Genomic DNA, 72,089 nt, shown 5'->3' on the forward strand with positions numbered 1-72,089 from the left:
TATTGTTTTGGGGCTAGATCGCAATTGGAGTACAGGGTGATTATATTGCAATTGGCTTTGTACATAGAATAATGCACTATCCAGGATTACAAGGGGATGGTTAAAGGGACAGTCTAGTCAAAACTAAACTTTCTTGATTCAGATAGGGCATATGATCTTAACCCTTTGGCCTCTAGTTATCAAGCTGTCTACTTTCTAGTATTCGCCGGAATTAATACGCACGCCTAAGCTCGCCTAACATCGCCGCTGCGGACCTGAATACATTCACCAAATTTATCAAGAAAGCTGTCAAAAAGCCGCACACCAAGTACGGTGTGATGAGCAGCGGACTGTTGTTAACTAACAGTCATCGATCTCACTGCTCATCGGCTTATTCGCAGCTTTCTTGCTAGCCTGTCACTAAGCACCCACACTATACTATACTGTTTAACCCCCTAAACGGCCGCTCCCGGACCCCGCCGCCACCTACATTATACCTATTTACCCCTAATCTGCCGCCCCCTATACCGCCGCCACCTACATAAAGTTATTAACCCCTATACTGCCGATCACGGACCCGCTACAAATAAATAATTTGTTTAACCCCTAAACCGCCGCACCTGGAGCCAGCCGCCACCTACATTACATTTATTAACCCCTATCCTGCCCCCCCTACACAGCCGCCAACTACATTACATTTATTAACCACTAATCTGCCCCCCCTACACTGCCGCCACTATATTAAATGAATTAACCCGTAAACCTAAGTCTAACCCTAACACCCCCCTAACTTAAATATAATTTAAATACATCTAAATAAAATTAATATTATTAACTAAATTATTACTATTTAAAACTAAATACTAACCTATAAAATAAACCTTAAGATAGCTACAATATAACTAATAGTTACATTGTAGCTAGCTTAGGGTTTATTTTTATTTTACAGGCAACTTTGTATGTATTTTAGCTAGGTAGAATAGTTATTAAATAGTTATTAACTATTTAATATAAGAAAAAAAGAGTATCCAATGCTCGTCCAAGGTAAGGGATAAAGTCACTCGATATCCAAATGTAAAAAGATAAAAAGCAAGCTTTTATTATATATATTCCAAAGGATAAAACATGATCAAAGCAATCTCAGCAAAGAGAACAGTAAGAAAGGTCTGACCGGTTTCAGCACAGCGTGGCCGTAGTCATAGACAGTTACTGTTTTATCCTTTGGAATATATATAATAAAGGCTTGCTTTTTATCTTTTTACATTTGGATATCGAGTGACTTTATCCCTTACCTTGGACGAGCATTGGATACTCTTTTTTTCTTATATTTTTCTGTGGAGTACTGGGATTCCAGTTCTGCTAGCACGTCCTGGCCGACACGGGCTACAGCTGACCCTGATGATTTTGACAGACTTGAGAAGGCGTGTGCAGTTGTGAGAGGCTGAGCAGTGTTATTTGGTATTAAGCTGAAGGATTTGCGCCCGACACAGAGGAATACAAGTAACGGACGGCAACAGCGGATCCCCGGCGCTGTGAGTACACAAATACATGCTTGGCGATGTGATTTCTGAAATAGTTTGTTTGGCTCGGCTTTATATACTTTGTTCTGGAGACAAGGAACTTTGCTGGATCTGAGCCTGATTACCGCTGCTAATACATTAGCTGTCAGGTCGGAACGATATACCTCATTTTTTGCTGCTAATTCAGTAGCGGGCTGTTTGGGAGAATATCTTTAAACGTTGGGCCACTCTGAAGTGTTTGGGGCTTCCATTCTGGGGTATGAAGTAACCGCTTGGATTTATATTATTACCATTGCCCCAACAGCTTTTTAGATACGCTCCTTTGCCTGCATGATTTTGGACAGTGTTACAAGTCAGGAGGAATACGCTGTCTTGTTTCCTTGGGGACTGCTTTAATATTTATACATATATGTTTACCTTTTAACACTGCATGTCGTGAAGGTGACAGCCTCCCTCAGTACACAGCACAGTCCTGAACTTTGTTTTGCTGAGCAATGTTTGTTGCTCATTTTTTGATAACTATTTAATAGCTACCTAGCTAAAATAAATACAAAATTACCTGTAAAATAAATCCTAACCTAAGTTACAATTACACCTAACACTATACTATAATTAAATAAATTAAATTAATTAAATACAATTACCTACAATTAAATAAAATTAACTAAAATTAACTAAGTACAAAAAAACCCCACACTAAATTACAGAAAATAAAAAAAATTACAAGAATTTTAAACTAATCCAAGCCCCCTAATAAAATAAAAAAGACCCCCAAAATAATACAATTCCATACCCTGGAACAGCCAATAGAATGCGAGGTCAATCCTATTGGCTGATTGGATCAGCCATTCTGATTGAACTTCAATCCGATTGGCTGATTGCATCAGCCAATAGGATTTTTCCTACCTTAATTCCGATTGGCTGATAGAATCCTATCAGCCAATCGGAATTCAAGGGACGCCATCTTGGATGACATCATTTAAAGGAACCGTCATTCGTCGTTTAGTCGTCGGGATCGATGGATGCTCCACTTTGGATGTCTTCAAGATGTTGCCGTTCCTCGTCAGATGGAAGAAGATAGAAGATGCCACTTGGATGAAGACTTCTGTCGCTTGGAGGACCTCTTCTGCCTGGATTCGATGAAGACTTCTGGCCGGATCGGATGAAGACTTCTGCCCGGCTGGGTGAAGACGGCTCAAGGTAGGGTGATCTTCAAGGGGGTAGTGTTAGGTTTTTTTAAGGGGGGTTTGGGTGGGTTTTAGAGTAGGGTTGGGTGTGTGGGTGGTGGGTGTTAATGTTGGGGGGGTTGTATTTCTTTTTTTCAGGTAAAAGAGCTGATTACTTTGGGGTAATGCCCTGCAAAAGGCTTTTTTATTTTATTAGGGGGCTTAGATTACGTGTAATTAGTTTAAAATTCTTGTAATTTTTTTTTATTTTCTCTAATTTAGTGGGGGGGTGTACTTTCGTTAATTTTAGTTAATTTTATTTAATGTTAGGTAATTGTATTTAAATAATTTAATTAATTTTATTATAGTATAGTGTTAGGTGTAATTGTAACTTAGGTTAGGATTTATTTTACAGGTAATTTTGTATTTATTTTAGCTAGGGAGTTATTAAATAGTTAATAACTATTTAATAACTATTGTACCTAGTTAAAATAAATACAAAGTTGCCTGTACAATAAAAATACATCCTAAGCTAGCTACAATGTAACTATTAGTTATATTGTAGCTATCTTAGGGTTTATTTTATAGGTAAGTATTTAGTTTTAAATAGGAATAATTTAGTTAATGATAGTAATTTTATATAGATTTATTTAAATTATATTTAAGTTAGGGGGGGTTAGGGTTAGACTTAGGTTTAGGGTTTAATAACTTTAATATAGTGGCGGAGGTGTAGGGGGGCAGGATAGGGGTTAATAAGTTTAATGTAGGTGGCGACGGTGTAGGGGGGGCAGGATAGGGGTTAATATGTATAATGTAGGTGGCGGCGGGGTCCGTGAGCGGCGGTGTAGGGGTTAAACAATTTATTCAGTTGCGGCAGGGTCCGTGAGTGGCTGTTTAGGGGTTAAACAATTTATTTAGTTGTGGCGGGGTCCGGGAGCGGCGGTTTAGGGGTGAAACTATTTATTTAGTTGCGGCGGGGTCCGGGAGCGGCGGTTTAGGGGTTAAACAATTTATTTAGTTGCGGCGGGGTCCGGGAGCGGCGGTTTTGGGGTTAAACAATTAATTTAGTTGCGATGGGCTCCGGGAGAAGCGGTTTAGGGGTTAATAAGTATAATGTAGGTGGCAGCGGTGTAGGGGGGGTAGATTAGGGTTGTTTAGACTCGGGGTACATGTTAGGGTGTTAGGTGCAGACATTTCCCATAGGAATTAATGGGATATCGGGCAGCAGCGAACATGAGTTTTCGCTGCTGTCAGACTCCCATTGACTCCTATACGCTGGGCCGGAAAAGTGGCGAGCGTACCTGGTTGTTCTTTGATAACTTCCAAAAGTAGTCAGATTGTGCCAAACTTGCATTCGGAACATCTGGAGTGACGTAACCATCGATCTGTGTCAGACTAAGTCCGGCGGATCATATGTTACGTCACTAGATTCTACTTTTGCTGGTCTGTAGGGCTTGATAACTATGGCGAATCAGCCTCGCCACAAATACGCTGCGGAATTCCAGCGTATTTGCGGTTGACGGCTTGATAAATAGAGGCCTTTGGCTGCTAAGCCATTTTCCACCTGTGTGCTAAGTTGTTTTTGAGCTTTTTGTTGCAGTTCATGTTTAAACATATAAGTCAAGTTTGTGTGAATAAACTATATAAACTATATATTGGTTTTTTTTAAGCAGACCCAGCAGATTCAAAATATACCATTATTATTTGTGTATGTATTATCAGGTTTAAAATGTATTTTTTACTCCTGACTCAATAAATAATAGTATGTAGTTTTATTTTTCTAAGCTGTATCATCAAAACCTGTGTGGATAAATATTTGTAGTAGGTAACCTGTCTGAAATAAGCAGAAATTAAGGACATTTCATTGTTTTTTTCCCACTGTTTTATTCCAGGCATGTCAATTTGATAAATTATCAAAAACAGCATCTTAGAATTTACTGTACTGTTTTCAGCAATTAAACAGTTCTAGCTACCTGAGAAATTAAAATGGGGTACACAAAACACACATTTGCACAAAGTACACCCATTGGTGCATCAAATGAGGGGCTACAAGTATTTCTATCATGAATTTAGGGTGCGCAGCAATTAATGGAATAAGTTGCATTGCTTAAAAAAAATTCTAAGCAAAGAGCCATCTTCCTCTTAATATTACATTGTCTATTTTTGTGCTAGCAATACTTGTAGCCCCTCGTTTGATGTGCCAAGGGGTGTACTTTCCAAAAATGTGTACTTTATTTAATGTATCTTAGTTTCCCAGGTGTCTACAGCTGTCTGATTGCAGACATAACCCATAAAAATTGAAAGGCTATTTTTATTAAACAATTTCAAGATTGCCATGTCTCTAATTAAACAGTTCTAGCCATTTGGAAAATTAAAATATGGTACACAAAGCATACATTTGTAGAAAGTACACCCTTTGGCGCATCAAATGAGGGGCTACATGTATCTCTAGCATATAATTGAGGTACGCAACAATTAATGTAATATATATATTTTATTTTTAGCAAAGAGCCATATTCCACTTATTATTACATTATCTATTTTTGTGCTAGCAATACACGTGGCCCCTCATTTGATGTGGCTTGGTGTGTACTTTCTAGAAATATTTAGTTTATATACGATATGCATCATCAGTGAAGGAATCAGAGTCTGAGTTCATAGAGAACTCCGCTGCTTCCTCAGAACTTAGATGCTAGCCATAATTCTCTTTACAAAATAAAAATATATTTTTAAAGGAATTATGTCGCTAGAAAATAAATATTTTTATTGCAAAAAATAAGCTTTTTTGCAGTAAAAATACAGAAGTTTTGAAAGTTTTACTCATCTTCCACGCACGCTAAGACTGATTATAAAAATCTTATTTGGTGTTTTTTTTTAAATAGCATTCCTCTATCATTTATTGATTTGTAACCACATTATCTAGGTGATCAAGGGATTTCAAATACAATATCGGTCTGTATTGTAAAAGGGAATGTGACATTTTGCCGATTGGTGATCACTACGGTAACGCTGGTTAGCATGGTGATTATTTAGTTATAATACTTAAAGTTAAGGTAAATTTTCAACAATGAGTGCCCGTTTTTTAAAAATTCTTTTAAAAACAGGGGCACTTTCATTGATGAAAGTATACATTGCACCAAATTTGTAGAAATACTTACCTTTTACTTCTCCAAAACCGGATCGCCGATCCCAGCCTCAGTTCCTCTGTACTGACATCAGAAATGACAAAACCGGCTTTCTCCAATCATGGCTTTACCCCCAGAGCGTCCATCTCGTGATGCCCGGCTGTGATTGGAGGAAGCCGGTTTCATCATTGCTGTGTTTGTACAGACGGAAGAAGAAGGCGGGGGATCGGCGATCCGGTTTTGGAGAAGTAAAAGGTAAGTAAGTATTTCTACAAATCCGGTGCTATGTAAATTTTCATCAATGAAAGTGCCACTGTTTTTAAAAGTATTTTTAAAAACTGGGCACTCATTGCTGAAAATTGACATTCACTCTAAACCAATATTTATTTTTCAAAAATAAACAAGTTTATATTTATAAAATGTATTTTGGGGATCTCTAGACAATTTTGATCTTTATTTATATGCCTTTAGAGACCCCCAAATCCTTTTTTTTTTTTTACTTTTTTTTTTAACTATTTTTTTTTTACTTTTTGTTATTATAGACCCCAAAGACTTATACTATTGGAACGGGTAGACTATTACCTTTTGAATGGTGGGTCTTGGGGTCTGTAGCTGCTTAGATGCCTGAAATATAGACATCTAAGCACCATGCCCCCATCTCCCTATAACTGACAATTGTCAGTTTTAAATAAAGTTGCACGATGATGTTATCACGTCATTGCGCTTTATGTCACCGCGAAGGGAGGGAAGCCCCGGCGATGCCTGTGAGTATCCAAGCCAGATCGCCAGGGTAGGAGTGGATGGAGGTCCTCAGATCTCCATCAAGGTGGGGGAGTGCTAGCGATGGCTCAAAACCGTCATTAGCTCCTGAATGTGAAAATTTGCAACAGCTCAGCCGTCGTTAGCACTCAAAGAGTTAAACAACTTTCCAGTTTACTTTTATCATCAAATTTGCTTTGTTCTCTTGGTATTCGTTGTTTAAAGCTAAACCTAGCAAGGCTTAAAGGATGCCTTTTAAACTGCATTTTGACAGTTTTTCACAGCTAGACAGCGCTAGTTCATGTGTGCTATAGAGATAACATTGATTGACTGATTGGCTAAAATGCAAGTCTGTCAAAAGAACTGAAATAAGGGGGCAGTCTGTAGAGTCCTAGATACAAGGTAATCACAGAGGTAAAAATTATATTAATATACAGTAACCATGTTGGCTATGCAAAACTGGTGAATGGGTAATACAAGGATTAAGTATCTTTTTAAACAATGTAAATTCTGGAGTAGAATGTCCCTTTAAAAGTAGAATTGAATCACAATAAAAATTCAATGCAATAGCTAGAAATTAATTTGAAATGAGCAGTAGAATATTTTCTGTCAAATTTCAAAGTTAATTAAATTTTCAATTTCCCTATATCATGTGACAGCCATCAGCCAATCACAAAATACATGTATATATATATATATATATATATATATATATATATATATATATATATATATATATATATATATATATATATATTTATAGCATGCTTTACCTAAATCTTAAAACTTTAATTTTGATTTTAGTGAGCTTTAGAATTTTTAATCAAATAATTTTAAAATGATAGAAATCATCAAGCAGCAAGTTAAGTTTTGCATTAAAAAAACAACATATAGTGCAAGAATACAAGTAGCGCGTTATGAGTTTTCCGCACACCTGTTAAGCAACATTACTTTCCGCACTCGAAGAGCTGTAGTTAACAGTTTCGCGTAACATAAAAGTTTCACAAAACACTTCAAAAATACATTACAAAGTACAGTTATACTCATATTTAGTGATGTCGCGAATAGTTCGCCGGCGAATAGTTCCCGGCAAACATAGCATGTTCGCGTTCGCCACGGACGGCGAACATATACGATGTTCAGTCCACATCCTATTCCTCATCATTGAGTAAACATTGACCCGGTACCTCACAGTCAGAAGACACATTCCAGCCAATCAGCAGCAGACACTCCCTCCCAGACCCTCCCACCTCCTGGAAAGCATCTATTTTAGATTCATTCGGAAGCTGCATTCTTAGTGAGAGGAGGGACAGTGTAGCTGCTGCTGATTTAATAGGGAAATCGATAGCTAGGCTAGTGTATTCAGTGTCCACTACAGTCCTGAAGGACTCATCTGATCTCTGCTGTAAGGACAGCACCCCAAAAAGCCCTTTTTAGGGCTAGAACATCAGTCTGCTTTTTTTTTTTTTTCCTGTGTAATCTAATTGCAGTTGCCTGCCTGCCAGCGTGTGTGTCAGGCTCACAGCGTATACTGTAACAGTAGAGTACATTTAAAAAAAAACAACACTTTTTTGACTGTGAAATAATAGCAGACAACTGCCAGTACCCAAGATGGCCGCCAATAAGGCAGATGGGGAGGGTTAGAGAGCTGTTTTGGGGGGATCAGGGAAGTTGGAGGCTAAGGGGGGATGCTACACCACAGCATATGTAAATTTTTTAAAAACATTTTATTTTAGTACTGACAGACTTTCTTCCAGTACTTAAGATGGCGGGGACAAATGTGGGGTGGGGGAGGGAAGGGAGCTGTTTGGGAGGGATCAGGGGGTCTGATGTGTCAGGTGGGAGGCTGATCTCTACACTAAAGCTAAAATTAACCCTGCAAGCTCCCTACAAACTACCTAATTACCCTTCACTGCTAGCCCTAATACACGTGTGATGCGCAGCAGCATTTAGCGGCCTTCTAATTACCAGAAAGCAATGCCAAAATCATATATATCTGCTATTTCTGAATAAAGGGGATCCCAGAGAAGCATTTACAACCATTTGTGCCATAATTGCACAAGCTGTTTGTAAATAATTTCAGTGAGAAACCTAAAATTGCAAAAAAATTTTAGTTTTTTTTTTTATTTGATCGCATTTGGCGGTGAAATGGTGGCATGAAATATACCAAAATGGGCCTAGATCAATACTTTGGGTTGTCTACTACACGACTACACTTAAGCTAAAATTAACTCTACAAGCTCCCTACATGGACCCTAATTAACCCCTTCACTGCTGGGCATAAAACACGTGTGGTGCGCAGTGGCATTTAGCAGCCTTCTAATTAGCAAAAAGCAACGCCAAAGCCATATAAGTCTGCTATTTCTGAACAAAGGGGATCCCAGAGAAGCATTTACAACCATTTATGCCATAATTGCATAAGTTGTTTGTAAATAATTTCTGTGAGAAACCTAAAGTTTGTGAAAAAGTGAACAATTTTTTTTTATTTGATCGCATTTGGCGGTGAAATGGTGGCATTAAATATACCAAAATGGGCCTAGATCAGTACTTTGGGTTGTCTACTACACTACACTTAAGCTAAAATTAACTCTACAAGCTGCCTACATGCTCCCTAATTAACCCCTTCACTGCTGGGCATAAAACACGTGTGGTGCGCAGTGGCATTTAGCAGCCTTCTAATTACCAAAAAGCAACGCCAAAGCCATATAAGTCTACTATTTCTGAGCAAAGGGGATCCCAGAGAAGCATTTACAACCATTTATGCCATAATTGCATAAGTTGTTTGTAAATAATTTCTGTGAGAAACCTAAAGTTTGTGAAAAAGTGAACAATTTTTTTTATTTGATCGCATTTGGCGGTGAAATGGTGGCATTAAATATACCAAAATGGGCCTAGGTCAATACTTTGGGTTGTCTACTACACTACACTTAAGCTAAAATTAACTACATGCTCCCTAATTAACCCCTTCACTGATGGGCATAAAACATGTGTGGTGCGCAGTGGCATTTAGCAGCCTTCTAATTACCAAAAAGCAATGCCAAAGCCATATAAGTCTGCTATTTCTGAACAAAGGGGATCCTAGAGAAGCATTTACAACCATTTATGCCATAATTGCATAAGTTGTTTGTAAATAATTTCTGTGAGAAACCTAAAGTTTGTGAAAAAGTGAACATTTGTTTTTTATTTGATCGCATTTGGTGGTGAAATGGTGGCATTATATATACCAAAATGGGCCTAGATCAATACTTTGGGTTGTCTACTACACTACACTTAAGCTAAAATGAACTCTACAATCTGCCTACATGCTCCCTAATTAAGCCCTTCACTGCTGGGCATAAAACACGTGTGGTGCGCAGTGGCATTTGGCAGCCTTCTAATTACCAAAAAGCAACGCCAAAGCCATATAAGTCTGCTATTTCTGAACAAAGGGGATCCTAGAGAAGCATTTACAACCATTTATGCCATAATTGCATAAGTTGTTTGTAAATAATTTCTGTGAGAAACCTAAAGTTTGTGAAAAAGTGAACAATTTTTTTTTATTTGATCGCATTTGGTGGTGAAATGGTGGCATTAAATATACCAAAATGGGCCTAGATCAATACTTTGGGTTGTCTACTACACTACACTTAAGCTAAAATGAACTCTACAATCTGCCTACATGCTCCCTAATTAACCCCTTCACTGCTGGGCATAAAACACGTGTGGTGCGCAGTGACATTTAGCAGCCTTCTAATTACCAAAAAGCAACGCCAAAGCCATATAAGTCTGCTATTTCTGAACAAAGGGGATCCCAGAGAAGCATTTACAACCATTTATGCCATAATTGCATAAGTTGTTTGTAAATAATTTCTGTGAGAAACCTAAAGTTTGTGAAAAAGTGAACAATTTTTTTTTATTTGATCGCATTTGGCGGTGAAATGGTGGCATTAAATATACCAAAATGGGCCTAGATCAATACTTTGGGTTGTCTACTAAACTACACTTAAGCTAAAATTAACTCTACAAGCTGCCTACATGCTCCCTAATTAACCCCTTCACTGCTGGGCATAAAACACGTGTGGTGCGCAGTGCCATTTAGCAGCCTTCTAATTACCAAAAAGCAACGCCAAAGCCATATAAGTCTGCTATAATGGCATGTCTGGCACACAGTGTTGGGGCAAGGGTCCATCTGACCACTGATACCTGGTCTGCAAAGCATGGTCAGGGCAGGTATATCACCTACACTGCGCACTGTGAAGCGGGCGTAACCCTTACTCTACCTGATCGATACAACATCATACCTGATGTTTTAAAGCAAGTTATTCCAAACAATTTAGGAATGTTAGGTGATTTATGCCCTTTATGGATTAAAACCAGACTCTGCATCAACTATGTAATTTTCCATGGGAGTTTTGCCATGGATCCCCCTCCGGCATGCCACAGTCCAGGTGTTAGTCCCCTTGAAACAACTTTTCCATCACTATTGTGGCCAGAAAGAGTCCCTGTGGGTTTTAAAATTCACCTGCCTACTGAAGTCTATGGTGGTTCGCCCGGTTCGCCGGTTCGCGAACATTTGTGGAAGTTCGCGAAATTTTTATGTTTGCGACATCACTACTCATATTAACATGATATATATATATATATATATATATACAAATACATATATCGCTATAAATAGATATATCAGTATGAAAATCATCACATATATTGAGAAATATTTATTTAGAAATAAATATTTTCACAATATGAAATATTCGCATTTTCACGTACACTTTTCATGGAGACTAGGTCATGGGCTTTGCGCAACATATTACGTTTTTTGTGTGTTTTTGTTCTATTTGTCTTCTATGGGGAATACATGAATGTGCATGTGATTTAGCTGTTTCGATTAAGCGGCTTAATGTGCGTAATAGCTGCGCAACCCCAAATTTGAAAAAGCCACTGATTTGCTGCGCAACTTGTAAACTTGCCCATAGAAATGCAATGGAGATAAAGACATCTACTTATCAAGCCGTCAACTTACTTGCATTCGACGGCACCAATACGCTCAATCTCGCTGCTCTTTGGCTTTTTCCCAGCTTTATTGGTACCCTGTCACTAAACCCCCACACTATACTATACTGTTTACCCCCTATACCGCCGCTCCCGGAGCCCACCGCAACTCTAATAAATGTATTAACCCCTATACCGCCGCTCCCGGACCCCGCCGCAACTAAATAAAGTTATTAACCCCTATACTGCCACTCCCGGAGCCCACCGCAACTCTAATAAAAGTATTAACCCCTAAACAGCCGCTCCTGGACCCCGCCGCAACTAAATAAAGTGTTTAACCCCTAAACCACCGCTCGAGGAGCCCACCGCCACCTACATTATACTTATTAACCCCTAATCTGCCGACCCCTACACTGCCGCCACCTACATTATACTTATTAACCCCTAATCTGAAACCACCTACACCGCCGCCACCTACATTATACTTATTAACCCCTAATCTGCCCCCCTACACCGCCGCCACCTACCTACATTTATTAACCCCTAATCTGCCGCCCCCGTCGCCGCCACTATATTAAATTTATTAACCCCTAAACCTAAGTCTAACCCTAACACCCCCTAACTTAAATATAATTTAAATAAATCTAAATAAATATTCCTATCATTAAATAAATTATTCCTATTTAAAACTAAGTACTTACCTATAAAATAAACCCTAAGCTAGCTACAATATAACTAATAGTTATATTGTAGCTATCTTAGGGTTTATTTTTATTTTACAGGCAAGTTTGTATTTATTTTAACTAGGTACAATAGTTATTAAATAGTTATTAACTATTTAATAACTTCCTAGTTAAAACAAATACAAAAAGGGCATTTTGCGGGGCATTGCCCCAAAGTAATCAGCTCTTTTACCTGTAAAAAAAAATTACAAACCCCCCAACATTAAAACTCACCACCCACACAACCAACCCTACTCTAAAACCCACCCAATACCCCCTTAAAAAAACCTAACACTAACCCCTTGAAGATCACCTTATCGTGAGAAGTCTTCACCCAACCAGGCTGAAGTCCTCAACGAATCCGGCAGAAGTGGTCCTCCAGACGGGCAGAAGTCTTCATCCAGACGGCATCTTCTATCTTCATCCATCCAGCGCGGAGCGGCTCCATCTTCAAGACATCCGACGTGGAGCATCCTCTTCTGACAACGTCTTCTTGTTGAATGAAGGTACCTTTAAGTGACGTCATCCAAGATGGCGTCCCTTCAATTTCGATTGGCTGATAGAATTCTATCAGCCAATCGGAATTAAGGTAGAAAAAATCCTATTAGCTGATGCAATCAGCCAATAGGATTGAGCTCACATTCTATTGGCTGTTCCAATCAGCCAATAGAATGCAACTTCAATCCTATTGGCTGATTGGATCAGCCAATAGGATTGAACTTAAATCCTATTGGCTGATTGCATCATCCAATAGAATTTTTTCTACCTTAATTCCCATTGTCTGATAGAATTCTATGAGCCAATCGGAATTGAAGGGACGCCATCTTGGATGACGTCACTTGAAGGTACCTTCATTCAACAAGAAGACGTCGTCAGAAGAGGATGCTCCACGTTGGATGTCTTGAAGATGGAGCTGCTCCGCGCCGGATCGATGAAGATAGAAGATGCCGTCTGGATGAAGACTTCTGCCCGTCTGGAGGACCACTTCTGCCGGATTCGTTGAGGACTTTGGCCCGGTTGAGTGAAGACTTCTCATGGTAAGGTGATCTTCAAGGGGTTACTGGTTACTGTGGTTTTTTATGGGGGTATTGGGTGGGTTTTAGAGTAGGGTTAGTTGTGTGGGTGGTGGGTTTTAATGTTGGGGGGTTGTAATTTTTTTTTACAGGTAAAAGAGCTGATTACTTTGGGGCAATGCCCCGCAAAAGGCCCTTTAAAGGGCTATTTGCAATTTAGTGTAGGGTAGGGCTTTTTTTTATTTTGGGGGGGCTTTTTTATTGTGTTAGGGGGATTAGATTAGGTGTAATTAGTTTAAAAATCTTGTAATTTGTTTATTATTTTCTGTAATTTAGTGGGGGGGTTTTGTACTTTAGATAATTTTATTTAATTGTATTTAATTGTATTTAGTTTAGGGAATTTATTTAATTATAGTGTAGTGCCAGGTGTAATTGTACTTAGGTTAGGTTTTATTTTACAGGTATATTTGTATTTATTTTAACTAGGAAGTTATTAAATAGTTAATAACTATTTAATAACTACTGTACCTAGTTAAAATAAATACAAACTTTCCTGTAAAATAAAAATAAACCCTAAGATAGCTACAATGTAACTATTAGTTATATTGTAGCTAGCTTATGGTTTATTTTATAGGTAAGTATTTAGTTTTAAATAGGAATCATTTATTTAATTATAGGAATATTTATTTAGATTTATTTAAATTATATTTAAGTTAGTGGGTGTTAGGGTTAGGGTTAGACTTAAGTTTAGGGGTTAATAAATGTAGTATAGTGGCGGCGGTGTAGGGGGGGGCAGATTAGGGGTTAATAAGTATAATGTAGGTGTAGGGGGGACAGATTAGGGGTTAATAAGTATAATGTAGGTGGCAGAGGTGTAGGGGGGCAGATTAGGGGTTAATAAGTATAATGTTGATGGCGGCGGTGTAGGGGGCAGATTAGGGGTTAATAAGTATAATATAGGTGGCGGCGGTGTAGGGGGGGCAGATTAGGGGTGTTTAGACTCGGGGTACATGTTAGGGTGTTAGGTGTAAACGTTAACATAGGAATCAATGGGATATCTGGCAGCATCGAACATAAGCTTTTGCTGCTTTTAGACTCCCATTGATTCCTATGGCATCCACCGCCTCCAGGGCAGCGGATTGAAAACCAGGCACGCTGGGCCGGAATAGTGGTGAACGTACCTGGTAGAAATTTGATAACTTACAAAAGTAGTCAGATAGTGCCGAATTTGCATTTGGAACATCTGTAATGACGTAAGCATCGATCTGTGTAGGACTGAGTCCGGCGGATCATATGTTACGTCACAAAATTCTACTTTTAACGGTCTGTAGGGTTTGATAACTAAGGGGAATCAGGCTCGCCACAAATACGCTGCAGAATTCCAGTGAATTTGCAGTTGACGGCTAGATAAATAGATGCCAAAGGATTTAAGTTAAACTTAGATGTAATACTTAGGAAACAAAGGTTTATTCATGAAAAACAGGTTTTGTGGCAGAATTAAAGATATGTGGTATTTGACAAAGAGCAGGACTAGGAAGGGGTCAAAGGTTTATGTGTGTATGTGCTTAAAGGGATACTAAACCCAATTTTTTTTCTTTCATGATTCAGATAGAGCATACAATTTTAAGCAACTTTCTAGTTTACTTCTATTATCAGTTTTTCTTCATTCTCTTACTATTTTTATTTGAAAAAGCAGGAATCTTCGATAAGGAGCTGGTCCATTTTTGGTTCAGCTCCCTGGTATATAGCGTTTGCTGATTGGTGGGTACATTTAGACACCAATCAGCAAGCGCAACCCACGTGCTGAACCAAAAATGGGCCGCTCTTAACCTTAGATTTCATGTCAGACTTTTAACAGTGCCTTTTCTAAATACATATTAGACAAAATTATTTTAAAGAATGTAAGTATATAAAAAATATTGCTAAATCTGCTGTTTCAAAGCAATTCACACTTGCGTTATCCAATTCAAAGATGAAAATGACTGTAATACTTAAAGTCACACACCATTTGCTCTTTATTTGCTAACTATGGCCTAGATTTGGAGTTTGGCGTTAGCCGTGAAAACCAGCGTTAGAGGCTCCTAACGCTGGTTTTAGGCTACCTCCGGTATTTGGAGTCACTCAAAATAGGGTCTAACGCTCACTTTTCAGCCGCGACTTTTCCATACCGCAGATCCCCTTACATAAATTGCGTATCCTATCTTTTCAACTCCGGTATTTAGAGTCGTGTCTGAAGTGAGCGTTAGAAATCTAACGACAAAACTCCAGCCGGTTCATAAAGCTCTTAACTACTGTACTCTAAAGTACACTAACACCCATAAACTACCTATGTACCCCTAAACCGAGGTCCCCCCACATCGCAGCAACTCGATTTATTTTTTTTAATCCCTAATCTGCCGACCGCAAAGCACCGCCAGCTAAGTTATCCCTATGTACCCCTAATCTGCTGCCCCTAACACCGCCGACCCCTGTATTATATTTATTAACCCCTAACCTGCCCCCCACAACGTCGCCGCCAGCTACCTACAATAATTAACCCCTAATCTGCCGACCACAAAGCGCTGCCACCTACATTATAGCTATGTACCCCTAATCTGCTGCCCCTAACACCGCCGACCCCTATATTATATTTATTAACCCCTAATCTGCTGCCCTCAACGTCGCTTCCACCTGCCTACACTTATTAACCCCTAATCTGCTGAGCGGACCGCACCGCTATTATAATAAAGTTATTAACCCCTAATCCGCCTCACTAACCCTATAATAAATAGTATTAACCCCTAATCTGCCCTCCCTAACATAGCCAACACCTAACTTCAATTATTAACCCCTAATCTGCCGACCGGAGCTCACCGCTATTCTAATAAATGTATTAACCCCTAAAGCTAAGTCTAACCCTAACCCTAACACCCCCCTAAGTTAAATATAATTTAAATCTAACGAAATTAATTAACTCTTATTAAATAAATTATTCCTATTTAAAGCTAAATACTTACCTGTAAAATAAATCCTAATATAGCTACAATATAAATTATAATTACATTGTAGCTATTTTAGGATTAATATTTATTTTACAGGCAACTTTGTAATTATTTTAACCAGGTACAATAGCTATTAAATAGTTAAGAACTATTTAATAGTTACCTAGTTAAAATAATTACAAAATTACCTGTAAAATAAATCCTAACCTAAGTTACAATTAAACCTAACACTATACTATCATTAAATTAATTAAATAAAATACCTACAATTACCTACAATTAAACCTAACACTACACTATCAATAAATAAATTAAATACAATATGTACAAATAAATACAATTAAATAAACTAACTAAAGTACAAAAAATAAAAAAGAACTAAGTTACAAAAAATAAAAAAATATTTACAAACATAAGAAAAATATTACAACAATTTTAAACTAATTACACCTACTCTAAGCCCCCTAATAAAATAACAAAGACCCCCAAAATAAAAAATGCCCTACCCTATTCTAAATTACTAAAGTTAAAAGCTCTTTTACCTTACCAACCCTGAACAGGGCCCTTTGCGGGGCATGCCCCAAAAAGTTCAGCTCTTTTTCCTGTAAAAAAAACATACAATACCCCCCCCAACATTAAAACATTAAAATCAGCCAATCAGAATCAAGTTCAATCCGATTGGCTGATCCAATCAGCCAATCAGATTGAGCTCGCATTCTATTGGCTGATCGGAACAGCCAATAGAATGCAAACTCAATCTGATTGGCTGATTGGATCAGCCAATCGGATTGAACTTGATTCTGATTGGCTGATTCCATCAGCCAATCAGAATATTCCTACCTTAATTCCGATTGGCTGATAGAATCCTATCAGCCAATCAGAATTCGAGGGACGCCATCTTGGATGACGTCATTTAAAGGAACCGTCATTCGTCGTTCAGTCGTCGGCCAGGATGGATGTTCCGCGTCGGAGGTCTTCAGGATGCTGCCGCTCCGCTCCAGATGGATGTCGATAGAAGATGCCGCCTGGATGAAGACTTCAATCGGATGGAAGACCTCTTCTGCCCCGCTTGGATGAAGACTTCTACCGGATCATGGACCTCTTCAGCCCCCCGCTTGGGCTTGGATCAGGACATCGGAGGAGCTCTTCAGGACGGATCGGTGAACCTGGTATGGTAAAGATAAGGTAGGAAGATCTTCAGGGGCTTAGTGTTAGGTTTATTTAAGGGGGGTTTGGGTTAGATTAGGGGTATGTGGGTGGTGGGTTGTAATGTTGGGGGGGGGGTATTGTATGTTTTTTTTTACAGGCAAAAGAGCTGAACTTCTTGGGGCATGCCCCGCAAAGGGCCCTGTTCAGGGCTGGTAAGGTAAAAGAGCTTTGAACTTTAGTAATTTAGAATAGGGTAGGGCATTTTGTTATTTTGGGGGGCTTTGTTATTTTATTAGAGGGCTTAGAGTAGGTGTAATTAGTTTAAAATTGTTGTAATATTTTTCTTATGTTTGTAAATATTTTTTTATTTTTTGTAACTTAGTTCTTTTTTATTTTTTGTACTTTAGTTAGTTTATTTCATTGTAGTTATTTGTAGGAATTGTATTTAATTAATGTATTGATAGTGTAGTGTTAGGTTTAATTGTAGGTAATTGTAGGTAGTTTATTTAATTAATTTAATGATAGTATAGTGTTAGGTTTAATTGTAACTTAGGTTAGGATTTATTTTACAGGTAATTTTGTTATTATTTTAACTAGGTAACTATTAAATAGTTCTTAACTATTTAATAGCTATTGTACCTGGTTAAAATAATTACAAAGTTGCCTGTAAAATAAATATTAATCCTAAAATAGCTACAATGTAATTATTCGTTATATTGTAGCTATATTAGGGTTTATTTTACAGGTAAGTATTTAGCTTTAAATAGGAATAATTTATTTAATAAGAGTTAATTAATTTCGTTAGATTAAAATTATATTTAATTTAGGGGGGTGTTAGTGTTAGGGTTAGACTTAGCTTTAGGGGTTAATACATTTATTAGAATAGCAGTGAGCTCCGGTCGGCAGATTAGGGGTTAATAATTGAAGTTAGGTGTCGGCGATGTTAGGGAGGGCAGATTAGGGGTTAATACTATTTATTATAGGGTTAGTGAGGCGGATTAGGGGTTAATAACTTTATAATAAAAGCGGTGCGGTACGCTCGGCAGATTAGGGGTTAATAAGTGTAGTTAGGTGGAGGCGACGTTGTGGGGGGCAGATTAGGGGTTAATAAATATAATATAGGGGTCGGCGGTGTTAGGGGCAGCAGATTAGGGGTACATAAGGATAATGTAAGTAGCGGCGGTTTACGGAGCGGCAGATTAGGGGTTAAAAATAAAATGCAGGTGTCAGCGATAGCGGGGGCGGTAGATTAGGGGTTAATAAGTGTAAGGTTAGGGGTGTTTAGACTCGGGGTACATGTTAGAGTGTTAGGTGCAGACGTAGGAAGTGTTTCCCCATAGCAAACAATGGGGCTGCGTTAGGAGCTGAACGCGGCTTTTTTGCAGGTGTTAGTTTTTTTTTCAGCTCAAACAGCCCCATTGTTTTCTATGGGTGAATCGTGCACGAGCACGTTTTTGAGGCTGGCCGCTTGCGTAAGCAACTCTGGTATCGAGAGTTGAAGCTGCGTTAAAAATGCTCTACGCTCCTTTTTTGGAGCCTAACGCAGCCTTTATGTGGACTCTCAATACCAGAGTTATTTTTATGGTGCGGCCAGAAAAAAGCCGGTGTTAGTTTTTCGGGTCGTTACCGACAAAACTCCAAATCTAGCCGTAAATGTTCTCATCCATACCATTGCAGTTATTATCTCATACTACACAAATATACAATTTTACAAACAAATGCCAATACTATATGTGCCATAAGGATAATGCTATATTATGTTTCTATAATGAATAGTGCAGAGATGAAAAGTAAACCACAAACAAATTTAGGACACATAGTAAAATGGATAGATGAGGGATGCAGAGATATTTTCTGTTGTCAACTTATATCTCAGCAGATGACATTGTGAATGTGTTTATTTTTGTCTTTTCAACTTTTGACATTATCAAAGTGAGAAAATGCAGAGCTCTCTGTGTTACAATGCAGTAAAATGCAGACACTTTCTGGGCAAAGTGACACATGTTCCTACCTTTGTTCTTTTAAAGCTACCATGGGAAGCATAAAATCTTGGCCGTGTTCTTTTCACTGATATATTTCCAAGCATTCTTGCTTCTATTATTTGTGAGCTGTTAGCAGTCACATCAGCCCAGTTCTGGTCATCAATTCAACCAAATCAATTCTATCAGCATTTAACTTGCAAGCTGCAATGACACACATAACAAAGGGCTCACTAGGGTACATATATATATATATATATATATATATATATATATATATATATGTGTGTGTGTGTGTGTGTGTATATATATATATATTCTATATATATCTACATACTGTATATATAAATATATATATATATGTGTGTATATATGTGTGTATATATATAAATATATATACTGTAAGTGTGGGTGTGTGTGTATATATATATATATATATATATATATATTCTATATATATCTACATACTGTATATATAAATATATATATATGTGTGTGTGTGTGTGTATATATATATATATATATATATATATATATATATTCTATATATATCTACATACTGTATATATAAATATATATATATATGTGTGTGTGTGTATATATATATATATATACATATATATATATATATTCTATATATATCTACATATATATATATATATATATATGTATATATATTAATATATATACTGTAAGTGTGTGTGTGTGTATATATATATATACATATTTATGTGTATATATATATATATATATATATATATGTGTATATATATATATATATATATATATATATATATATATATATATATATTAGCTGCACAATAGAGCAGTAGTGAAAATATACACTATAAGGCCAAAAGTATGTGGATGATCAAACCTATATGAGCTTGTTGGACACTCCATTCCAAAACAATGGTCATTAATATGGAGTCCCCACACAAACACACCCTTTGCTGCAACTCCACTGGGAAGGCTTTCCACGAGACTTTGGATCTGTGCACATTCAGCCAAAAGAGCATTTGTGAGGTCAGGCGCTGATGTTGGATGAGAAGATCTGGATGGCAATCCACGTTCCAATCCATCCCAAAGGTGTGGTTAAGGTTAAGGGTCTGTTTAGGCTACTCCAGTTTCTCCACACAAAACTCATCAAACCGTGTCTTCATGCACCTCGTTTTGTGCACAGGAGCACATTCATGCTGGAACAGGAAACTGCTGGAACTTTTTCTACAAATTTGGAAACAACCAATTGTCTAAAATAGCTTTGTACCATGTAGCATTGAGATATTATTTCACTGGAACTAAGGGCCTAGCACACACCCTGAAAAACAGTCCCAGATGATTTTCCCTCTTCCACCAGATTGAACTCTATGAACTTCTGTCTTTTTTCAACCTCATCTACTATCTTAATATGTTACTAAACTCTACAGAAGGCACTGTGTATTCCAGTAGGTAGCTTTCTCCTGATATCCACCACACCTAGATTCTTTCATCATGAAGCTTGATTCATTACTTCAGAGAACATGTTTCCACTGTTACAAATTCCAATGGAAGAATCCCACAAATGTTGGCATCAACCCCTTTGTAATCTAGGGTCAGAAATGCAAAAAGTGGCATGCTATAATCAATAAGAGCATGCCATTTTTTTTGCATTAGAATGTCTCTTTAATGTTTCTTTAATTTCAGAATGTCTTTTCACTATTGATATCAAATAGTAGTGTATGAGACATTTATTTCCCAAGGTCCACTATGTTTTTATTTTATTTATAATTACACACATCATATGGTTTTATTTTATAAACATTTTAATATACATTGGTACATACAGATAATAAAAATAACATTAAACTTTTTTTTATTAACAAATTTAAATCAACCATACTTTAGAACAAAAAATAAAAATATTGGACCATATGGCTATAAGCTGATTAAGAGAAAAAAAGAATAAACATAAAATGTTAAAAATTAACCATATAAATACAAGGTATGGTGAAACATTGTTGATATAATGTTCAACATTTTTTATGTGATTGTTCTTTATCTACAATATATTATATTGAAGGCTTTTAATATAAATCCAAATAATTCAAGAAATTATTATGAGGACCAACTTGTCATCACATGATTAATTTATTTATATTATGATGAAATCAGTATTGCATACTGCATATCTTTACACTTGTAAAGATATGTTATTTTGTTTATAATTAAATACATCATATGGCTTTATTATATAAATATTTTAATTTAAGTTGTTAGAGCAAGTCAATAAAAATATTATTTAACTTTTTTTTTAAAGAGCAAATTTAAATCAACCATACATAAGAAATAAAAAAAAAAAAAAAAAAAAAAAAAAAAAAATATATATATATATATATATATATATATATATATATATATATACACATACATACTGTATGGGATATACAATCCTACCAGGAGGGGCAAAGTTTCCCAAACCTCAAAATGCCTATAAATACACCCCTCACCACACCCACAATTTAATTTTACAAACTTTGCCTCCTATGGAAGTGGTGAAGTAAGTTTGTGCTTGATTTTTATGATTTCTTCTATGATAAGCGCTTCTAAGCATTCTGATGCCCAATTCCTCTCAGAGTACAGTGTTTGTCAGAGGGATGTGAAGAGACTATTGCCTATTGATTTTATGGTTTCCCTCACAGGAAATCTTTTCAAGGGTTCTCTGTTATCGGTCGTAGGGATTCATCTCCTACCTCACTTTTCAGATCGACGATATACTCTTATATACCATTACCTCTGCTGTTAGTTTTCAGTACTGGTTTGGCTATCTGCTATATGTGGATGGGTGTCTTTCGGTAAGTATGTATCATTATTTAAGAGACTCTCAGGTATGGTTTGGCGCTTTATGTATTATTATAAAGTTTTAAATATATGTATTTTACATATATTTGCCATGAGTCAGGTCTATGTGTATTTCCCTTTGTAGTCTGGCAGTTTCGTTTTGGGAATCATATTTTAGAAAGTTTGTCTTACCTAGGGTATAGTCTTTTTTCCAATTTGACTTGTTTTTTCTTTTAAAACTTGCGGGCAAATTAGGCTTGCGACGGCTCAAAATGCTGTTATTTATTGCATCATTCTTGGTGTCAGAATTTTTGGCGTGAATGTGCATCTGTAATGACACAAGTTCATAATTTTCTGCGTCTTAGTTGACACCAGGTTGTTTGGCGCGAAATTGTGTTTGTTATGATGCGAGTTGCGTCATTTCTGGATGTTTGTTGGAGCCAAAAAATGTATATACTTCCTTTTGCGTTGTGCGTCATACTTGGCGCCAAAAAATTTAGTTTTATTTTACCCCATTTCCTATATGCTCCTTGCCTTCTTTATGTTCAGAGGGCTATGCTATTTGCTTTGTTGTCAGTTTTAGCATTTGCATTTTTTCCCATTCCTGAAACTGCTATATGTGGAAATAAGATATTTCTGTTTAAATGTTATTTTTTCTTTTACATTTTAGAAGATGTCTCAATCTGATCCTGTCTCAGAAGCTGCTGTAGGAACCATGCTGCTTGAACACAGTTCTACCAAAGCTAAGTGTATCTGTTGTAAGCTATTGGAGATTATATCTCCAGCTGTAGTATGTAACAGTTGTCATGATAAGCTTTTGCATGCAGAAAAGGTTTCTATTAGTGCTAGTACAGTATCTGTTGTTCCTTCAACATTTAAAGTACATGATATCCCTGTTGATATGAAAAATTATATTGCTGATGCAATACAGAAGGCTATGGCTTCTACATTGCCTTCAAATAAACGTAAAAGGTCTTTTAAAACTTTTTATAATACTGATGAAATTTGTAATGACCGACAACATACTGATATATCCACCTCTGAAGAGGATCTCTCTGATGAGGAAGATCCTACTTCAGACATTGACACTGATAAATTATCTTATCTTTTTAAGATTGAGTATATTCGTTCTTTGTTAAAAGAAGTGTTGATAACTTTGGATTTTGAAGAGTCTGGACCTATATATAATAAATCCAGTAAACATTTAAATTCTGTCTATCAACCTGTGATTACTCCTGAGGTTTTTCCTGTTCCTGATGCTATTTTTTGTGTGATTGCTAAGAAATGGTCTAAGCCTGGTACTTCTTTTGTTCCTTCTTCAAGGTTTAAAAAGTTGTATCCTTTGCCAGTGGCTAAGTTAGAGTTTTGGGAAAAAGTCCCTAAGGTTGATGGGGCTATTTCTACTCTTGCTAAGCGTACTACTATTCCTATTGAAGATAGTACCTCTTTTAAGGATCCTTTAGATAGGAAAATTGAATCTTATCTAAGGAAAGCTTATTTACATTCTGGCTATATTCTCAGACCTGCCATTTCTATGGCTGATGTTGCGGCTGCATCAACTTTTTGGTTGGATAGCTTAGCACATCGGGAAAAAGATTCTGATTTGCATAGCATTGTTCGTTTGCTTCAACATGCTAATCATTTTATATGTGATGCTATTTTCGATATCATCAAGATTGGTGTTAAATTTCAGGGTAATAATGTGTTTGGTTCTTAGTTGGATTCTATTATTTCCACTATAACTGGGGGGAAGGGAGTTTTTTTGCCCCAAGATAAAAAGTTTAAGGGTAAATCTACAGCTTCTAATTGGTTTTGCTCCTTTCGTCAGAATAGAGAACAGAAAACCACTCCTTCCCCTAAGGACTCTGGCTCCAATTGGAAGCCATCTTCGAGTTGGAATAAATCCAAGTCTTATAAGAAACCAAAGCCAGCCCCCAAAACTGCATGAAGGTGCAGTCCTCAATCCAGTTCTACTGGTGGGGGACAGATTGAAATTATTTCAAGATGTTTGGGCAGGTTCCTTTCAGAATCATTGGATTCAGAATATTGTCTCTCAGGGGTATCGAATAGGTTTCAGAATAAGACCTCCTGTGAGAAGATTTTTTCTCTCTCACGTTCCAACAAATCCTGTGAAAGCTCAGGCCTTTCTGAAGTGTGTTTCAGATCTAGAGCTTTCAGAAGTAATTGTACCAGTTCCACTTCTGGAACAGGGTCTGGGTTTTTACTCAAATCTATTCATTGTCCCGAAGAAGGAAAATTCTTTCAGACCAGTTCTGAATCTGAAGTTTTTGAATCAATTTGTAAGGGTCCCAACTTTCAAGATGGTGACTTTTGTTCAGCAAGGTCATTACATGTCCTCAATAGACTTACAGGATGCGTATCTTCTCACATTCCGATTCATCCAGACCACTATCGGTTTCTGAGATTATCTTTTCTAGACAAGCATTACCAATTTGTTGCTCTTCCATTTGGCCTAGCAACAGCTCCAAGAATCTTTTTGAAGGTTCTGGGTGCCCTTCTATCTGTAATCAGAGAGCAGGGTATTGTGGTGTTTCTTTATTTGGACGATATCTTGGTACTGGCTCAATCTTTTCATTTAGCAGAATCTCATACGAATCAACTTGTGTTGTTTATTCTAGAACATGCTTGGATGATCAATTTACCAAAGAGTTTGTTGATTCCTAAGACAAGGGTTACCTTTTTTAGGTTTCCAGATAAATTCAGTGTCCATGGGTCTGTCTTTAATAGACAAGAGACAAATGAAATTGGTTTCTGCCTGTCGAAATCTTCAGTCTCAATCATTCCCTTCAGTAGCTATGTGCATGGAAGTTTTAGATCTCATGACTGCAGCATCCCCTTTGCTCGTTTTCATATGAGACCTCTGCTGCTTTGCATGCTGAATCAATGATACAGGGATTATACTCGGATATCACAATTGAAATACTTAAATCCCATTATTCAACTCTCTCTGTCCAGGTGGTTGGACAATCATCAGATTATTCAAGGGGCCTCTTTTGTTCGTCCTTCCTGGACTCAACAGTAGTGATGTTGCAAACCTAAAAATTTGGGTTCGCGAACCGAGAACGCGAACTCCCGCAAAAGTTTACGAACCGGTGAACCGGGCGAACCGCCATTGACACAGGGACTCTTTCTGGCCACAATAGTGATGGGAAAGTTATTTCAAGGGGACTAACACCTGGACTGTGGCGTGCCGGAGGGGGATCCATGGCAAAACTCCCAAGGAAAATTACATAGTTGATGCAGAGTCTGGTTTTAATCCATAAAGGGCATAAATCACCTAACATTCCTAAATTGTTTGGAATAACGTGAACACAAAAAAGGAACAGAGCGCAACAGAGCGCAACCGCAACTCAAGGTTTGGAATAACGTGCTTTAAAACATCAGGTATGATGTTGTATCGATCAGGTAGTGTAAGGGTTACGCCCGCTTCACAGTGACAGACCAAACTCCTGCAGCGGGTACAACATCATCATCATCACACCGTACGTCCATGTGTGTAATGTTGCCTGACTGAGACATATCCCTGTTATCTATATCCTCTGGCAATTATGGTTGCGCATCACTCATTTCTTCCAACTGATGTGTAAATAACTCCTCTGACAGATCAAGTGAAGCGGCTGTGGTGCTAGTGTTGGTGGTGGCGGCAGGTGGGCGAGTGGTAACTTGAGAGGTGCTGCCCGAAGATAAGCTGGAGGAGGATGGTGCGTCAAGGTTCGGAGCGGAAGCTATAGAAGATTGGGTGTCCTGTGTTAAAAAGTCAACTATGTCCTCAGAACTTTTCGAGTTCATGGTACGTGGCCTCTGAACACTGGGCATTATTCTAGGGCCAAAGGGAATCACAGCACCACAACCATGACGGCACCTGCAGGGTGGCCTGCCTCTGCCTGTCATTTTTTTTTTAATGTACACTTACACTACTATTAAACAAGATATGAGTGGTGCCACTGGGCAAGTGGGCACAGTATACGCTGTGAGCCTGACACAAAAAGCAGACTGATGTTTCACAGTCCAAAAAGTTTTTATTTTTTTAAATGTACACTTACACTACTATTAAGCAAGATATGAGTGGTGGCACTGGGCAAGTGGGCACAGTATACGCTGTGAGCCTGACACAAAAAAGCAGACTGATGTTTCACAGTCCAAAAAGTTTTTTTTTTTTAAATGTACACTTACACTACTATTAAACAAGATATGAGTGGTGGCACTGGGCAAGTGGGCACAGTATACGCTGTGAGCCTGACACAAAAAAGCAGGCTGATGTTTCACAGTCCAAAAAGTTTTTTTTTTTTTTTAAATGTACACTTACACTACTATTAAACAAGATATGAGTGGTGGCACTGGGCAAGTGGGCACAGTATACGCTGTGAGCCTGATACAAAAAAGCAGACTGATGTTTCACAGTTCAAAAACACTACTATTAAACAAGATATGAGTGGTGGCACTGGGCAAGTGGGCACAGTATACGCTGTGAGTCTGACACAAAAAAAGCAGACTGATGTTTCACAGTCCAAAAAGTTTTTATTTTTTTAAATGTACACTTACACTACTATTAAACAAGATATGAGTGGTGGCACTGGGCAAGTGGGCACAGTATATGCTGTGAGCCTGACACACACGCTGGCAGGCAGGCAACTGCAATTAGATCACACACACAGAAAATAAATGACAGTGGCGCTAACACCCTCTTTAAATATAATAAAAACACTAATGTCAATTCTTACAACCACATGTATAATTTCTAAAAAATAGATAAAAACCTGTATACAATTATATGATATTTAAAAGACTATAAAAATTAAAAATAGAACAAATGGAATAACAAAAACGTTTTACCACTTTCCAAAGAAATGTCAGTCCATAAACCACTAGAGTCCTCTGCTGCTTGTTAACCAAATGGATCCTTCACACCAAATGAAGTAGGGCAAAAAACTTGAATTCTGAAAGAAAAAAGCGCAAAGAGAGACTCAAGTGCAATAAATAACACAGACGCTGCTGCTCTTAAAAAAATGCACTTACAATGTTTATTAATAATAAAGCAGGTATAAAACAGTTTTCTCCTTCAAGGTAATTAATCCAAATACTCAGCTGCTCCGGTCTGTTTTCACAGCCTTACAATGTCCGCTCCCTTCTGATGTCCACCGGAACTTTCAGTGTAGGGGAAATCCTTGTTGATGGGGCTACGGTAGCCCTGAGAGTCCAAAAAGCAGAGTGTTCTATTCTTAGAACTACGGCTCCTCTGCAGATCCAAAATTCAGTCCTGTGGTACCTCTACGCGTTTCTTCTGCTATCGTGCAGACTTTCTCAAGAGGATGAAGAGTCTAATGCTGAGTGGATTCAATATCCATCCCAATAAAAACCCTCATAGTAAATCCTATTGGTTGAAATTTCCTCTGTGTAATATGGGTAAGAAATGCTCACTGGGTCCTAGAGACCAAGTTATAAAATGCTACGTTCCTTTTGCACATAACAAATAATGTGTACAGTTAATTACAACACATCTATAGTTAATAAAAGCAAAAGACAAGGGACAATTATTTTGCACAAAAAATTATAACAATAATACAAAACTCCTACCACTAGGTAAAATTTAATAAAGCAAAAAATATATTAAAAGTTGATACAACGTGTGTTAATGCATATACTAAAAATCCCTGCAAACTAAACAATATTCATCTATGTATACTTAATATCTACACATCCAAAATTAGTATATGTTGCAATCCCAAAAAACAAATAATTAACCCAACAAATGTAACAACAATACTCTGATCCTACAACTAGGTTTAATTCGATGAAGCAAATATAATTAAAAATTAAAACAAGATATATTTATGCGCATATCCTTGCAGCTTAAGCAAGATTCATCTCTATATATGATGAGCATTCACAATCTGGAAAACACATTTTTATTCTCTATGTATATATATGTGTATACCTTTCCTACTAAAAAGGAGTGATTTAATCCTAAGTATCCAAGTTGATCTGGAGTATAGAGGGATGGATCTACAAAAATGTGTTTAGAAAATTTGATAATATGTACACTGTCATCTCTATTTAGGTATCATCCAATTAATTCTATACAATTATTAAAGGTTGTTTAAAATTTATTTAAAAGTTGTTTAAAATGGAAGGGAAAAGAGGAGGAAATAATTATTATATAAACAAGAATTATTAAAGGAACCTTAAGAATATCTAAAAAATGTCAGATTTTTTTATATATTAATTACATAAAAGCTGCTATGTCAATGTCTATGTTTAATCCTTTTGGATGTAAACTATTGAGCTTTTGGATCCAAAAAGTTTCTTGTTTTCTTAGGCTCATCAACCTATTGCTACAACTCTTAGGTATCCAATCAATTGCTTGAATTTTTAGAGACCTAGAGTCTCCCCCATGATGTTCCAGAAAATGTAATGGTACACTGTGATTAACTACTTTCTCTTTTATATTATATAGATGTTCTGTCAGTCTACTTCTTATCTTTCTTTTGGTGCGCCCTACATAAATTTTATTACACCCACAAGTTAGGAGGTACACTACATATGTGGTGTCACATGTACACCTACTCTTGATATTAAAAGACTTAATGCCTTCGCTGTCTTTAAAATGACTATCCTTATTGATATGTTTACACATACTGCAAATTTTCTTTCCACACTTGTATGTGCCTGGTTTTAGACTCAGCCAATTACTCTTCCTATCAATTTCTGTTATTTCCAACTTCCTCAATTTACTGGGAGCTAGCAGATTTTTCAAACTTCTCCCTTTCTTAAAAGTAAACACAGGTTCTTCTGTCAAGATAGGGGCCAGTACAGGGTCCGTCTTAAGAACTCCCCAATGTTTTTTAATTACATTCTTGATGATCTTATGACCCTCGTTGTAAGTAGTAATAAACCTTAAAGTATCCTTATTATCTTGAGTTGATTTATCCTTTTTAGGTTTTAAAATAGAGTCTCTATCAGTTTCTTGTGCCCTATTATATGCTTGTTCTATTGTATTTCTGTTATAGCCCTTTTCTATGAACTTAGTACTCATATGTTCAGCCTCTTTTTTAAACATCTCTATATCTGTACAGTTACGTCTGAGTCTTAAGAACTGCCCATAAGGCACATTGTCTTTCCACCTCTTAAGGTGGGCACTTCCATTGTCTATGTAACTATTTCTATCAGTAGGTTTACTAAAATTACTCACCGCTGTTTTTAAGTTGGCATCTACATATAACCAAAGGTCTAAAAATTCAATTCTTGTTCGTGAATGTTTACCTGTAAAATTTAAGTTAAAATCATTATTGTTCATATGTGTTAAAAAGCTATTAATCAATGATTCGTCACCCTCCCAGAGGATGATTACGTCATCTATGTAACGATAATATTTTATAATGTTGTTTATAAACGGATTATTGTTCCAAACCTTCTCAATTTCAAATCTGTGCATATAAATATTAGCATACGATGGGGCAAATGTAGTCCCCATCGCTGTTCCTTTGACCTGTTTATAGAACACATTTTCAAAAATAAAATAATTGTGCTCTAAGATAAATCTCGTGCAATCTAGGATAAAGTTTAATTGCTCTGCTGAAAATTTCCAATTCAACAGTTCCATTTCAAGGGCCTTCAATCCTTTCTCATGGGGGATAGAGGTATAAAGCGCAGACACATCGCACGTTACCCAAATTCCATTAACAATAATACAGAATCACCTGATATGCTTTTTAAAAAATTAGAGAAGTTATTACAACAAGATACCCGTGAATGGCAGGATTTAATACTGCTAGACAACTATGTACTTCATAATGTTGTTCCAAGGGGCCTCCGCATTTTTAAATATCCTGCATTTGATTTGGAGGATGTGGAATATACTAGTGAGTGGGAGGAGGCTCTACAGGAATGTTCTCTCAAACTAATTAAGGTACTCATTAAGTATAGAGAGTTCAAGCTGAATAGGATTAAGAAGGATCTAGATGAGATACTTCCCAAAATACAGGTTTTTAAAACTGAAGAGAAATGGGTGACTAGGAATAACAGTATCCAAAATAGAATCAAACAATTGGAAATAGATCTTAAGAGGAGTAAACAACAAAAGTTAACTAGGGATATACAAGATTTTAAGGAGGACAAGGTTTATAATTTTAAAAAGAAGACAGAGAATATGCGCTTGATAAATAGAGGTAAAAACCCACAGGGAAACGATTTTAGAAGAGGAGGGAATACTCAAATAGGTACTTATTATCATAATGCTGAGGAAAAACTTGAAGGAGGTATGAATAGAAATGAAGTGGGTTTTAGTAATAATAATAGGGTGGCTCCACAAACTAATAGAGTACATATGGATAATTACAACCATAATAGGAATGGGAACTATAGGAGACCCTATAATGATAACACTAACAGGCAGTTTTGGATGGATAAACATTATGAATATCCTAATAAAAACCGTAATTACTATGGTAACAATGAGCAATGGAAGGGAAGGAGAGAGGAAAGAGATGGCCCATCTAATTCTAATAGGAGGGACAATTCCAGAGAAAATTCAAATGGTCTTAATATCAATACATCAAATAGATTTGAAGTGCTTAATCAGCATCAGAATGAATCAAGTTGGCCTGTTTTGGGGGCTCGCCCTAAATCAGATTATCAAGATTATAACCATAGATCAGAGAATAATGAATGGAGAAATAATCAAAGACAAGAGGGAAATACCAATCATCAGAATCATTTTTTAGGGAAAACACCATTACCCCACAACCAACGATTAGAACCAGAACCGAGGTACACACAACAAGGAGCGTGGGAAACCAGACAAAGACAAAACAAAAGAGGTTTAGAACAAGGAGAGGAAAGAGAGGAGGGGTCAGAGTTACAACAACCAAACAGAAGGCAGAGGCGAGAAGAAGACAGGAATTAGACATCTTTAACTTGGCTAATATAGAATTAGATGCCAATGATATTAAACTTTTAAATAAAGGTCTCAACTTTTCACCCAAAACACTACCGAATGATTTTGAAGTTTTCATCGACATTCAGAAATTTGTTAGAAAGCTAGTCTTAAAAAGATTTTATGCCAAAAAAGAATGCAATTTAAAATCAGCGGTTAATAAAGATCACTTGGAAGGGAAAGATATAGAAACTTTAACCATTCTAAAATCCCTAGAAGATATGGGTGTTGATAGCCAGGATGTTAATGAGAGTATCGATACAATAGAGGAATTGTTTAATATTTCCATATATGAGGAAGAATCTAAGATTCACCATAGTAATTTGAAAAGACCTTCCACATTTTATCCAGTTGGAACACAGGGGGACCAAATTCCAGTCTTCACAAAGATGGTTATGGACGAGGTTTTTAATCTATTCCACAAGAAAAGAAAGAATTTAGTTAATAAGTATAATGACAATTTAACCTCCCAGGAGAGAAACTCTCTTAAGAAATTGATGGACAATAAAGATATCATTTTTAGGGCAGCAGATAAGGGGGGTGGGATTGTTATACAGAAGAGGGAAGACTATTTAGCAGAAGCTTATAATCTATTAAAAGATATAGACACATACCAAGTTATCAATGGGAATCCCACGAAACAATACCAAAATAAGCTTAATAAAATATTAGTGCTAGCAAAAACAGAAGGAGTCCTTGATAATGATGAGTTTAGATACTTACAGGAAAATGAACCTAGGATCCCCATATTCTACCACCTGCCAAAGGTGCATAAAGATATACATAAGCCACCTGGGAGACCTATAATCTCAGGGATTGATTCCCTGAGCGATAAAGTTTCTAAATATATTGATTTTTATCTACAACCAATAGTCAAGAATACTAAATCATATATCAAGGACACCACACAAACCATCAATATATTTGAAGGTTTAAACTGGAAAGAAAATTATTGTTGGGTAACGTGCGATGTGTCTGCGCTTTATACCTCTATCCCCCATGAGAAAGGATTGAAGGCCCTTGAAATGGAACTGTTGAATTGGAAATTTTCAGCAGAGCAATTAAACTTTATCCTAGATTGCACGAGATTTATCTTAGAGCACAATTATTTTATTTTTGAAAATGTGTTCTATAAACAGGTCAAAGGAACAGCGATGGGGACTACATTTGCCCCATCGTATGCTAATATTTATATGCACAGATTTGAAATTGAGAAGGTTTGGAACAATAATCCGTTTATAAACAACATTATAAAATATTATCGTTACATAGATGACGTAATCATCCTCTGGGAGGGTGACGAATCATTGATTAATAGCTTTTTAACACATATGAACAATAATGATTTTAACTTAAATTTTACAGGTAAACATTCACGAACAAGAATTGAATTTTTAGACCTTTGGTTATATGTAGATGCCAACTTAAAAACAGCGGTGAGTAATTTTAGTAAACCTACTGATAGAAATAGTTACATAGACAATGGAAGTGCCCACCTTAAGAGGTGGAAAGACAATGTGCCTTATGGGCAGTTCTTAAGACTCAGACGTAACTGTACAGATATAGAGATGTTTAAAAAAGAGGCTGAACATATGAGTACTAAGTTCATAGAAAAGGGCTATAACAGAAATACAATAGAACAAGCATATAATAGGGCACAAGAAACTGATAGAGACTCTATTTTAAAACCTAAAAAGGATAAATCAACTCAAGATAATAAGGATACTTTAAGGTTTATTACTACTTACAACGAGGGTCATAAGATCATCAAGAATGTAATTAAAAAACATTGGGGAGTTCTTAAGACGGACCCTGTACTGGCCCCTATCTTGACAGAAGAACCTGTGTTTACTTTTAAGAAAGGGAGAAGTTTGAAAAATCTGCTAGCTCCCAGTAAATTGAGGAAGTTGGAAATAACAGAAATTGATAGGAAGAGTAATTGGCTGAGTCTAAAACCAGGCACATACAAGTGTGGAAAGAAAATTTGCAGTATGTGTAAACATATCAATAAGGATAGTCATTTTAAAGACAGCGAAGGCATTAAGTCTTTTAATATCAAGAGTAGGTGTACATGTGACACCACATATGTAGTGTACCTCCTAACTTGTGGGTGTAATAAAATTTATGTAGGGCGCACCAAAAGAAAGATAAGAAGTAGACTGACAGAACATCTATATAATATAAAAGAGAAAGTAGTTAATCACAGTGTACCATTACATTTTCTGGAACATCATGGGGGAGACTCTAGGTCTCTAAAAATTCAAGCAATTGATTGGATACCTAAGAGTTGTAGCAATAGGTTGATGAGCCTAAGAAAACAAGAAACTTTTTGGATCCAAAAGCTCAATAGTTTACATCCAAAAGGATTAAACATAGACATTGACATAGCAGCTTTTATGTAATTAATATATAAAAAAATCTGACATTTTTTAGATATTCTTAAGGTTCCTTTAATAATTCTTGTTTATATAATAATTATTTCCTCCTCTTTTCCCTTCCATTTTAAACAACTTTTAAATAAATTTTAAACAACCTTTAATAATTGTATAGAATTAATTGGATGATACCTAAATAGAGATGACAGTGTACATATTATCAAATTTTCTAAACACATTTTTGTAGATCCATCCCTCTATACTCCAGATCAACTTGGATACTTAGGATTAAATCACTCCTTTTTAGTAGGAAAGGTATACACATATATATACATAGAGAATAAAAATGTGTTTTCCAGATTGTGAATGCTCATCATATATAGAGATGAATCTTGCTTAAGCTGCAAGGATATGCGCATAAATATATCTTGTTTTAATTTTTAATTATATTTGCTTCATCGAATTAAACCTAGTTGTAGGATCAGAGTATTGTTGTTACATTTGTTGGGTTAATTATTTGTTTTTTGGGATTGCAACATATACTAATTTTGGATGTGTAGATATTAAGTATACATAGATGAATATTGTTTAGTTTGCAGGGATTTTTAGTATATGCATTAACACACGTTGTATCAACTTTTAATATATTTTTTGCTTTATTAAATTTTACCTAGTGGTAGGAGTTTTGTATTATTGTTATAATTTTTTGTGCAAAATAATTGTCCCTTGTCTTTTGCTTTTATTAACTATAGATGTGTTGTAATTAACTGTACACATTATTTGTTATGTGCAAAAGGAACGTAGCATTTTATAACTTGGTCTCTAGGACCCAGTGAGCATTTCTTACCCATATTACACAGAGGAAATTTCAACCAATAGGATTTACTATGAGGGTTTTTATTGGGATGGATATTGAATCCACTCAGCATTAGACTCTTCATCCTCTTGAGAAAGTCTGCACGATAGCAGAAGAAACGCGTAGAGGTACCACAGGACTGAATTTTGGATCTGCAGAGGAGCCGTAGTTCTAAGAATAGAACACTCTGCTTTTTGGACTCTCAGGGCTACCGTAGCCCCATCAACAAGGATTTCCCCTACACTGAAAGTTCCGGTGGACATCAGAAGGGAGCGGACATTGTAAGGCTGTGAAAACAGACCGGAGCAGCTGAGTATTTGGATTAATTACCTTGAAGGAGAAAACTGTTTTATACCTGCTTTATTATTAATAAACATTGTAAGTGCATTTTTTTAAGAGCAGCAGCGTCTGTGTTATTTATTGCACTTGAGTCTCTCTTTGCGCTTTTTTCTTTCAGAATTCAAGTTTTTTGCAATTAGATCACACAAGCAGACTGATGTTTCAGAGTCAAAAAAGTTTTTTTTTTTAAATTTACACTACTGTTACACCAGATATGAGTGGTGGCACTGGGCAAGTGGGCACAGTATACGCTGTGAGCCTGGCACACACGCTGGCAGGCAGGCAACTGCAATTAGATTACACAAGCAGACTGATGTTTCACAGTCAAAAAAGGTTTTTTTTTTTTAAATTTACACTACTGTTACACCAGATATGAGTGGTGGCACTGGGCAAGTGGGCCTGGCACACACGCTGGCAGGCAGGCAACTGAAATTAGATTACACTAGCAGACTGATGTTTCACAGTCAAAAAAGTTTTTTTTTTTTAAATTTACACTACTGTTACACCAGCTATGAGTGGTGGCACTGGGCAAGTGAGCCTGGCACACACGCTGGCAGGCAGGCAACTGCAATTAGATTACACTAGCAGACTGATGTTTCACAGTCAAAAAAGTTTTTTTTTTTTTAAATTTACACTACTGTTACACCAGATATGAGTGGTGGCACTGGGCAAGTGGGCAGAGTATACGCTGTGAGCCTGGCACACACGCTGGCAGGCAGGAAACTGCAATTAGATTACACTAGCAGACTGATGTTTCACAGTCAAAAAAGTTTTTTTCTTTTAAATTTACACTACTGTTACACCAGATATGAGTGGTGGCACTGGGCAAGTGGGCCTGGCACACACGCTGGCAGGCAGGCAACTGCAATTAGATTACACTAGCAGACTGATGTTTCACAGTCAAAAAAGTTTTTTTTTTTTAATTTACACTACTGTTACACCAGATATGAGTCCTGGCATTGGGCAAGTGGGCCTGGCACACATACTGGCAGGCAGGCAACTGCAATTAGATTACACTAGCAGACTGATGTTTCACAGTCAAAAAAGTTTTGTTTTTTTAAATTTACACTACTGTTACACCAGATATGAGTCCTGGCACTGGGCAAGTGAGCCTGGCACACACGCTGGCAGGCAGGCAACTGCAATTAGATTACACTAGCAGACTGATGTTTCACAGTCAAAAAAGTTTTTTTTTTTAAATTTACACTACTGTTACACCAGATATGAGTGGTGGCACTGGGCAAGTGGGCCTGGCACACACGCTGGCAGGCAGGCAACTGCAATTAGATTACACTAGCAGACTGATGTTTCACAGTCAAAAAAGGTTTTTTTTTTTAAATTTACACTACTGTTACACCAGATATGAGTGGTGGCACTGGGCAAGTGGGCCTGGCACACACGCTGGCAGGCAGGCAACTGCAATTAGATTACACTAGCAGACTGATGTTTCACAGTCCAAAAAGTTTTTTTTTTTAAATTTACACTACTGTTACACCAGATATGAGTGGTGACACTGGGCAAGTGGCTTGGCAGGCAGGCAACTGCAATTAGATTACACTAGCAGACTGATGTTTCACAGTCAAAAAAGTTTTTTTTTTTTAAATTTACACTACTGTTACACCAGATATGAGTGGTGGCACTGGGCAAGTGGGCCTGGCACACACGCTGGCAGGCAAGCAACTGCAATTAGATTACACTAGCAGACTGTTGATTCACAGTCAGAAAAGTGTTTTTTTTTTAAAATTTACACTACTGTTACACCAGATATGAGTGGTGGCACTGGGCAAGTGGGCCGGGCACACACGCTGGCAGGCAGGCAACTGCAATTAGATTACACTAGCAGACTGATGTTTCACAGTCAAAAAAGTTTTTTTTTTTATAATTTACACTACTGTTACACCAGATATGAGTGGTGGCACTGGTCAAGTGGCTTGGCAGGCAGGCAACTGCAATTAGATTACACAGGAAAAAAAAAAAAGCAGACATTTTCTAGCCCTAAAAAGGGCTTTTTGGGGTGCTGTCCTTACAGCAGAGATCAGATGAGTCCTTCAGGACTGTAGTGGACACTGAATACACTAGCCTAGCTATCAATTTCCCTATTAAATCAGCAGCAGCTACACTATCCCTCCTCTCACTAAGAATGCAGCTTCTAAATTAATCTAAAATGGATGCTGTCCAGGAGGTAGGAGGGTCTGGGAGGGAGTGTCTGCTGCTGATTGGCTGGAATGTGTCTTCTGACTGTGAGGTAGGGGGTCAAAGTATTACTCAATGATGACGAATAGGGGGCGGATCGAACATCGCATATGTTCGCCCGCCGCGGCGAAAGCGAACATGCTATGTTCGCCGGCGAACTATTTGCGACATCACTACACAACAGATGCAAGTCTCACAGATTGGGGAGCTGTCTGGGGGTATCTGACAGCACAAGGAGTTTGGAATCCTCAAGAGGCAAGGTTACCAATCAATATTTTAGAACTCCGTGCTATTTTCAGGGCTCTTCAGGCTTGGCCTCTATTAAAGAGAGAATCATTCATTCATTTTTAGACAGACAATATCACAAGTGTGGCATATGTCAATCATCAGGGTGGGACTCGCAGTCCTTTAGCAATGAAAGAAGTATCTCAGATACTTTCTTGGGCGGAATTCAACTCCTGTCTAATCTCTGCGATACATATCCCAGGTGTAGAAAATTGGGAAGCAGATTATCTTAGTCGTCAGTCTTTACATTCAGGGGAGTGGTCTCTCCATCCAGATGTATTTTGTCAGATTGTATAGATGTGGGGTCTTCCCGAAATAGATCTGATGGCTTCCCATCTAAATAAGAAGCTTCCCAGGTACCTTTCCAGGTCCAGGGATCCTCATGCGGAGATGGTGGATGCGTTAGCAGTTCCTTGGTTTTACCAACCTGCTTAAATTTTTCCCACCTCTAGTTCTTCTTCCAAGGGTGATCTCCAAGATCATAATGGAACAATTGCATGTGTTTCTGATAGCACCAGCATGGCCTCACAGGTTTTGGTATGCGGATCTTGTCCGGATGTCCAGTTACCAACTTTGGCCACTACCTTTAAGGCCAGACCTTCTGTCTCAAGGACCGTTTTTCCATCAGGATCTCAAATCACAAAATTTGAAGGTATGGAAATTGAACGCTTAGTGCTTAGTCATAGAGGTTTCTCTGACTCAGTAATTAATACTATGCTACAGGCTCGTAAGTCTGTTTTAAGGAAGATTTATTATTGAGTTTGGAAAACCTATATTTCATGGTGTTTTTCTCATATATTCTCTTGGCATTCTTTTAGAATTCCTAGAATTTTACAGTTTCTTCAGGATGGTTTGGATAAAGGTTTGTCTGCAAGTAATTTGGATGGACAAATCTCTGCTCTTTCTGTTTTATTTCATAGAAAGATTGCTAAACCTCCGGATATTCACTGTTTTGTTCAGACTCTGGGGGGTAGTTATCAAGCCGTCTACTTTTCTGCCTTCGCCGGCCCAATACGCCCGCCTAAGCTCGCCTACCTTCGCCGCCGCGGACCTTGAATACGTTCGCCTAAGTTATCAAATAAAGCTGTCAAAAAGCCTCGGGGCGATGAGCAGCGGACTGTGAGAGTCATCACTCATCCAATCTCGCTGCTCTTCGGCTTTTTCCCAGCTTTATTGCTAGCCTGTCACTAAGCACTCACACTAAACTACACTGTTCTATCCCTATACCGGCGCCCCCGGAGCCTCCCGCAACTCAATAAAGTTACTAACCCCTAAACTGCCACTCCTAGACCCTGCCGCAAGTCTTATAAATGTATTAAACCCTAAACCGCCGCTCCCGGACACCGCCGCCACCTACATTATACCTAGTAACCCCTATCCTGCCCCCCCTACACCGTCACCCTCTATAATAAAGTTATTAACCCCTATCCTGCTGATCCCGCACCTCACCGCAACTCTATAAATAGTTTAACCCCTAAACCGCCGCTCCCTGAACCCGCCGCAACCTATATTAAACCTATTAACCCCTATCCTGCCCCCCCTACACCGTCGTCACCTATAATAAATGTATTAACCCCTATCCTGCCCCCCACTACACCGCCGCCACTGTAATAAAATTATTAACCCCTAAACCTAAGTCTAACCCTAACGCCCCCCTAACTTAAATATTAATTAAATAAATCTAAATAATATTTCTATTATTAACTAAATTAATCCTATTTAAAACTAAATACTTACCTTTAAAATAAACCCTAATATAGCTACAATATAAATAATAATTATATTCTAGCTATCTTAGGATTTATTTTTATTTTACAGGCAACTTTCAATTTATTTTAACTAGGTACAATAGCTATTAAATAGTTATTAACTATTTAATAGCTTACCTAGCTAAAATAAACTGAAATTTACCTGTAAAATAAATCCTAACCTAAGTTATAATTACACCTAACACTACACTATACTTTAATAAATTATTCCTATTTAAAACAAAATACTTACCAGTAAAATAAACCCTAATATAGCTACAATATAAATCATAATTATATTGTAGCTATCTTAGGATTTATATTTATTTTACAGGTAACTTTGTATTTATTTTAGCTAGTTAGAATAGTTATTAAATAGTTATTAACTATTTAATAACTACCTAGCTAAAAGAAATACAAAATTACCTGTAAAATAAATCCTAACCTAAGTTACAATTAAACCTAATACTACACTATCATTAAATTAATTAAATAAACTACCTACAAATAACTACAATTAAATACAATTACATAAACTAACTAAAGTACAAAAAATAAAAAAAGCTAAGTTACAAAAAATAAAAAAATAAGTTACAAACATGTTAAAAATATTACAACAATTTTAAGCTACTTACACCTAATCTAAGCCCCCTAATAAAATAACAAACCCCCCAAAAATAAAAAAATGCCCTACCCTATTCTAAATTAAATAAAGTTCAAAGCTCTTTTACCTTACCAACCCTTAAAAGGGCCATTTGTGGGGGCATGCCCCTAAAAGTTCAGCTCTTTTGCCTGTAAAAGAAAAATACAACCCCCCCCAACATTAAAACCCACCACCCACATACCCCTAATCTAACCAAAACCCCCCTTACAAAAACACTAATCCCCTGAAGATCATCCTACCTTGAGTCGTCTTCACTCAGCCGAGCAGCGATGGAACTGAAGTGGACATCCGGAGCGGAAGAAGTTAATCCTCCAAGCGGCGCTGAAGAAATCTTCCATCCGATGAAGTCATCATCCAGGCGGCGCTGAAGAAGTCTTCGATCCGGGCGATGTCATCTTCCAAGAGGCGCTGAAGAGGTCTTCTATCCGGGCAATGTCATCTTCAAAGCCGGGTCTTGAATCTACCTCCTGCCGACGCGGAGCCTCCTTCTTCACCGACGGACTACGACTAATGAAGGCTCCTTTAAGGGACGTCATCCAAGATGGCGTCCCCTCAATTCCGATTGGCTGATAGAATCCTATCAGCCAATCGGAATTGAGGAATAATTTATTAAAGTATAGTGTAGTGTTAGGTGTAATTATAACTTAGGTTAGGATTTATTTTACAGCTAAATTTCAGTTTATTTTAGCTAGGTAAGCTATTAAATAGTTAATAACTATTTAATAGCTATTGTACCTAGTTAAAATAAATTGAAAGTTGCCTGTAAAATAAAAATAAATCCTAAGATAGCTAGAATATAATTATTATTTATATTGTAGCTATATTAGGGTTTATTTTAAAGGTAAGTATTTAGTTTTAAATAGGATTAATTTAGTTTATAATAAAAATATTATTTAGATTTATTTAATTAATATTTAAGTTAGGGGGGCGTTAGGGTTAGGGTTAGACTTAGGTTTAGGGGTTAATAATTTTATTACAGTGGTGGCGGCGTAGTGGGGGGCAGGATAGGGGTTAATAAATGTATTATAGGTGGCGACGGTGTAGGGGGGGCAGATTAGGGGTTAATAAATTTATTATAGGTGGCGACGGTGTAGGGGGGGCAGGATAGGGGTTAATACATTTAATATAGGTTGCGGCGGGTTCAGGGAGCGGCGGTTTAGGGGTTAATACATTTATTATAGTTGCGGTGGGCTCCGGGAGCAGCGGTTTAGGGGTTAATATGTATAGAGTAGCTTGCGGTGGGCTCCGGGAGCGGCGGTTTAGGGGGTAATAACTTTATTTAGTTGCGGCGGTGTAGGGGGGGCAGATTAGTGGTGTTTAGACTCGGGGTACATGTTAGGGTGTTAGGTGCAGACAGCTCCCATAAAAATCAATGGGATGTCTGTCAGCAGCGAACTTGTACTTTCGCTATGGTCAGACTCCCATTGATTCCTATGGGATCCGCCGCCTCCAGGGGTGGTGGTTTGAAAACAGGTACGCTGGGCCGTAAAAGTGCCGAGCGTACCTGCTAGTCATTTGATAACTAGCAAAAGTAGTGAGATTGTGCCGCACTTGTGTGCGGAACATCTGGAGTGACGTAAGAATCGATCTGTGTCGGACTGAGTCCGGCGGATCAAAGTTTACGTCACAAAATTCTACTTTTGCCGGTCTCGAGCCTTTGATAACTAAGGCGAATCAGCCTCGCCACAAATACGCTGCGGAATTCCAGCGTATTTGAGGTTGACGGCTTGATAACTACCCCCATTTGGTTCGTATCAAGCCTGTTATTAAATAAATCTCTCCTCCTTGGAGTCTTAATTTGGTTTTGAAGGTTTTGCAGGCTCCTCCTTTTGAGCCTATGCATTCTTTGGATATTAAACTACTTTCTTGGAAAGTGTTGTTTCTTTTGGCTATCTCTTCAGCTAGAAGAGTTTCTGAATTGTCTGCACTCTCTTGTGAGTCTCCTTTTCTGATTTTTCATCAGGATAAGGCTGTTTTGCGGACTTCGTTTAAATTCTTTCCTAAGGTTGTGAATTCTGACAACATTAGTAGGGAAATTGTTGTCCCTTCCTTGTGTCCTAATCCTAAGAATACTCTTGAAAGATCTTTACATTCTTTGGATGTTGTAAGAGCTTTGAAATATTATGTTGAAACTACTAAAGATTTCAGGAAGACTTCTAGTCTATTTGTTGTTTCTTTCTGGTCCTAGGAAAGACAGAAAGCCTCTGCCATTTCTTTGGCATCTTGGTTAAGGCTTTTGATTCACAAGGCTTATTTGCAGGTGGGACAGTCTCCGCCTCAGAGAATTACAGCTCATTCTACTAGATCAGTCGCCACTTCTTGGGCTTTTAAGAATGTTACCATTTTTATGTATTTGCTTCTTCTGAAGCAGTCTTTGGTAGAAAAGTTCTTCAGGCAGCTGTCTCAGTTTGATTCTTCTGCTTATGATTTAAGTCTTTTTCTTGAAATTTGTGTGAAATTTATGAGAAATACTTTTATTTTGTGGATTTAATTTTTTCAGCGGAAATTGCTGTTTTTATTTTATCCCTCCCTTTCTAGCGACTCTTCTGTGGTCTTCCACATCTTGGATATTTCTATCCCATATTTCACTAGCTCATGGACTCTTGCTAATTACATGAAAGAAAATATAATTTACGTAAGAACTTACCTGATATATTCATTTCTTTCATGTTGGCAAGAGTCCATGAGGCCCACCCTTTTTTTGGTGGTTATGATTTTTGTATAAAAACACAATTTGATTTCCAGTTCCTCTTTTTGTATGCTTTTTTACTCATTATTTTATCACCCCACTACTTGGCTATTCATTAAACTGAATTGAGGGTGTGGTGAGGGGTGTATTTATAGGCATTTTGAGGTTTCGGAAACTTTTCCCCTCCTGGTAGGATTGTATATCCCATACATCACTAGCTCATGGACTCTTGTCAATATGAAAGAAATTAATTTATCAGGTAAGTTCTTACATAAATTATGTGTTTTTGACCATATGGCTATAGGGAGATTAGAAAAAAAAGAATACAAATACAATTTAAAAAGTAACCATATGAATGAAAGGTATGATGAAACGTTGTTGATATAATGCTCAAAAAATTGTAATGTAATTTCTCTTTATCTACAATATATTATATTCAAGGCTTTTACTATAAATCCAAATAAATCAAGAAATCAATATCAGAACCAACTTGTCATTACATGATTCATTTATTAAGTTTTTTCATGATGAAATCAGTGTTGCATATTGCATAGCTTTTCACTTATACAGATATGTTATTTTATTTATAATTAAACACATTATATGGCTTTATTATATAAACATTTAATTTAAATTGCTAGAGCAACATAATAAAAATTTAATTGAACTTTTTTTTAAAAAAAGACAAATTCAAATTAACCATACTTTAGAAAACAAAAAAAAATTATTTGCACCATATATGGCTAAAAAGTGATTAACAAATAAAAATAAAATGTAAAAAATGGTGAAACATTGTTGATACCATGCTCCAATTGTTATGTGATTAATGTTTATCTATAGTATATTATATTCTAGGCTTTTAATATAAATCCAAATAATTCAAGAAATCAATATCAGGACCAACTTGTCATTACATGTGTTACGGTTGCCTCCAGGCTGGCTGGAAGTTGGACCGTAGAAAAGGATGCTCCTAGCGCTCACCAAAGGAGCAGCAGCACCGTAGACTCTATAACTGCTGCGTAGCCACCATAAGTAATGCCGACTCTATGAACCACCGCTGCTGGGCTGGTATCTCGCCGTCTGCTCTGCGCCCTGGACCTATGACCAGGCTCCAGTAGGTGAACCTCTTCCTTCTGTAGCAATCCCTGTAGCTAAGGGAGTATGAAGAGCATAGCAATCCCTGTAGTGATTATAAGCTGTATCCTACAAACATGAGTCAAAGCTGCAAGTTAGAGGGTCAAAAATAGGTCTGATGTGCTGGAGCACACAGCCTGCTTTTTATTGAGGTTACATGCAAACAGGACACTCTCAGGGGGAGGCATAAAATCCCCCATCACACATTTGAGATTAGATAGAGAGACACTCCCTTTGACAGGCCACAACATTACTTCAGCAGATAACATTTTACACACAATAAAACAATGCAGTCCACCTTATCACTACTAGAAGTCTGATTAGACAATGGGAATGTTTTATCACTAAACTTAATTAGAGCTGATCCCAGCAAACTTGTATTTAGAATGCTTCTTGAAGCTGAACAAAATTTAACTCTTAATGGCACACAATGAAACTGAACCAAGTGGGAGAAAGCCAGGGACAAGTCATTTCACAGGTCTGGGGACATAGTCTTAAAGGGGCATTGTTCACCAAAGTCACAATATGTCCCCAGACGGTTCTTAAAGGGCCACACACACCCAACAAAAGTCAATATGTCCTCAGGGGCACAATCTTCCAGGGGCCATAGTCATGTGGAAGGAGGCTGGCAAATAGGCTTCTCCAAAATCCAGGGAAGCAGGGCAATTTTCCATTTAAAGGGCCAGTTACAAACAGCATTTTGTAACATATCTCCCCTTTTGGAGGGAGACTAACCAGGCACCTGACCTTCTGCCGGTCAGTGCCTAAGTTAGTCTCGCAACCCACCCACAAATAATCGTTAGCAGCAAAGTAGCCCCCCCACAATACGTAGTACTGGCCTGTAAGTTCCAGGTTGTAGGATGAAAGTGTAGCATCCTCGGCCTTCCTGGCGCAGCTGGGCAAATAGCTGATGGTACTTGGGGGGCAGAGGCCAGCGGCACTCTGCCCTGGTGCCAGCGCTTCTGCTGGGGTGAGGGGTTTGCAGGCCAGTTCTGTAACAAGGACAAGGTCTGTAGGGCAGAGGCCAGCAGCGCTCTGTCCTGATGCCAGCTCCTCTGCTGGGGGAATTGGGGCATAGTCCTGCCCGGTGGCAAAGGGAACGTGGGGGTCAGTGGGGGTTAACATCTCCACTGTTAACCCTGGGCCCAAGTTAGGAGTTAGCTGGGGAGGGGGAGATTGGCTTACCTCCTCCTCCTGATACTCCGGCGGCCGTTGGGAAGGGAGGTCGATGCTCTCCCCTTCCTGTGGAACGTGCTGCGGCTGGGGAGAGAGACCGGTTGTCTCCTCTCCCTGGAAGGCACACTCTGGCTGGGGAGGGAGGTCGATGCTCTCCCCTCCCTGTAGCTGGGTCTGTCGCTGGGGATCTGGGCCGCCTGCCCAGCATCCCTGTAGGGCCGGTAGAGAGACTGCGGTCCCATCTCCACCTGCCTGCTGGGGGTCCTCCCAGGACCAGTCTATGAGGCCTGCTGCCTCTGGTATCTCTGGTTGGGGTTGGGGAAGGAGACCGGTTGTCTCTTCCCTCTGCACAGTATACTGCCGCTGGGGAGGGAGGTCGCTGCTCTCCTCTCCCTGTGGAACATGCTGCGGCTGGGGAGAGAGACCAGGTGTCCATACCCTCAAACTCCACAGTTGGCGCTCAAAGGCTCGTGCCGCTTTGTTCTCCGTATCCAATTCCCGGATGATGCGACTGACTACCTCCTGCGCAGGGTCTGGACCATATCGGACTAGCCGCCTCTTTACCTCTGGAACGAAATCCGCGCCCTCATAGCGACGGATCCGGTTGAGGTGCTCTTCACATGGTTCTGACCAGTATCTTGTCAGCTCCATGCTGCTGTAGGTAGGGACGCTGCGCAGTGGCTAGCGTTGCCCTCAATTACTCTCCTACGATACCAGTGCTGTTGTGGTGCTGCTCCTTGCGCTAGGACGCCAATCCCACCGCTGCCGCCAAATGTTACGGTTGCCTCCAGGCTGGCTGGAAGTTGGACCGTAGAAAAGGATGCTCCTAGCGCTCACCAAAGGAGCAGCAGCACCGTAGACTCTATAACTGCTGCGTAGCCACCATAAGTAATGCCGACTCTATGAACCACCGCTGCTGGGCTGGTATCTCGCCGTCTGCTCTGCGCCCTGGACCTATGACCAGGCTCCAGTAGGTGAACCTCTTCCTTCTGTAGCAATCCCTGTAGCTAAGGGAGTATGAAGAGCATAGCAATCCCTGTAGTGATTATAAGCTGTATCCTACAAACATGAGTCAAAGCTTCAAGTTAGAGGGTCAACATAGGTCTCAGATGTGCTGGAGCACACAGCCTGCTTTTTATTGAGGTTACATGCAAACAGGACACTCTCAGGGGGAGGCATAAAATCCCCCATCACACATTTGAGATTAGATAGAGAGACACTCCCTTTGACAGGCCACAACATTACTTCAGCAGATAACATTTTACACACAATAAAACAATGCAGTCCACCTTATCACTACTAGAAGTCTGATTAGACAATGGGAATGTTTTATCACTAAACTTAATTAGAGCTGATCCCAGCAAACTTGTATTTAGAATGCTTCTTGAAGCTGAACAAAATTTAACTCTTAATGGCACACAATGAAACTGAACCAAGTGGGAGAAAGCCAGGGACAAGTCATTTCACAGGTCTGGGGACATAGTCTTAAAGGGGCATTGTTCACCAAAGTCACAATATGTCCCCAGACGGTTCTTAAAGGGCCACACACACCCAACAAAAGTCAATATGTCCTCAGGGGCACAATCTTCCAGGGGCCATAGTCATGTGGAAGGAGGCTGGCAAATAGGCTTCTCCAAAATCCAGGGAAGCAGGGCAATTTTCCATTTAAAGGGCCAGTTACAAACAGCATTTTGTAACAACATGATTCATTTATAATGATAAAATAAGTATTGCACATTGCATATCTTTACTTATATAAAAAAATTAAAAAGTAGTTTGAATAATCCATCTATGTCCATGTTTTCACTATGCACAGAAAAAGTGAATTGAGCAATGCATTCAAATAGATTAAAACACATCAATTGACCATGTAATGCATGTGCCTGATGTTAAATATTGAATAAAAAGAGCAATTATTTTTAAAAGAGAGAAGTCTATATTACAAGTCACTTGTCATGATGATTCATATACACCCTGATTAAATCAGTATTGCCTTTATTTATACTTATATATTTCATTAAATAGTAATGTTAATAATCCATCGTTGACCATGCAAGACACCAGCTATAGAAAATACAAACAGAGCAATATATGAAGATGGATCATAAAGATCTATTGAAAATAAATAGGCCACATTTTTGTATACCTGATGCTACGTAGTAAGGAACTTAAAAAGCAATTAAATAAATAAATAAACATATTTATTTTATATGAATCCTTTTACGATTTCAGCAATCTGAAAATACAAATATAAGTATGTTCTATGTCTGTCTGTTGGGTGCAAAATCATTACTCAATACTGAGTGACAATATAATTTGTTATATGATGTTTATAACCACTCTTCCTGTATCATGTGGCAGCCATCAGCCAATCACAAATGCATATACATATTTTTTTAAATTCTTGCACATGCTCAGTAGGAGGAACTTAAAAAGCAATTAAATAAATAAATAAACATATTTATTTTATATGAATCCTTTTACGATTTCAGCAATCTGAAAATACAAATATAAGTATGTTCTATGTCTGTCTGTTGGGTGCAAAATCAGTACTCAATACTGAGTGACAATATAATTTGTTATATGATGTTTATAACCACTCTTCCTGTATCATGTGGCAGCCATCAGCCAATCACAAATGCATATACATATTTTTTTAAATTCTTGCACATGTTCAGTAGGAGCTGGTGACTCAAAAATTGTAAATATAAAAAGACAATTTTGTTAAAGGAAGTAAATTGGAAAGTTGTTTAAAATTGCATAATCTATCTGAATCATTAAAGTTTAATTTTGACCTGATTGTCCTATTAAAGAGGTATATTTTCTGGTAAAGAGGTTACAGCAGTAGTAGTAGGGTTGGTGCCTTTGGATATTGGCTGCATCAGAAATAGAAAGGTAAGTTGTAAATCATATTAGTAAATTAATGGCCTATATTTACTGTTTACCTCATAAATGTCATATAAATGAGGGAAAATATAATATATTTTTTTTAATTCCCATTCAACATATAGATATTTATTGTAACCTACACCCTCATGGTAATAGTTTTGTCCAAGATGTCATTCGGTGAATGATGCATGTAGATTTCTGAATCCAATATTGCTTTGGACTTTTGTTGGCTATTATCCTGGTGGGTAATGGCTGGGAAATGTGTCACTATTTTAGGTCATATGCACAGAAACTTTGAAATCAGAACTGGGTTAGAGTGAGTTCTTCAGTACAACCATTTTGATTGTTATCTTTTTCTTTAAAGATAACATATTAAGTTATTGTTTACCAGGTACACATTCCATGTCTCCGGATGACACTGATGTTTGAACTACATATGATAACTCTGGGTACTTATATGATGATTCAAGAGTATTATGTAACAATACAAAAACATACACACTAGTGCGCTTACCACCATCACTAGGGCCACAAACTCAGTGTTGCTTCAGCACAGACACATGGTCTCTTGCAGATACCGACGAGCTTACTGTGGTGCTGAAAGTGACATGATTTTCCAAAACACACTAGGAATTCAACTCAAGAATAGTGATGTTGCGAATAGTTCGCCGGCGAATAGTTCCCGGCGAACATAGCTTGTTCGCGTTTGCCACGGCGGGCGAACATATGCGATGTTCGATCCGCCCCCTATTTGTCATCATTGAGTAAACTTTGACCCTGTATCTCACAGTCTGCAGACACATTTCAGCCAATCAGCAGCAGACACTCCCTCCCAGACCCTCCCAGCTCCTGTGCAGCAGCCATTTTAGATTCATTCTGATCCTGCATTCTTAGTGAGAGGAGGGATAGTGTAGCTGCTGCTGATTTTATAGGGAAATTGATAGCTAGGCTAGTGTATTCAGTGTCCACTACAGTACTGAAGGACTATCTGATCTCTGCTGTAAGGACAGCACCCCAAAAACCCCTTTTTAGGGCTAGAACATCATTTTTTTTATTTTTTTTTATTCTTTGTAATCTAATTGCATTTGCCTGCCTGTCAGTGTGTGTCAGGCTCACAGCATATACTGTGCCTACTTGCTCACTGCCACCACTCATATCTGGTGTAACATTAGTGTAAATTTAAAAAAAAAAAACGTTTTACATCAGTCTGCTAGTGTAATCTAATTTCAGTTGCCAGGCCAGCCTGCCACTGCCAGCCTGTGTGTCAGGCTTACAGCATATACTGTGCCTACTTGCTCAGTGCCACCACCAGTCATATCTGGTGTAACAGTAGTGTAAATTAAAAAAAAAAAAAAAATGTTACATCAGTCTGCTAGTGTAATCTAATAGCAGTTGCCTGCCTGCCACTGCCAGCCTGTGTGTCAGGCTCACAGCATATACTGTGCCTACTCACTCAGTGCCACCACTCATATCTGGTGTAACATTAGTGTAAATTAAAAAAAAACAACTGATGTCCGTCGGCTAAAAGTCCGGCCATGATTGCATGCGCAGTGCCCCAAATTTGAAGTAGGAGGACAGACCAGGCATCTTTTTCCAAAAATCCATGCCATATACACGTCCCCTGGTGCTGCAACTGCCTCTGGGAACCTTACCATGGGTCCCAGACCGCACGTCTTGTAATTCTCTGTCTGGGAAATTATATATTTATCAAATCTATCTATTTATCTATCAAATCTATCTAACTATCAATCGTATCTATCAAATGTATATTGCATCTATTGATCTATGTAATCTATGTATCTATCTATCAAATCTATCTATCTCGTGGCCGGACTGTTTTGTGACAGCCACTTGTGTTTTGGCCAAATGTCCGTTGGACAAATGTCCGTCGGCCAAATGGCCATCGGCTAAAAGTCCGGCCACGATTGCACGCGCAGTGCCCCAAATTTGAAGTAGGAGGACCGACCAAGCATCGTTTTCCATCTCCCGGTTCCTAAAATCCATGCCATATACACCTCCCCTGATAGGGGGGGTAACAGGTATTAAACTGATCAGAATAGTACTACTTAACACACCACTCATATCTGGTGCCACAGTAGATTGCACGCGCAGTGCCCCAAATTTGAAGTAGGAGGACCGACCAAGCATCTTTTTCCATCTCCCGGTTCCTAAAATCCATGCCATATACACCTCCCCTGATAGGGGGAGTAACAGGTATTAAACTGATCAGAATAGTACTACTTAACACACCACTCATATCTGGTGCCACAGTAGATTGCACGCGCAGTGCCCCAAATTTGAAGTAGGAGGACCGACCAAGCATCTTTTTCCATCTCCCGGTTCCTAAAATCCCTGCCATATACATGTCCCGTGGCGCCGCAACTGCCTCTGGGAACCTTACCATGGGTTCCAGACCGCACGTCTTGTAATTCTCTGTCTGGAGAATTATATATCTATCAAATCTATTTATCTATCAAATCTATCTATCAATCGTATCTATCAAATGTATATTGCATCTATTGATCTATGTAATCTTTGTATCTATCTATCAAATCTATCTATCTCGTGGTTGTGCAAATGGACTGTTTGCGGTTGTTTGCGGTGCGTTACACGGGGAGTTTGGTTTGTCACTGTGAAGCGGGCGTAACCCTTACACTACCTGATCGATACAACATCATACCGGATGTTTTAAAGCACGTTATTCCAAACAATTTAGGAATGTTAGGTGATTTATGCCCTTTATGGCTTAAAACCAGACTCTGCATCAACTATGAGTGCGGGGGTGTCTGTCTATTCTTGAGTAGTGATTTCGCGAACCTAAAAATTTCGGTTTGCGAACGGCGGACTCGTACTTCCGCAACTGTTCGCAAACTGAAATTTTTAGGTTCGCGACATCACTACTCAAGAATAGACAGACACCTCCGCACTCGCTACAGCTTGACTATTAAAAAGTCCCATGACGCCGACTTAAAAATAAATTCTTTAATGTAAAAATGTTAAAACCATGGCAATAAATGCAATAACATTATTTTCCACAAAGAAGGGGACGGAGTAACCCTGCATACGCGTTTCATGCTTGTTCACTGCTTTTAACGTTTATTCAAGAAAGAATTTAATTTTAAGTCTGCCTCACAGGACTTTTTAATGTCAAGCAGTAACAAGTGTGGAGGTGTCTGTCTATTCTCGTTTTAACAGGCTGCTACTAAAGGTTAGATTACAAGTTTCACGCTATTGCGACCATGCTAACTAGCATGCATATCACAAGCTAAAAGTAAGCGGTTTCTCTCGAGCTCAAGCAGCATTTGCACTCAATAGATTAGCGCAACTGAAAAACTAGTGTAAAGTGCATGAGTTAAAAAAATGTTCAACAAGCACAGCATAAATACATTAAAATAAAGTATTACACTCATATATACACTTTCTGATAAAAAAATATTTTTTCTAGATATTAATAAAATGATATATAAGGGTTAAAAGGATTATGGTATATGACAAGGTATTTGGCTGAGAAGGGCTATTAAGTATACATATATGTCTAATTATGTGTATATATATAGATATAACTAATTAAAGTGACAGCACAACCAATTATATCAGAATAAATGTGAATGGGTGCACGAGAGGTATTGCCAAATTACCACAATAAATAATAAAAAAAATATCAGCACTCCAAGTGAATATAAAGTGTTTTTAATCATCACAAATATCTAGAAAGGAAAATGAATGTAACATGCCCAATATACTCTTTATTCACGCAGACTATGCACACCAGACAAGAACAAGAAAATTATAAACCCTAGGCGTCCCTAGGGGAAAATAATGCTATCAATGTCACGATAGAAAAATAGGTGGAAAATGTTTAACCACAAAAATGAGTGTCAAAAGTCCATATATCCATATATCATCAGAGAAATGTCCCTTTAAACATCATACGGTTCAAACTTGTATGAGTAACAAATGTCCATATATCATCAGGAGAATATCCCTTTAGGATTTTTTGCAATTCAGACTTGTATAGAAAATCCTATATAATAAAAGGCCAAGTGTGTTTGTCCGAAGCTGTCATGCGCAGTAGAGACTGTGCGCGAGGACAAACACACCAGGCCTTCAAACTTACCACTCGCGTGTGGTGGAGTGGGCGTGGCCAGCCGGATGTGACGTGGGCGGGCCGAACGTGGCATGGGCAGGGCCGGGCGTGACGCAGACGGGGTCGGGCAGGGTCGGGCGGGGCCAGATGCCGACTGCAGTCAGTGAGACTGAGAGAGCAGCAGAAGAGGGGGGTAAAGAGAGTGAGAGAGGCAGCAAAAGAGGGGGGGAGAGAGCACAAAAGAGAGGGGGAGAGAGCACAAAAGAGAGGGGGAGAGAGCACAAAAGAGAGGGGGAAGAGAGCACAAAAGAGAGGGTGGAGAGAGCACAAAAGCGAGGGGGAGAGAGCACAAAAGAGAGGGGGAGAGAGCACAAAAGAGAGGGGGAGAGAGCACAGAAGAGAGGGGGGAGAGAGCACAAAAGAGAGGGGGGAGAGAGCACAAAAGAGAGGGGAAGAGAGCACAAAAGAGAGGGGGAGAGAGCACAAAAGAGAGGGTGGAGAGAGCACAAAAGAGAGGGGAGAGAGCGCAAAAGAGTGGGGGAGAGAGCACAAAAGAGAGGGGGAGAGAGCACAAAAGAGAGGGGGAGAGAGCACAAAAAAGAGGGTGGAGAGAGCACAAAAGAGAGGGGGAGAGAGCACAAAAGAGAGGGGGACAGAGCACAAAAGAGAGGGGGGAGAGAGCACAAAAGAGGGGGGAGAGAGCACAAAAGAGAGGGGGAGAGAGCACAAAAGAGAGGGGGAGAGAGCACAAAAGAGAGGGGGAGAGAGCACAAAAGAGAGGGAGGAGAGAGCACAAAAGAGAGGGGGGAGAGAGCACAAGAGAGAGGGGGGAGAGAGCACAAGAGAGAGGGGGGATAGAGCACAAAAGAGAGGGGGAGAGAGCGCAAAAGAGAGGGGGAGAGTGCGCAAAAGAGAGGGAGAGAGACAGCAAAAGAGAGGAGAGAGAGAGCAAACGAGAGGAGAGAGAGCAAATGAGAGGAGATAGAGAGAGCAAACAAGAGGGGGGAAGAGAGAGAGCAAAAGAGAGGGGGGAGAGAGAGAGCAAAAGAGAGGGGGGAGAGAGAGAGCAAAAGAGAGGGGGGAGAGAGAGAGCAAAAGAGAGGGGAGAGAGAGAGAGAGAGCAAAAGAGAGGGGAGAAAGAGAGAGCAAAAGAAAGGGGAGAAAGAGAGAGAAAAAGAGAGGGGGGGATAGAGACAGAGCAAGGGGTGGGACCACTGTACTGCAAAAAAATGGCCCGTGTACACAGGCTTTAGTACTAGTAAAAATAATAAATAATAAAAAAAAAACATATGCACTCTTATGTGAGAAATTGACAACGAACAGGTGTATAATGACAATCTTGTTTCAATCTGACTTTGATCAGGCATTTTAGTCACGATTACCTTCGCAGAACATTTCCTCTGTATAACATAACACCTTTGCTGTACAATAGTATCCAAAAAGTAGACGTATTCAGCATGTACAGACTTTTTAGGGGATGGTGACGGTATTGTTCAGCATTTACTGCTGGACCATGTGACCTCGTGACGTGACGTAATGCATCAGTATAATACTCCCACATTTGTTACTCATGCAAGTTTGAACCGTATGATATTTATAGGGACATTTCTCTGTTGATATATGGATATATGAACTTTTGGCTATCATTTTTTTGGTTAACCATTTTCCACCTATTTTTTACTCATGACATAATAACATCATTTTCCCCTAGGGACTCCTAGAGTTTATAATTTTCTTGTTCTTGTTTGGTGTGCATGGTCTGCGTGAATTAAGAGTATATTGGATATGTTACATTAGTTTTCCTTTCTAGATATTTGTAATGATTAAAACACTGTATATTCACTTGGAGTGCTGAGATTTTTTGGAATATATATATATATGTATATATGTATATTTATTAATATATATATATATATATATATATATATATATATATATATACACAGTACATGTGTATTTGTGTGTTTATATGTGTAAATATGTATGTACATACTGTAAATATCTATAAAAGTAATTCTATTAAAAAATAACAATCAATATACTAATAGGGTTAATAGTGTAGAGGGGTACTTTGTGATGTGGGGGTGTGGTGGTTTAGGGGTTAATAGTGTAGTGGGGTACTTTGCTGTGGGCTATGTGGCGGTTTGGAGGTTAATAATGTAGTTTAGTGCAACTTTTTCCTCAGGCCAAACTCATTACGCAAACTTTCAAGTCGTTTAAAAAGTTTGAGCGTTAAATGCGATTGCGTTAGAGCAATTGCATTTACTTTCAACTTGTAATACGAGTGCACATTGCCACTTGACAACGCCCATAAAAAATATGGGGAGCGTAAATTTTTTAAAACTGTTTGCTTTATCCGAATCACAAAAAACAAGAACTTGGCCGGTTTCAGGTCCCTTTATATTGAAGAGCCAGCACCATTTCTTTTCAATAGTTTCCCTACCAACCAAGAGGTCGATCATAACGTTTTAAAAATCTAAAGGATTGTAATCTACCCCAAAGTTTTATACTTGCCAGTTGATTTATAGTAAAAAAAAAACCACCAGTGGTATATAATGACAATGATTTGTGATAACATACATAACAGGAGGAGGAGAGTCATTCTTTGCAGAGCTTACAGTCTATATTTGTGTACTTATTTATAAAAACCAATTTGCAAATTCATATACGCCCTAGGTATGCAACATTCGAAAAAAAGAAACAAATTTTAACACATTCTTTCGTTCGTTTCAAATTTTGAATGTTTGTACAACATTCTAACATTCGTTTAATGTAATAGTATGTCTAATGCTTTGTTTAAAGGGACACTGAACCCAAATTTTTTCTTTCGTGATTCAGATAGAGCATGCAATTTTAAGCAACATTCTAATTTACTCCTATGATCAAATTTTCTTTATTCTCTTGCTATCTTTATTTGAAATGCAAGAATGTAAGTTTAGATGCCGGCCCATTTTTGGTGAACAACCTAGGTTGTCCTTGCTGATTGGTGGATAAATTGATCCACCAATCAAAAAATGCTGTCCAGAGTTCTGAACAAAGAAAAAAGCTTAGATGCCTTCTTTTTCAAATAAAGATAGCAAGAGAATGAAGAAACATTGATAATAGGAGTAAATTAGAAAGTTGCTTAAAATTGCGTTCTCTATCTGAATCACGAAAGAAAAAAATTGGGTTCAGTGTCCCTTTAAATGTCATATTCGATTAAAATTTTTCTAATAATTCGAATTTTAAAAATTTGAATTTATATGTTTGTAATAGTATTTCTAATGCTCTCTTTAAATGTAATATTCCAATTATGCAATATTCGAAATAGAAACATTTAAAAACATCTATTATGTATCTACTAAATTCCCTACCACATGAACTATTGAACTTCTGAATAGTATAAAATCGAATGTTCCATTAGAAAATTTCAAATATGGACATTCCATCTAATTATGAACATTCAAAATTGAAAGTGACATTCAAAAACTGTAAATAGCATTCTATTATAGAATATTTAAGAATATTCGTTCTTATCAACATTCGATTATGCAAATCAAATCTCTACAATAAAATTTGTTCTAACATTCAAATTTGAAAATAAACATATTCACCCATCCCTAATATGCATACACATATACAAAAACATGCACATATACCCATGTATACAAACAAATGCAAGATATATGCACAGATGGTTACACATACACAATCTATTCAAACTATGCTTCTCTCAGACTATCGCTTACACGGTTACAAAAGTGCGACTCCATCACATTATAAGGTACATCTCACATCACATTCTGGGGCATTATTAAATATAGATTTTTTCATTTGTCTGTAAAGTATTAAGACACGTGTTCTCACTCTGCTTTTTTCACTTTATAAAGTCCTGGGCTAGAGAACAAATAATCAATATGGCTGATTTGGCAAGAAAAAGCCGAGGTTATTTATCAAAAGGAAAGAATCTGTATTTTTCATATTTCAAATTTCAGTATCAATCTATGAAACCAGTGAGTGTTTCTTCAGTGTAAATGAGTTTAAATTCTATTAAAAAAACAACAACATATAATTCTTCTAGGTATTAAATGTCATTTTTTATTAAAAGGCCTTATAACATACCTACAAGGAAATATATTTAAAGGGACATTATACAATAGATTTTTGTTTGCTTAAATGTTTTGTAGATTATCCATTTATATAGCCCATCTGGGAGTGTTTTTGTAACAATGTAGAGTTTTGGTTATTTTTAATAACATTGTGCTGATTTTTAGATACCTAAGCAAGCCCAAAAGTGTCAGATGTATACATGCGTTTACAGACTACAGTCGACTCCTATTTGTCTAATCTGTCTTTTCATATGCAGGGAAGGGGCAGTGTCTGTTCTTCCTGGTTTCTCAGCTCCTTTCACTGGGTGTCCCAGCCTAACCTCATCAACAGTGCTAAACTTGGAGCTTCTAAATACGTTTTTAAAAGGTTTTATACTGTATTTTTAGATCAGTATCTGTGCATATTCTTCTTTACAGTAGTGTCTATTACATGCAGTTATATATGAAAATTGGGGTGTACTGTCCAATTAAAATCTTCTACATTCTAACTAACATACAGTAAAGACATTCAATGATATCATGAGGTAGCCTAGCCTACATATCTAGATTTCACATACAGTTAGGACTAATAATCTAAGAGACAAATACATATGTAAAATTACTCTCACATATAGATACTGTACTTCATATAGATTTTTATGTTCAATCATCTTATTATGGGCTAAATTATAAATTAATGCTCTAACATTAACTTTGCTAGGGTAGCGCTCGTATTACAAGTTGAAAGAAAATAACGGCTAGATTTAGAGTTCTGCGGCCAAAGGGGTGCGTAGCTAACGCTGGCGTTTTTTTTCCCCGCACCTTTTAAATACCGGTGGTATTTAGAGTTCACAGAAGGGCTGCGTTTGGCTCCAAAAAGGGAGCGTAGAGCATATTTACCGCCACTGCAACTCTCAATACCAGCGTTGCTTACGGACGCGGCCAGCTTCAAAAACGTGCTCGTGCATGATTCCCCCATAGGAAACAATGGGGCTGTTTGAGCTGAAAAAAAACCTAACACCTGCAAAAAAGCAGCGTCCAGCTCCGAATGCAGCTACATTGTTTCCTATGGGGAAACACTTCCTAAGTCTGCACCTAACACTCTAACATGTACCCCGAGTCTAAACACCCCTAACCTTACACTTATTAACCCCTAATCTGCCGCCCTGCTATCGCTGACCCCTGCATATTATTATTAACCCCTAATCTGCCGCTCCGTACACCGCCGCAACCTATATTATACCTATGTACCCCTAATCTGCTGCCCCTAACATCGCCGACCACTATGTTATATTTATTAACCCCTAATCTGCCACCCCCGCTATCGCTGACACCTGCATATTATTATTAACCCCTAATCTGCCGCTCCGTACACCGCTGCGTACCTACATTATCCCTATGTACCCCTAATCTGCTGCCCCTAACACCGCCGACCCCTATATTATATTTATTAACCCCTAATCTGCCGCCCCCAACGTCGCCTCCACCTACCTACAAGTTCAATCCGATTGGCTGATCCGATCAGCCAATCAGATTGAGCTTGCATTCTATTAGCTGTTCCGATCAGCCAATAGAATAGAAACACACTTTTTCTAACTTTGCCCCCCAAATCTGTTACTCATCTACAACCACCATAAAACACCCATGCTAAATAGTTTCTAAATTTTGTCCTGAGTTTAGAAATACCCAATGTTTACATGTTCTTTGCTTTTTTGCAAGTTATAGGGCAATAAGTACAAGTAGCACTTTGCTATTTCCAAACCATTTTCTTTTCAAAATTAGCGATAGTTACATTGTAACACTTATATCTGTCAGGAATCCCTGAATATCCCTTCACATGTATATATTTTTTAAAAGAAGGCAACCTAAGGTACTAAACGGGGTATTTTGACACTTTTCATGCAACTATTTTACCACCAATCTATTCCAAAGTGGTGATTTTTTTTTACAAAATAGCAATTTAAGAATACATCGGTGTTACTGCCCACCCATGTATAGGTGTGTTGGGTTCTTTGGGGGCTAAAAGGAATTATTTTTAGGGGGCGCATTCCAGTTTTCCAACTTGGAATTTTCACATCTGTCGTCATGCACCCATGTCCTATTTGGGACATTTCTGAAGCTGACCAATGTAATTTACCCCCATCAAACCATATATTTTTGAAAAGTAGACACCCTAGGGTATTTGAAATGCTGGTATTTTAACACTTTCCATGGCCTAATTCAACCACCAGTCCTTGTCAAACTTTTGGGTAGTTATTTTTTTTTTTATTTTCTTTCACACACATTGTACTTAAGGCATGGATTCTCAGTTCCTGCCATGTCTTACCGACAAAAAAAAAACACCTCAATATGTGTTCAACAACATCTCCTGAGTACAGTGATACCATCCATGAATAGGTTTGTTGGGTTGTTTGGGGTTTGCAATGCCAAATTTCTCTGACATGTGTTTGTGATGTTTTCAAATTTAACATATCTTCTTTGACTATCCTCTTTTGGGGGCCTTTTTGCATACCCCAGTTTATTTGCTCGCCATGAACGTGCATATATTTCAGAAGTTGAGACCCCAAGGTATTGTATATGGGGTGTTTTGATGCCTTTGCTGCAACTGTTTTAGCCAAAAAAAAATGGAGAAAGTGTGTGGTGGTGTTTTTTTATTTTTACACACACATTGCTTTTTGGCTATGATTTAGGAGAGCCTGTTGAAAGATATTGCAAAAAAACACTCCAGGTTGTTTTCTGTAAGACCTCCTGAGTACACCTATGACCCCCATGCATAGGTTTACCAGGAATTTGGGAAGGTTCTGTTACAATGTTATGCCTTGTAATTTTAGTTAAAAGTGAGAGTATTTCTTCTGATAGGCCTATCTTTAGTTTGGGGCCTATCGCATACCCCAGTTTTATATATTGCCATGAAAGTGTATATATTTGAAATGTTGACACCCCAAGGTATTGTATATGGTATGCTTTGATGCAGTGAACAGTGAACATAACCAAACAAAAAAAACCCTGGCAAATTTACAAAATAAATAAAAAATAAATAAAAATGGACCATTGTATGATACCGTTTGAATCAGTCCCCAATGCAGAAAAAGGCTGTCCAGGGCAATCAGGACAGTAATATATGGTGTACTTTATCTGCCACCTATTGGTACAGACTCAAACTTTTTTTGAGGTTTCTGCTTTGCGGCAGTAGGGGGCGATTTTAAAAATAAAATGGGTAGCCCCAACTCTGCTCTCTCCCATCACGGCCCGGGTAACAGGTGCATCTTGGTACAAAATCCCTGAAATGATCTGGAGCTGAAACTGTAAAAAAGTCTGTTTCATTCTGGGTTTGAATAAATTGAATAACCCTAGCCTGCCCCTATGATGAGGCAGGCTAGGGACTCCCCCAGAAGCCCTATGATGCACTGGGCAACACCATCTTTGAAGCCTCATGGGGTGGGGGAGGGGTGATATATGGGGCTTTTAATATAAAAAAAAAATCAGCATGCAAGCAGAGCATAGGAAGCCTGTCCGATCTCTTCCAATGCTCTGCTAGACTGTCGGGTTACATGTGGAGCGAAATCGGAAATGATTACTCGTGGGGAGTGATCAATCCGGGGCCGGCAGTTGGGAACAGTATTGCAATATGCCCCGACATTGAGGCATCGCTGCAATACTGTTAGAGCTTCCAGCGCTCAGATTACCTGAGGGCGTAAAGGGTACGTCCTTGGTCATTAACGACAATTTTTTTGTAGGACATACCCTGTACATCGTCGGTCGTTAAGGGGTTAAATCTACCGCTAACCCTCCTATTATCATGGTCTTGGGCTCTTAAAAGAAGGGTCGGGATTAGCACAGCTCCCTAGTGTTATATATATATATATATATATATATATATATATATTTGAGAAAAGAGCAATCAATAAAAGTGAAAAGGTGCTCGGCTATATAGACAGCCTTTTCGGTATGCAAAAAATAATAATAAAATAAAAAGTCTTTCATAAAAAGTCTTTCATAGATGAGACAAATCTTAATAAATAGCGGTATGCTGTTACTTCATTAGCCAACAACCTCTTATAGTTGTATAATGATGTAAAGAATGCTTGCTTACCAACTCAGACCTCAATCATATGAGGTAAGGTGTCTGCTCTGCGTGATTAAAGATGATCTTGCCCTCAGTATAGTATCTTTGGAATTCTCTTGGTCAACCCTTTTGATCCTTTGTAGGAAGGTGTCTTTATACTTAATGGAACTCCTGGACTCTCTGCTGTTCTTTCGTAGGTTGGTGAGAATCTTTATCCCCTCAGGTGTATTGAAAGTAAGGCTCCCAGAGTTATGATTTCACATACAAGTTAGAAAAAGTTGATCAAAGGCAATCTCAGAGCTACCCAGTAAGCTTACTCCCGGCAGCCGGAAGTAGACCCACAGGAAACCCACACTGCAGTATTAAGGCTCATGTGAAGAAGACGTATCCACTTTCATCCCAGAATGTGCCTCTGTGGATGTAAGTTATGTGAAGCCAGAACGTGCACTCTGCACCATTATCGTCTCAGGATGTAACCGCTATTGGAATAGTCGTGGCAAAAGAAAACACTGTTTCCAACTTTATAGGGTCCTGCAGCAGTGATACCGGCCTCTTCCTGTTCCAGACTTCATGGAGAAAGTTTCTTTGTGTCCTGTGCAGAACTTGGATGATGGATAGAGCCAGGAGGAAGGTGATGCCACTGAAGAGATACCGTGAAGTGGTAGAGATGTCAGCCAGGATATATACTGTATATATTACCATATATATACTGTATATATTACCTTTTAAAGCTAATTTAAAGGAAACAAATATATACTATAAATATGCACTCATAACGAAATGTATACACATGTCCAATTTGAATTAGGACTTAGAAAGAGTGAATCTGAAGACAGAAGCATAAGTGTACAGGAAGAGGCAAAGAGCAAACTGATCTAAAGTTTAAAGCTAGGGAGTTCAAATGTAGTAAGACCCCCACAGTGGCGTAGCGTGGGTTGTCAGTGACAGCGCCCAGGGCAAGGCAAGTATTGCGCCCCCTAAACATTAGCACTAACTGAGTCACTAGTACAGTAGGGATTGGCAAATTTGCTTTGAATCTAGGACCTAGCTAAACAACTGAGGAGACAGGTTTTGTGTTTTATAAACAAACAATGCTTTATTTTTAACGACAAAAATAACAGGTCTCAAAATTTACAAATAAAAAAGACTAAAACCAAACGTCATGAACATTTAACTTATGCACTGTCTGCTATGTGCGCATTGGCAACATCGCCGGCATAAGGGAGAGCATCTCCTCCGAGATGCGATCTCCCTTCTAGAAGTACATACGACAAGCGCTGACCAGAGTTCTGCTAGCCAGGAAGAGGCTGACAAACACCCAGGTGCCAGGGCAAAATTCCTACAGAAGTAATTAAAGTCCTATATATATATTTAAACCTATACCCACATAAACATACACATATGCAGGTATACATGTAGCAAATAAAATAAGGCAAGTTTAAATCCAAGGCAATGAATTTGGAAAACGAATTTGTCCTGCAGCACCCACTGCAAATACTAATACAAAAGGAAAAGTAATTATATGTAGCTGTGTTATTTCATTAGCTCACCAATACAAATGTAACAAGCATACAAGATAGTGTCCAAGTGACTGGAATGGCTACACAAGCATTAATACATGAAGGGTTAAATCAGAAAAATAAAAGGGCTACTGTTAATACACGAAGGGTTAAATCAGAAAAATAAAAGCCCACTGTAACCCATTGTCTGCATATGAGCACACAAGTTATGTACTTTGCAAGCCGTTTCATAAGCACAACTTGTAAATGACTGTACTACAGGCGGAAGACGTGATTGATTTTATAGTTTGCGCATTGTACAAGGAAGCTACACTGATAACTGCAATGAAAGATTTTTTTATTTTTTTTAAATCGAATGTGATTATGTTAGGCTATACTTTTATCACAGTCAGGATATTCAAATATTTATCAATAATACAAATTTTCAAAGAATAAAAAGCAGTGCAACCTGTGAAATCGCCACAGTTAGCAACTGAAAACACGCATTTCCTAAAGACTACCTTTTTTGGAAGCACTAGGTGAAAGGGCCATCTCACCTCTGGCTCTGCTAACTGTCGTCCACTGCACGACTCTGGCTCTGGAGAGTAGGGTGTTCTCAGGATCTGCTGCGTGTGAGAAGGCTGGTGCTCCAGTATTAGCAGCAATGTGGGGTCACGTGATAGTGACATCACTGCCTGACAGCGCGATCGTGAGTTCTCAGTAGATTACTAGATTCTAAAGCAGAGGAGACACACAGTCATCGTGCTAGCTAAGCTGCCTGCTACTAATTATGCCGGCACAGTCCCAAATTCCCAATGCTGCATCTGCTTGCAGTGGAGGAGGGACGATGTGAGACAGTGAGAGCACAAATTTTGCACCCCTAAGAATTATGCGCCCAGGGCAACCGCCCCTGTGGCCCCCCATGCTACGCCACTAGACCCCCATAACATAATATAACTCTTTTTTCACTATGTGCATGCACCACACTCATAGGACATTCACTTATCAAATATAACACTTATTACATTATTAGCCTATGAGTTATGTAGGAGTAGGGCACCTGTTCATCCTTCCTTGTAATCAGATCAGTTATGAGGTTTCCACCTAATGGTATAATTGAGTAAACATCAGAGTGCAGGTGGGTGGAAAGTGCTTGTGTGTGTAAATCAGGTGTTGTTGTTGTTTGTTTGTAGCTAGAAGTCACATGGTCTCAGGGTTTCACCCTGCTATTGTTTGTTATTTGCTCCTTGGCTGCCATTTTTACTCACCTGTTTCTCTCCTTGCCTGCTGCAGGCACTACTCCCAGGCACCCTCTTATAGCCAAACTGGAGAACATCATCATTGAGAGACAGGATGCAGTCCCAGAATTATGATGTCATCACTTACTATTTAAAGTGCCTCAGTTCAGTCTGCCCTTGCCCTTGCGTTGTCTCAGACTTCTTTGCGAGTTCCTGTGTATAACCTTGCTTGTTTGGTGTCCCTTCTGGTTCTTGATCCTTGGCTTATTCCTGACTCTGCTGATCTTTGTGTTCCTGACCCTGGCTCGCCTGACTACTCGCTTTGGCTCCTGACTGTGCTCATCTGACTACCAGTTCTGGCTTTGACTCCTGCCTTGTCATTTGACTATTGGGCGTACATTTATCATAGTACGATGTAGGGTATCATGTCCACTGCACATCGATAAATACCAACAGCATACACTGTCGGCATTTATCATTGCACCAGCAGTTCTTGTGACCTGCTGGTGCAATGCTGACCCCTGCAGATTTGCAGCCAATCGGCCGCTAGCAAGGGGTGTCAATTAACCCGATCATATTCAAACAGGTTGATTTCTGTCCACGACCTCAGAGCAGGCGGACAAGTTATGGAGCAGCTGTCTTTAGACCCCTGCTTCATAACTTCGGTTTCCGGTGAGCCTGAAGACTCTCACGGAAACAGTGGCATCAAGCTCCATACAGAGTTTGATAAATCAGCCCCTTGGATTCTTTATTATTTTTGTTATTATTTAGTAAAGGTGTGATTATTTTAGCATTTCACATGTGTGTCTGATTCTTGGTACCCTGACACATGTGTTAAGTGAGCTGGGATGTCAGTGCGTACTGAATCTTTACTGTGGTTATGTGTGTGAATCAGGTGACGTTTGTTTGTAGCCAGAAGTCACATGTGTTAGGTGAGCTGGGATGTCAGTGTACTGAATCTTAGCTGTGCTTATGTGTGTGAATCAGGTGACGTTTGTTCAGTAGTCAGATGAGGCAGGTGAGCTGGGATGTCAGTGTGTACTGAATCCTAGCTGTGCTTATGTATGTGGATCAGGTGATGTTTGTTCAGTAGTCAGATGAGGCAGGTGAGCTGGGATGTCAGTGTGTACTGAATCCTAGCTGTGCTTGTGTGTGTGAATCAGGTGACGTTTGTTTGTAGACATTAGTCAGATGAGGTAGGTGAGCTGGGATGTCAGTGTGTACTGAATCTTAGCTGTGCTTGTGTGTGTGAATAAGGGGATGTTTGTTTGTAGACATTAGTCAGATGAGGTAGGTGAGCTGGGATGTCAGTGTGTACTGAATCTTAGCTGTGCTTGTGTGTGAATAAGGGGATGTTTGTTTGTAGACATTAGTCAGATGAGGTAGGTGAGCTGGGATGTCAGTGTGTACTAAATCCTAGCTGTGCTTATGTGTGTGGATCAGGTGACGTTTGTTCAGTAGTCAGATGAGGCAGGTGAGCTGGGATGTCAGTGTGTACTGAATCCTAGCGGTGCTTATGTGTGTGGATCAGGTGACGTTTGTTCAGTAGTCAGATGAGGCAGGTGAGCTGGGATGTCAGTGTACTGAATCTTAGCTGTGCTTGTGTGTGTGAATCAGGTGACATTTGTTTGTAGACATTAGTCAGATGAGGTTGGTGAGCTGGGATGTCAGTGTGTACTAAACCTTAGCTGTGCTTGTATGTGTGAATCAGGTGATGTTTGTTCAGTAGTCAGATGAGGCAGGTGAGCTGGGATGTCAGTGTACTGATTCTTAGCTGTGCTTGTGTGTGTGAATCAGGTGACAATCAGGTGACATTTGTTTGTAGACATTAGTCAGATGAGGTTGGTGAGCTGGGATGTCAGTGTACTGAATCTTAGCTGTGCTTGTGTGTGTGAATAAGGTGACGTTTGTTCGTAGACATTAGTCAGATGAGGTAGGTGAGCTGGGATGTCAGTGTGTACTAAACCTTAGCTGTGCTTGTGTGTGTGAATAAGGTGACGTTTGTTCGTAGACATTAGTCAGATGAGGTAGGTGAGCTGGGATGTCAGTGTGTACTAAACCGTAGCTGTGTTTGTATGTGTGAATCAGGTGATGTTTATTTGTAGCCAGCAGTCAGATATGCTAGGTGAGCTGGAATGTTAGTGTGTAATGAACCTTAGCTGTGTGTGTGTGTGAATCAGGTGACGTTAGTTTAGTAGTCAGATGTGTTAGGTGATCTGGGATGTCAGTGTGTACTAAATCTGTTGAACACAAGCATGGAGTGAATGTTCAGTAGACGTGTATGCCATTTGACATTCATTTTTTATAAACAAATGCTAAATATGGCCTCAGGTAGCAGCATTCAACTCTTTTTGGAGCCAGTCTCATTTGTATAATAGTGCAACACACACAGATATATGCAAACCCAGATATTTGTGTGCTGCACTATTAATCAAATAAATCTAGTACTGAAAAGAGCAAGATGCTGATACCTGTGGCCATATTTAGCATATTGCAAACTCGCCTCTGACAGAGAAACCTGTGATTTTAAAGCCCCAGAAGTCCCTTACGACTGACGACCTTCAGGGTAAATTTTGTTTACTGCTTCAAAGGGATTAAACATAAAGGTAAAGTTCAGCTCAAGAGCCACCAACATTACTGTTCTAAAGCAGGAAATTACTGGTTAGCAAATCAGGAGTGGCAATTGCACATAACTGCCAATCACCAGCTGTTTTTGCTAGGGACCTACAATGAGTAAAACACATAGTAATGATTGCATTATTGTGTCTCTTTAATAATCACCACAATATATACACTAATATTAATACAGTCCCACTGACACTAGTGCCAACATACATCTTTGTCACACCAGCCACAGTACTGACACTTATACTAAAAACACTGTGTCTCTCAAATGCCACAATTCCCTTATGACAATGTCCAGTAAAGTGACACTAGCTAAAATGTGTTCTTTCATCAGCTTGAGCGACTTCAGCTGCAGCAATGGAGTTAAATCAATATGTTTTTGGGTTTGCAGGTGAAATGCCAAGAGTGTCTGCCCCTGAGAGTTTTTGTCATTTTGCCATTCCTCAGTCTGACAGAAGCTTTCAAACTATATTGATGTTCCTACAATGCCACAGATCAGCGTGCAATTATATGTCAGGATTTAATAAAAAGACCGACGTCAAAACAACAGGGAATCAAAACCAAAACAGCATTAACACAGATAGGACTCAAATTTCCAAATTTTCTCCAAAATATAAAGCCCCTCAAAAAAGTTTAACTTATTAGGTGCTAGAGTCCAATGTATTGCATCCATCTCTGATATTTAAAGGGACATGAGGGTCAAAATGAATCTAATTTATCTAATGATTAGTAAAAGAAAAGCACCATTAAAGTATATGGGGATTTTTGTAACTAGATCATTTGATACGTTTTTCTAAAGGATTTTGATCGACCCTTAAAGTGATGTTAAACTTATAACGTTATAAAAACATATCTGGAATGTGTGTGATATTTTAGATGGAGTTTAATTCATCAATGAAGTTGCGCTATAACTTATTATTTAATATAGATATGAAATTCAAATTCCCCGCGCTCCACCGCCAACTTCAGTCAAGCTGAACAAATCGCTTCATCAGATGCTGCACCTTACAGTACAGTGTTTAATGAAGGTCCCAGCACCAGTGAATTTGCAGCGTGAGGACATCTGTCATCAGCGCATATACTGCAGGCTAGATGCGCATCAGTCTGATCAGAATTTATTTCAGTTCGCCAATTGCCTTTTCTTCATCCGGGTCAAGTAAAAAAAACAGCTGCATCAGATGCGGCACCTTACAGTACAGTGTTTAATGAGGGTCCCATCACTAGTGAGTTTGCAACATGAAGATATCTGCCATCAGCGCATATACTGCTGGCCAGATGCGCATCAGTCTGATCAGAATTTATTTCAGATCACCAGTTGCCTTTTCTTCATCTGGGTCAGGCAGAGCAAACAGCTGCATCAGATGCGGCACCTTACAGTACAGTGTTTAATGAGGGACCCAGCATCAGTGAGTTTGCAGCGTAAAAATTGCAGACCCATGCCATGGGGTTTATATTCTAGGCCTTTACTAGAAGTCTTTGCTTTAGAGCATTTGCAGACTAATGATGCAGTAATTCTTACCATCCTTAAAACTGGTTTAAAGCCTTTACTGCCAGCTGCAAGTCTTATAAAGATATGTAGAGGAAGCACAGAAAGGCATTGGTGTGTCCTACAGTTATGGCTATAATATGTATAATGCTATAATATGTTTAAAATTAAAATATGTATTAAATTATGTATTTTTAAATAAAGGTGGGAATATAATATTGATCATTATTATGTACAGCAAGCCCTGGACGGCACCTATGCAGGGGAAGGGCATTTGACCCCTGTATAGGTGTGACGTAGGGAAGCTGGGAGTGGTTAGGGTACGGACAGGTGGGGCTTGAGGAGGACTTTAAAAGAGGTGGGAGGTGTTATAAAGAGCGCCAAAATTTTTGAGCAGAGGGTAAGTGTGGAAGAAAGCTTGCTTTGTTGCACACTTACCTTCTACACCATGGTGGCGACTCGGGAGATGGTGGAAGCTGTAACATCCCTGGCCCAAGCCAGGGGCATGGAGTGGGTGATGGAGCAGCTCCAGAGGGCGGGAGCTGCTCCGGCGTCAGAGGCGGCAGCAAGGAGCGGGACATCACGGCCTCCTAGGGCCAGGCCAGTGAGGCCGGCCAGACCGCCTGAGAGGCTTAGACCAGAGCTGGGAGGCGGTAACACTGCGAGAGGCAGAAGCCTGTGCAGCAGAAGTGGGAGAGGAACATCGCCGGGTGGTCCGGCCAGACGTGGGATTGGGACCTCGACACCGGTAAGGCCCACGGGGAGGCCTGGGCTGGCTCAAGTGGCGGAAGGTCTAGCAGCTCGAGGATCCGGAGGCGACATGGCCTGCAGCATGGCCGGCAAACTGAAGAGGTCGGGGAAGGCGGCATCGAGGATGGCTGTCGTGGAGGATGGAGGTGAGGTGGTGGGGGCAGAGAGGAGGGAGACCAAGCGCAGTAGAGGAGGCGGTACTGGGGAAATGCGCACAGCTGGGGGGCCCCTGCAGCACGGGCTGGTGAGGTGCCGGGGAGGAGGGGGGGATGGGTGATGCGCGCATACATGAATATAAGGGCCGTAGATAAGGCCCGATAGAAAGTTTAATACAAACAAGGGGGGCAATAGATAAGGCCCAAAGGGGATTAGGGGCTGTGCGAGAGCAGGTAAAAGGGGGGATCTGGACTTGGGGGGAAGGCAATAATTAGGGTTAAGCAAAAAAAAAAAAAATGAAGGAATGGGATTTATAATGTGTGGTTTGGGGATCTCATTAAAGTGACCCCTGACATCACCTTACAGAACAGAGAGCCCTAGGTGGTCAGACCACTAGTGAGGAACGGTAACAGGGCGCAAGAAGCATGAGTGTATCTGACTAGTGTGGAGTTCCTCCTTAGCCAGTTATAAGTTCTTTTAGGCAGGTTTTAGAATAGAAGTGGGGCTGATAATTTTCCATATGGCTATAATTCGTAGAAGACACCGGAAGGGACTGGGTTTCCAATTTAATGACGGGCGATGCCGGTTTGGAGGAGCATGTAAGTCCAAGCACGAGTGCTCTTTGTGTGGGGGGGCCCACTCGTACTCAAAGCGTTTTAAGCAAGGGTGATTGCCAGCTAGGACGGGGGCGGTGGCTGTACAGGGTGCGGATGTCGGTGAAGGTCGTAAGGATGGTCCCGTGGTTAGAACGATTCACTAGGGGGGGGAACTAGGAGGAGGGATACTGAATTGTTGCTAACGGGGTTCAGTTCGGGGGTTTGGATTCCATTTAGGGAGGGGGCGGGGGCCGGTATACCCGGTAACTTGAAATCGGCTAAAGAATTCCCGGAGGTTGTGAGGGAGAAATTGTCGAAGGAAGTGGCATTGGGCAGGATGGCGGGTCCGTTTAAGGCTATGCCTCTGGTGAACCTAAGGGTTTCCCCGTTGGGGGTGGTGCCGAAGAAGGCTCCTGGGCAGTACAGAATGATGCATCATCTGTCTTACCCAAAAGGGGATTCAGTGAACGATGGGATTGACCCTGAGTTGACGGCGGTGAGGTATGTGTCCTTTGATAAGGTGATGGACCTGGTCCGGTCAGCGGGAAAAGGGGCATTGTTGGCTAAAGTGGATGTGGAGGCAGCGTTTCGGCTGTTGCCTGTGCACCCCAGATGCCATCATCTGCTGGGTTGCGTGTTTGACGATTCTTACTTCGTGGACTTATGCCTTCCAATGCTCTGTTCGATTTTGTGCTCCTATTTTGAAACTTTTAGCCGCTTTGTGGAGTGGGTTGTGAGCCAGCAGGCTGGTTTAAGATCTGTCGTCCATTATTTGGACGACTTCTTGTTTGTGGGCCCGGAGGGGACTAGGGTCTGCGAGCATCTCATGAACACATTCCTGGAGGTGGCGGGGTTTTTCTGGATTCCAGTGGCCGGGGATAGAATGCAGGTTGCCGGAGGATAAAATAGTCGACTTGGTGGAAACAATTGACAGTATTTTGGGGAAGCAGAAGCTAAAATTAAGGGAGATCCAGTCATTGATTGGGAAACTCAACTTTGCTTGCAAAATCATCCCGGTAGGGAGGGTGTTCCTGAGGAGCCTTTTCACCGGGTTTGGTTGAAAAAAGAGCTCAAGGATGACTAGGGGGTGTGGCGGGAATTCTTAAGGGAATTCAATGGGAGAGCGATGGTGCAAGAAAAGGGTATGGATTTAGATATGGATTTGTTCACGGATGCTTCCGGGGCCATTGGTTTCGGGGCATACTTGAATGGCAAGTGGTGTGTGGGACAGTGGCCAAAGGGGTGGGTGGAATTGGGCTTTACTAAGAAGCTAGTGCTGCTAGAGCTGTTTCCATTGGTGGTAGCATTGCATGTGTGGCCAAAACAGCTGGCCAATAGAAGGGTGACATTCCATTCTGACAACATGGGGGTGGTGGTGGCTTTGAATAGATTGTCAGCAGCGTCCCCCCCTGTGGTAAGAGTGTTGAGGTTATTTGTGCTCAAATGTATGCAATGCAATGTCTTGTTTAGAGCTGTTCATGTTCCGGGGAAGCAAAATGTGGTTGCTGATGCACTTTCCCGTTTACAATGGGATCGGTTCCATCGGCTGGCCCCGGGGGCAGAGGTTCGTGGGGAGCAGTGCCCGGAAGAACTGTGGGATATAGAGTTGCCAACCTGATGGACATGGTACAGGGAGCTTTGGTGCCAGGGACATGGAGGGCTTATACCCAGGTATGGGAGCTGTGGGCCTCAAGGCTGCAGGAGTGGGGATCGAAGGGGTCTACGGAAGGGAGGTTAAGGGCGTTGTTGGAGTGGATGCATGAGTGGAAGGTGGACAGGATATCTAGGTCCATGGTGAGAAGGCGCCTAGCATCCATGGCGTTTTTATTTCAGTTGATGGGGTGGGAGGATGGGTCAAAACATTTCCTGGTGCGGTTGGTGGCCCGAAGTTTGTGTAGAGGTAAATTGGTGGCGGATGGTAGGCGGCCGGTGGTGTTTTCAGTGCTAAAAAAGGTGGTGGGGGTGCTGCCTGGGATTTGTAACTTGGAATACGAAAGGGTGCTGTTCCGGGCAGTTTTTGTGGTAGCTTTCTTTGGGGCATTCAGGGTGTCTGAGCTGGTGGGTAGAAATAAGAAAGATAAGAGAGGTATTCAGAGGTCGGACGTAGTGGTGGAGGGGGATAGGTTATTGATTTGGCTGGGGAGGTCCAAGAAGGACCAGGAGGGGAAAGGGGTGCAGATTGTACTAAAGGTCATGGGTGGCCCTTGTTGCCCGGTAAAGGCAGTGCAGGACTTGGTTGAGGTCAGGCTACTGGGGATGGGTTAATTGTTTGTGCATAACGATGGTTCGTCATTATCGCTGTTTCAATTTCAAGCAGTCTTTAGGCTAGGTTTAGAGAGGAACGACTTAAACCCTAGGGACTTTGGGACACATTCCTTTAGAATCAGGGCGGCCACGGAGGCACACATGTTAGGTGTGGGGGCAGAGGGGATCAAGAGGATTGGGAGGTGGGCATCAAATAGGTATGTTTCATATGTTAGACCCGCAATAGTCTAGTGACGCTTATTGTCTCGTTTCAGGTCCAATACAGTGCTGGCTGATGAGCCATTCATATATATACTGGGCTAGGAAGGTGGCAATGGTTAGAAAGGAAGGGGTCCAGATGGGGTTTTCGTCTGCGGAAGTCAGCATACGGTGGTTCGGAATCAGAGGAATGAGGTGGGATCAGTTAGTTACAAAAGTTGTGGAATATGCTAGGTTATTCTGCCCTCCAGATATTTTATTGATACGCCTGGGAGGTAATGATTTGGGGTCCAGATCTCAGAAGGAGTTGGTGGATGGGATGAAAAGGGATGTGAAGAGGTTGCTTACGCTGTTTCCAACGTTGGTGATTTTGTAGTCTGAGATAGAACCAAGGATACACTGGAGGGCAGCTTGGGATGTAAAAAGATTGGAGGCATCACGGAGAAAGGTAAATAGGATAATGAGCAGTTTTATAAAAGGGGTTGAATGGCTGCCTATTCGGCATGTTGAGTTTGAGGGGGAGACAGGGAAATGTTTCTTCCTGAAAAATGGGGTGCATTTGAATGAGGTGGGTGTACACCTATTTAATTTTATCGTTAAGGAATGGGTTGCAAAGGCCTTGGAGGTGGTTGGCGGGGCGCGGCGTTAGGCCTTGCCAGTGGTGGAGTGGTTGCTGTGTGGAATAGCATTTGTATGGGTACCTCTGGATTTAAGGAGAGGAGTAGGTGTAATGTTATCTGGTAAATGGGTATACTATGGGGGGCAAGCACTGGCTGGGGTATTTAATGTTCAGTTATTTATGGTTATAATGTAATTGTTTAAATAAAAAGCTGCGGCCTTTGTAACCCACATTCCGAGTTGTGTTTTTATTGAGGAAGTACCTATTAGAGGGGCCAAGTTTGTATGCTATGTTTTATCTCAGAGTACCAGTGCCTGTAGGAATCTACAAAGTTTAAGCTATTACTTCTGTCATTTATCTGTATTATTTTACAATGTATATAAAGATGACTTAGAATTATTCGGTTACTGAGTTCAGGTGATTATGGTAACACTACTTGTAGTAATTGGTGTTCATAGCTGCAGTTCCAACCTGATGCCATTTGCATTGTGTTGAAGGTAGTCACTGTTCTTCACACCAGCACATAAATGCTGCATCACATAAGCCACGCCCCTAAGACTGTCACCATGACAACCAGTTATCAAATTATACCATGACTGTCAGTTTAGCCTGTTATTAGTGTAGCTTTAACATAAGATATTATGCCTAATAAAACATTATTTATTTTTGCCCTTTTCATGTATTTTAGCTCTGAAAATTGTACATTGAGTTGGAACTGCATCCTGCTGACTTTTCAGAGCTAACTCTGCATACAATCTTTTCCTAATTGGCTTTAATAGATAACAACTGCAGAACAATTCACTTTATACTAACTTAATAGCAATGATTAGCCTTGTTGTCTGCCAACTCAAACTTATTTGGCTCCCCCAAATAAGATGAGTGTCAAGTTCAGTTTTTTTTAATTGAAAACCAATTGCAGTAAACAGGATACGCTGTCAGCATTTAACATTGCACA

This window comes from Bombina bombina, chromosome 7 (assembly GCF_027579735.1).
Source record: "Bombina bombina isolate aBomBom1 chromosome 7, aBomBom1.pri, whole genome shotgun sequence".
NCBI classification, from domain to species: Eukaryota; Metazoa; Chordata; class Amphibia; order Anura; family Bombinatoridae; genus Bombina; species Bombina bombina.